We start from the raw sequence: 72,089 nt of genomic DNA on the forward strand, positions 1-72,089 counted from the left end.
ATTCTACAAAGGATTATATTTAACAATAATTCGATGCTTTCTCATATGTTGATGAAGATAGATTTCAAACTCATTCAAAGTTTATTCCCCTCCATTATCAATACAAGCAACACCAATACAAGATTGAGCTTCATTTTCAATCCATGGATGAATTAAAAAAAAATCAAGTGCTTGAGGTTTATATTTCAACAAATAAACCCAACATATCTTAATATGGTCAACAATTAAAAAACATTCAATATAATTTTTAGATAAGGTAAATGCAATAGGCATAAGGCCACACAAATTAGAGTGTATCAGCTCTAGTGTTCTATGTCCTCTCAGAGTGGAATCCTGAACATGTTTCTTGTTGTGTTTACCAAGGATACATAATTTACTTCAAATTCCATGGAATGGTGGTGATGAGCCTCTCAATTACCTTTATAATTGGTAAAAATTACAACCGAAAGATTGTACATTTAATTATCAATTAGAGGTTCATATGGAAATTTTGAATTTTCATGAACCATCTATACTGGTATGATTTGGACAAGATATTGTGATTCTCTCATAAGTCAGCAAGAGAAATATACCTACAATCCAATTCATACTTGCGAGAATGTAAAGAGAAAATTTGTAGGAAAGTAAAGGTCACACTTGCAGGTAACTAAATATCGCACTCACGAGGAATAAATCACACTTGTAGGAAATAAATCACATAGACATCTAAGGTGAGTTGCTCCAATGTTGAAATGATCTTGGTTGTTACAACAAAAATGTAAATATGCATGCAATATAATGCAACAAATCTCAAACCATCAAACCACACTTTGTCCATAAAGGAAATAGGACTATCAATCAGAAATTGTCAACAACATATTCAAACTAAACCCAATCAAAAACATAACAATCATGATTCTAGGGAAAAAAATGATAGTGTTACACGAAGTTGTAGCAACAACATGAGTCACAAATTGCTACACAATTTCATGATAATTATTAATCCATAATTAATGTTAATATTAATGAATGAATTGCAATAGTAAACCTATGATACATAGTTGTAGCAGTATGAATTATTAGATTTGTTGAAATAAGCCTATGATACAGAATTGCAATACAATATGGAATATCAAAATTAGAACAAAATTCATAGTTGCAACAATATGAAATATCCAAGTTACAACAACTAAAATTCAGAGTTGCAACAATGGAAATACTAGAGCTACAACAATTGAACTTTAGATTTGCAGCAAAGGAAATATAAGAGTTACTTACTATTAGTAGAATTGTTGGAAATAAAACAAATATATAAAAAGATACTACAACTACTCTATAAATTACCAACAAATCCTACCTAAGGAGGAGGCCCTACCTCCTTAGATGAGGCATTGATTTATGAAATTCAGAAGATTCTAAATACTCAACAGACCATTGATTGAACCTAACTGAAAAGGAACTTTATATTGCAGGAAACCAAAAAATACAATGAAGGACTTAGTTGTGATTCTGACTTTGATTCACTCTCAATCACCTATTAACTTATTAACTACTTATATCAAGGAGAGAACCATTTTTTATACTTAATGTTCTATATTTAAATTAATAAAAAATTTAATGGATAACCATGATAATTAGGATGTTTCATCCTGTTACATTGTCTTTCCAAAATATAGCAAAAATTAGGAACATGCTAAATTAATCACCTATATTACAAGCGAAATTGATTCATTCATTCATTTCTAATCACCTACTTTCCCTTGTAATTTTCCTACATGAGGAGATTTATTTTTTGACTACCCCGTTGACCCACAAATGATAATTGGTTGGTTCATTAATGCATTGTTACAACTGGTGCAAAGTTATAACACATTTCCTTAGAGTTGCAACAATAGTCTTGAGTGAGTTGTAAAAATATCCATGCGGTGCAACAACAATGAGAGTTGTAGCAAGAGTCACAATAGGAAAGATGTGAGAGTCACAACAATAAGGAGTTGCAACAATGGTGAAAACAAATTAAAGTTGTAGCATGAGGGGAAGTAGCTCAAAGATGCAGCAAATGTACACAAGAAGAGAGTTGTAACAACTGACACTCGAGAGTTGCAACACCTACGTCCTCACAAAGAGTTGAAGAACTTGCACTTGGAAGGAACCTATGCAAATTTGTTCTTGTATTTTACTATTAGCACAAAAAGGTAGTAATCTCCTTAAAATTCAAAAGAATATGTATTCAAAGAACATATATAGAGGAAAATTACACCTTAAAGAAACATGCATCATTGTGGATGAAAAAGGTATTAGAATGATATGGAAATGGGAAAAAGGTTATTGGATGAGTGCTTAAAATATGTCAATTTGAGCACCCAACATTTACCCCTAGTTGAATCCATTGCATGTCATTATACAACTAAACATTTATTTTGGTTTTGAGTAGGTGACTCTCTGGTGGAGGTTGTCGAGTCTATTGTCAGTTTATCCTACTTCATTAACATGGAAGTAGCCTCCTCTTGCATGAATTTCCTTCCAATAGACTAATTCCTCACTCCTTCACAAATTGTATTATTTATTTTATTATTTGGCAAGTATCTAGATCATTGGACAATGAAAATTCAAATCTATGCATTTACTTCCCCAACTTTCTATGAGCTTAATCTATTTGTTCACTCTTTCTAGTACTACCTTTAGGTTGTTGGGATTAAAAGAGATCATTTGTAAAATTTATTCCCTTGCTTGGTTCCATCTCTTAGAACATCCTTCCATGGTTTTTGTTGGTACCATTTCATTGCCTTCTTTTTCTTCTAGAAATCCATCATTTGCGTATCTTTTTCTCCCATAAACCCCTCATAGTCCATTGAATTTGATTAATAAAAGCATTATAGTTGTCAATTTACATTAAATTTAATTTGTGAATTTTATGTTAAAAATTAGAAATTTTCAACAAAAATTACAGGATGTCATGACTTCCTGTAAATGGTTTATGATGTGACATGTGGCATGGTAGGAAAATCAAAACAAAGGATAGGAACGTGATCTGGAATGTACATACATGGTGAAAGATCTATTCAACAGCGAATCTAAAGCTCTTGGATACATGGTCAATGCTGGTCAAACCCAGCCTTTTTGGTCACAAAGGCAACAAAAAGCCAGAGTTTCCCAAACTGATTTCGTTTTGCTTTGGAAATCAGTTAAGATTAGAAAAGACAAAAATCACTCTTTTGTAAAAGCAGAAACATTTGCATAATGTATGTACATTCGATTTAGAGGGAAAGTTAGTTAATATAGGATAGGAGACAAGCAAATAAAAGACTGCGTATTATATTGTCCAGAACGATTATTATTCTTGTGTATTGTTTCCAGAACATTGCTCTTGCATGTGATTTCGACTTCCAGAACTTAATTACGGTCATCGTTTTACCCTTACAGTGCTCATGCGTTAACATTCTCATCGCTTGAAGTTTCTTAAGTGTGCCATTGAAGCGTGGACGAGCCCTACGTGGAGATTGGTATACTTTTATTTTCATTTCCACAGCGTTTTTGAATCTGAATAGTGTGAATAGCGTTTAGTGTTATTTTCTTGCCTGTGAGTTTATTTGTTTGATTAGAAGTTCTTGCAAATAATATTCATGGTGATAGCTTGAGGAATTCGATTGTTAGATCATTGAACAATATCTTGTAAAAGATTTGATCGATCATTAGATTTCGAATGATCTCTGTGGACTCCGTTTTCATGCATTTAAAATTTCAGTGTGCTTAAAAGAGCTTTTGATTTTCATGAATGCTTAGTGTGTTAGCTGGAAAGAGCTTTTGTGGATAATATCCTTGTAAGAGGGTTGAAAACTCAGTCTAGCAACACGCTATTTCTTTAGAGCAGTTAGATAAATTAGATGATCTGAGTGTTAAGGTGTGAGAGGAAACATATTTCAATCTCCTGTAAAGTAGTGCTATAGCCTGTCACACTAGACACTTAGTTAGGTAGATGAGATCCTTTTATGTCTATCAACTTTAGACATGTGCCTCTAAGTTTACCTACCTTGGTTGATATTAAATCTAGTCTAATCTAGCACCCTAGATTGGCCACTACATTTTGGCGTCGTTGCCGGGGAGCCGCGGTTAGAGGATTTCGAATAGAAAAATAAAAAAAAAATTAAAATAAACAAAAACAAACAAAAATACAACATAGATTTGATTTTAATCATGTTTTCTCATGCCTAGATCTAGAGATAATAAATGTAGATTCATAAAAACCCCCTGTTGTGGAGGTAAATCCTCTCTGCGGACTGAGACGATCCCTACTAGCCCAGACCAGGTCTAGCAACAATCACACAATGCTACCACGCAAGTTCCTAATTGCAAATACAAAGTAGATGGTGAGAACTTACTTGGATTCCAACGCTAGTATTCGTCGAAGAGATGTCGCCCTCGTTCCTTTGCCTTGGCCGGTCACGATCCTCACGATCTCCGTGATTGGACACCTGCACATGCAAAGAACAACACGAAAACAAGCATAAAATCTAGTAGATGCAATTATATATCAGTCAGAAAAGATATAACTCAACATCAAACATAAGACAATGAGAGTGGAACCATAATGATAGTCATCTATTATTAATAAATAACAAAGAAGAATACAACCATTGTTTTGACGTCAAATCCTCCTTTGGCTGGGCAGTCAGCTACATAAGTCTTGCAAAGCTTGTTGGGATGAGGAACAAGCCTCTCTCTCTTTAGGTGACAAGAATCTCCTTACTTAGATTTGGCTTTATGGGTGCAAAGAAGGCTCTTGCAGCTTCAAACTCTTAAACTCCTGGAACTACTGTAATTCTGACTATTGTGACTAGCTTGCTCAAGGCATAGAGGCAAGCTTTTATAGATAGAGAGGGAAGAGATAGGATCAACCACATTATTCATGGGATTGGCTTTATCACTTGGAAACTTCCATGAAAGGTGGCAAACCACTTTCCCTTCTATGGAGATTCGAAGCAAAACCATCCTAGCTCAACATAGATTCAGTTGGTGAACAGGTTGAAGAGAACCTTCAGGAGTTTGTTGGTTAAAAACTTTACTCAATTCGGTTGGCGCGAGTGCGACTCTGGGACAGAGCGCCAATAGCGCGCCCTTTTTAGAGGATTTCCCTCATTGGCGTGGGCAGCGAACTGTGGACCCGCGCTAATGCAAAAAGAGCTGTTTTCATGGGTATTTTGCAGGAGATGTCTTCAGGGAAAATGAAGCTCATACTTAGAGGAATATGATGCAAGTGGTTTCAGGTCATGTCACTTCTCATAGGTCCCGGAATGAGTCCTCCAGTGTGTGGGAGAGGGGTAACAGGGACGGTGACAAACGGTGACAAATTGTTGTGTAATAGATGCCCCCTAAAGCATGAGGCCCGAGAGAGAGAGGGGTGAAATGCTTTACAAGAACATGCGTGACTGAAAACACGGCCGCCAGAGAACCTGGGTAAAGAGGTACAACTGATATCTCAAGTACATGATGTATGTGGTATGGGCGCAACCATCCATAATAGAGTACATAATAATCTAGACCCAAGGCATGGATGCAGCCATCCAATGAGGATCGATATAAAGACTCAGGCATGGTCGCAGCCATCCAGCGAATGAGTCATGTAATGAACATAATAATCCACAAATCGCAACCTGGATCCCAACAGATAAAATCCAGGGTCTTGCGCTCCATCTCGACCCGAACAGAGTACAAGCCCAAGCATGCGAATACATGAGTTGAAGTCGAACATGCATGAACATCGTCTGATTACCAGTCAATAATGAAAACTATTAACAGACGCGAGAGGTACCACCAATAATGACAATGGCCCTCAAGGTACTATAGGTACGATCTACGGCATGTGAATTAACGAGCTGGCGTTGAACACCAGTAGAATCATTTGATCGGAGGCCAATGATGAAAACCTCTCGTCGAACACGAAGAAACTGCCATTGAGGCATGCAGGCTCCAAGGCACCGGAAGGGAGTCTCTAAATCAGCTTCCTGGATAATGAGTTGAAGTCGACAGGAAGTGATCTTGATCATAGGTGGGCCATGGTGTTTCCCACATCATTGACACGAGACAAAGTTAAAATGTCGTGGTGATGCAAAATTATGTGAGGTACCAGAGGAGGTTGTATTGCTGCAGAGGTCAACTTCTCTTGAACATATCGGTGGCACGACAGTGGATTTGGTAGTATTTGACATCAAATGAGCAGAGGTCATGATGACAAGGCAATGAGCAGATGAGAGGTCAAATAGGATAACCCAAACCCATGAAGGCTAGTGTAAAAAAAGATGAGATGTCCCCACCCTGACACGAATGCAGACTAGTGCCATGTTCAAGAGCGACATACTGCCGACACGACAATAAGTATGGATCCATTTTCCCCACCATTTCTGGCGAGTACCCCAGTTATTTTTAACAAGCTTGATGGGGATAGCATGTGCTTGTGAGCGTCATTTCGACGGAATCCGATGTCATTAAGTTTTAACGAGTCTGACAAAGGAAGAACTCGGCGTCTTTTCTTGTTTAGAGAGTCTGAAAAAACAGCAGAAAAGAAAACTCCAGGGGGGTCCTTTTTCGTAAAGTTGTGTCTCTCGAGCCCGAAAAAGTATAACAAAATGCTCGAAAGAACCGCCCGACCATTTCGATCGAGGAGTACTTTTCATTTATAGTGACATCGATCTAAAAAGGTAAAAAAGCGATCAACATCACGTCATTTCGTAACCATCAACGAACCTGAAATGACAAGGGTCCGACAATCTTTTTGTTTTTACACAGTCGGAAAAGGGTTTAAAGACGACCGCCTCTTATTTACGTTTAAAGAGTCAAGAGGAATAACTCGGCAATCTTTTCATATTTAGACGGTCAGAAAAGAGCTAAAAGTAGACCTCCATTTTTATTTTCTTTAACAAGTCAAAAAGGGAAAAATACTCGGTAATCTTTTAATATTTTACGAGTTAGAAAAGAGCTTAAAGGCGACTCGTCCTAGAGGGACAAGTGGTATAAAGGGTAGCAACTAGTTCCGGTAATGGTGGAACTGCTCAAAACATATAATGGTCAAGAGTCTGGCTAATAAAACCACTCATCGCTATGGTTCCTCAGGAAAGGATAAACAACCAAGTGAAAGCATATGATCAGCCAAAGAGATGGTAGCAATGGAATGAAACAACCAAGGCTCATCTAACAGAATTTAGCGAAATAATGGCAATCACGAGATGTAAAATGGGTATGGGTTCATTTTTACACAAGCTTGAACCATGGAGAACTCTGCTTGGATTCGGTTTCATGTTTACACAGGCTTGAAACAAAAAACTATGCTTGTTATAAGTTCGCATGCCCCCAGCATAATGACGCAAAATGAGGTACATGCCCCCCAAGCTTCATTGCATTCAACAAAGTGGATGGAATGAAGGTTCACTTTCGAGATCTTGGAAAGACTCGACTTGGATTTTACGAGATCTTAATCAAAGACTCGATTTGGAAAAGGAGGAGTTGTTTCATTTTTTAATGAGGTTGACACAGTGAAAAAGAACTATCCTCAGAGCCCTTGTTTCATTTTTTAACGAGCTTCACACAAGATCAAGAACTATGCTCGAGAATCTTTGTTTCGTTTTTTAACGAGGTCGACACAAGATAAGAACTATCCTCATGAAACCTGGCTTCATTTTTTAACGAGGTTGACACAGGAACAAACTATCCTTAGAGCAAACCTAGTTTCATTTTTTAAAGAGCTTGACATAGGAAAGCGAACTATGCTCTGTGCAGACCTAGTTTCATTTTTTAAGGAGCTTGACATAGGAAAATAACTACGCTCCACCCGAACTTCATTAGAATGAACAGGAAGTCGGGGCTTCCAAGAGTGCCACTCCCGATGGAAGGGAAACATCTTGGAAGTCAGGGCCCAATGCCCCCAGGATATTATGCACGAGGGCGGCATCACTGGATCCAGGGCCTCAGGATAATCTGGAGAGACGAGTAGAACATGGGCGGGATTCTCTTTCGAAACAGAGTGAGCGAGCGGCAGACTCGAGTCAACACTCTTTCTGACCAATGGTTGGTCTGGAACAGGCTGGGGACAGCCGGGTTCGGGAAGAGGGGCCTAGACAAGAGAAGAATTTGAAACAATCCCTTTGTCAGTAGGGGGATGATCTGCAGCTGCAGAGAGACGTTGATAACCAACGGGAAGTTGGGGTGAAGGAGCTATAAGACTTTCCAAGACAACGGAGGCTTTATCCATGAGTGGACAAAGGTGAAGGGGATGATTGCCTTCACAAAGTCTACAGGGGATTCGAATCTTCCCTTTTCCCTTACCATTCCCGATTGATAAGGTAGCATTGCGTGAGCTTCAGAGGACGATGAGGGGCGGGCCAGATCATGAGACCATACTTCTAGTACCCTGGGAATGCCAGGACAATCGCGAAGAAGATGGTCCTCCTTGCATAATCGACAAGGAAACTTGACCTTCCGCGGAGGAGCGGAAGGGGGCCCGACTTCAGGTGTACTCGAGGGGGTAGCTGCACTTGTAACCTCTCCCTTAGGAGCCTTCTTCTTCTTCTTCTTCTTCTTCTTCTTCTTAGCCACCTGGTTACTCGAATCTAGACTTTCACCAGGTGAAGTAGAAGATGAGGACGTAGAAGTAGGTGTAGAAGGGGAGAGGTCCACCTTAGAATCAACATGATGTTTTTCAGGTGGAGGGACTGATTGATCAGACGGTGAGACGGCAAGGACCAAAGAGGTTGAGAACAACCAAACCGGCAACCCAACAGTTAACCCTGGGAGGGACAACGTTGCCATATAAGGAGCACCAACATTTTCAAAAGGAGCGAAATGACCAGGGTTCCCATCATAGTGGGTCCCTGGGTTGGTGAACCCCGGAAAAGTTGCCATCAAGAATGAAAAGAAGCCTACTCAAGCTAACACAGATGAGATCTAATCGGGTAATGTTAATCGTGGCCAAATAAATTTTAAGACGTAAGGACACAACTTGACCTTTTCATGTTTTAAGAGTCGAGAAAAGGACAAAAAGGTGACTCTAGTCGCCTTCGAATGTTTAGTGAGCCCGAAGTGACAAGTGCTCAAGTGAGCCTTTTCTTTTAAGGAGTCCGAAAAGGACCAAAGGTGACTACTCTGGAGAGCTAGGCAAAGGTTTACCAAACAAATCCGTAAAACTGCATATACACCTTGGCAGTCATATGAAAACCAAGGACTTCCCGTACGGCAGTCAATCTTCCCGAATGCTGTGTCCGGTGCGTTACAGCTTGTAAGGCGGCAGACACGGCTTCCTATGGATAAAGGATGATAACCTAGTGGGGTCTCCCCTATATACGCGACGGTACGTGGGAGCTCAAGTCCGTGCTAGACCACTATTGAGTCACAAAAGGAGGAATCACCCAACCGTAGTGTGAAACAACAGTGACTAGGTTTAACGACGTCGAAGCACGTCTCTAGCCTAGACCTCTAATCAGTGAGCGTTATGTTCCAATGCGTTTTTAAGTTCATTTAGTTCATTTTACTGTTGATCTTGGATTAGGTTTCGGTTTTCAGGTCCTACCGTATGTAATCTCTCACAATTCCCTAAATGCAAGCTATATGCCAAAAAGTATCATTTCGTTCGATGAACACTAACTACGAGAGAGTTGAGAACTTTTAAATCAAGAAAAATGACCATAAAAAATCAAGAACCACTCTAATGCAGCTAATGGAAATAAACAAGACTTTTCTTTAAAGTCACTAATCAATGAAAAGCTCTAATTAACTAATGCGACGCAAAAGAGATTATTCGTTTTTCTTTTTCAATGACAAAGCACACTAAACAAATTTTGAGAGATAATAACACCGAGCAAAAGACCAATTTCACTCAATGAGAACACAATCGAATCCCAAAAACACCAAAACAGTCCTTCAAACCAAGAAGAAAGCACAAAGACCTCTTATGATCTATGTGATCCAAGCCCAAACGAAGCCAAGTGAAACCCAAGCGAAAAAGAAGCAAATCACTTGAATAACAAGAAAAAACTTTGACAACTACTGAGCGAATGCAAAAGGATAATCACAATGTTGACCGGATGATCAAAGAACACAAAACACCCACGGGAGGCTCGACGCACGAAGCCACTAGATGCCCTAGGGCTAAAATGTGAAATCAATAGAAAAAGGAAAACACCCGAATGATGAAGGTCTAAAACCAGTCAAACTAGGATCAAACACACTCCAGTAATTGAAAAAGACACAGCAAGACACAAATCCAAGCTCAGAGGGCTTAAGGAAAAGCGAACTTGAAAAATTGACAGGCCTGGCGCGACTGTCAGGCTGCAACTCGCACTTTTATAGGATTGGCGCGGGTTGTCTTTGAGCAACTTGCGCCAATAGCGCGACTGTAAGGCTAAAAAGCGCGCTAATCAAGTTTACTAAATCAAAACCAAAAGCAGGCGACCCAGGGATTGAGAACAGTATCAAAGCAAACCAAGAAGCAAGAAATAGCAAGAAGTTCGACCCAGAAAGGTATCTAAGCAATCAAGGCAAGAAAAACAAAAGAGACAAGACAAACTCCAAGTTGTTTAGTCCATAAACCAAACCGGAGATTGACTGAAGTGGCATTGATCTACTTCGCTAATGCAAAGCAATAGCGTTTCGAAGGCTACCTGGCCATACTTCAGGCTCCGTCTAAAGTTTACAAAGCAAACAACAAGATCTCCCCATCGGAGTTGCCAAATTGTTGTGGAGGTAAATCCTCTCTGCGGAAAGAGACGATCCCTACTAGCCCAGACCAGGTCTAGCAACAATCACACAATGCTACCACGCAAGTTCCTAATTGCAAATACAAAGTAGATGGTGAGAACCTACTTGGATTCCAACGCTAGTATTCATCGAAGAGATGTCGCCCTCGTTCCTTTGCCTTGGCCGGTCACGATCCTCACGATCTCCGTGATTGGACACCTGCACATGCAAAGAACAACACAAAAACAAGCATAAAATCTAGTAGATGCAATTATATATCAGTCAGAAAAGATATAACTCAACATCAAACATAAGACAATGAGAGTGGAACCATAATGATAGTCATCTATTATTAATAAATAACAAAGAAGAATACAACCATTGTTCTGACGTCAAATCCTCCTTTGGCTGGGCAGTCAGCTACACAAGTCTTGCAAAGCTTGTTGGGATGAGGAACAAGCCTCTCTCTCTTTAGGTGACAAGAATCTCCTTACTTAGATTTGGCTTTATGGGTGCAAAGATGGCTCTTGCAGCTTCAAACTCTTAAACTCCTAGAACTACTTTAATTCTAACTATTGTGACTAGCTTGCTGAAGGCATAGAGGCAAGCTTTTATAGATAGAGAGGGAAGAGATAGGATCAACCACATTATTCATGGGATTGGCTTTATCACTTGGAAACTTCCATGAAAGGTGGCAAACCACTTTCCCTTCTATGGAGATTCGAAGCCAAACCATCCTAGCTCAACATAGATTCAGTTGGTGAACGGGTTGAAGAGAACCTTCAGGAGTTTGTTGGTTAAAAACTTTACTCAATTCGGTTGGCGCGAGTGCGACTCTGCGACAGAGCGCCAATAGTGCGCCCTTTTTAGAGGATTTCCCTCATTGGCGCGGGCAGCGAACTGTGGACCCGCGCTAATGCAAAAAGAGCTGTTTTCATGGGTATTTTGCAGGAGATGTCTTCAGGGCAAATGAAGCTCATACTTAGAGGAATATGATGCAAGTGGTTTCAGGTCATGTCACTTCTCACAGGTCCCGGAATGAGTCCTCCAGTGTGCAGGAGAGGGGTAACAGGGACGGTGACAAACGGTGACAAATTGCTGTGTAACACCCCCCATCCAAAAACTAACCTACCATCAGGAGCAGACTCTTTAGGAAAAGTTGAACACACAACACCAGCTGAGGAAGCCACCATACAAAAATTATAGGATAAACACAAATCAGGCCAAATACTTACACTTTTTGAGAGACAAATCCTATTGGCACACGAATCACAGAAGAAACATCTCCCTGAGTCCTCTACAAAAAGAGAAAGTAGAAAAATAACTCAACAATCTCTAGAACAACTCTTTGGAACAAGTGACACTGGACAAGCAATTAAATCACCAGAGGAATCTATAAAAATGGCCGAGGAAGGAGGAGGATTAGTGTTATGAAACCAGCTCAAGAAAAGATAGAAAAGATAGATCAACGCCTTAGAATTCAGCCTCTTCGACGGGGCAACCTCCTTTACATTACATAAATGAACAATTCTTTGATTATTCAAATGACAAAACCTCCTTTCTATATATAGGAGTCTAAGGAGTCACAATATAATCCAGCCGACCTAACAATAATAATATAAGGCCACAAAAATAACAATAGAGGGATTCTATGGGGCACAGTAATAACAATATGGGGGTAATAGGGGCACAACAATATTAATAAGGGGTATAACTACAATAGTAATGGGGTAATCACTAGTATAATAGGGACCCAACATGCCCCTCTCCTTCAAAAAAGTGTTGTCCTCAACGCTTGAGTAGTTCTGGATACTTCTGCATAAAATTCTCATCCTCCCATGTGGAATATTCAGCGGATAAGTTCTTCCACTTGATAGGATACTCTGAAATTGAACGATTTCGTAGTTGTCAAGTTCTTGTTTCTGTGATTGCTTCCGGTTCCAATATAATTTCCTTCCTCATCAAGTTCTGGCAATATTGTTTGAACTGGGAGCTTGTCGCCTATAACCTTCTTTAAACATGAAACATGGAAAACTGGGTGCAATCGAGAAGCTGCAGGAAGCTCCAATTTGTATGCCATAGTACCAATCTTTTGCAACACCTTGTACGGACCATAATACTTTGGTGATAATTTATTATCCTTCTTAGCTTGCTTGAGGGACATTTGCTTATATGGTTTTAGCCGTAGGAATACCCAATCACCTACATCAAAACTTCTTTCACTGCGATGTTGATCTGCCTGTTGTTTCATTCTATTCTGTGCCAACACGAGGTTATCCTTTAAGAGTTGGAGGACTTGTTGTTGATGTTCGATGAGATGTTCCACTGCCTGAACCTTAGAATTTTCTCTTAAATATGATGTGATGGATGGTGGTTGATACCCATAAAGTGCCATAAATGAGGTCATTTTTGTTGCTGTATGGAAGGAAGTGTTATACCACCATTTAGCCAGAGGCAACCATTTGACCCATTGTGTCTTTTTATCAGATACAAAGCAACGAAGATATCCTTCCAAACATTTGTTTACTATCTCAGTTTTCTCATCAGATTGAGGATGATAAGATGAGCTATGAGCTAACTGAGTACCAAGAAAAGAAAATAATTCTGTCCAAAAATTTCCAGTGAAAATGGGATCTCTGTCACTTACAATATTCTTTGGGTTTCCATGTAGCTTTTGAATTGTTTCCATAAATGCAGTAGAAACTGTACTGGCTTTAAATGGATGTGATAATGCACAAAAGTGTGCATACTTGGTAAGTCTGTCAACTACCACCATGATGACACTCTTTCCCTCAAACTTGGGTAAACCTGTGATAAAATCCATTGAAACCTCCTCCCAACCTTGGCTTGGAATGGATAAAGGTTATAATAGACCTGGTGTCTTAATTGTTTCCACTTTATTTTGTTGGCAAACCAAACATTCTGCCAAAAACTTTTGAATATCTGATTTAAGGCCATCCCAAAAAAATTCCTTCTTAACCCTGTGGTAAGTTTTTAAAAATCCTGAGTACCCTCCTAAGGGAGAAGTGTGCAATTCCATAAGAATATTTTGTTTTAGCTGGGAATTCTTACAAAGGTATAAGCGATCTTTGTACCATAATGAATCATTTTTCCAGCTAAATGTATCAGACGTACTGGAATCTTGTTGTAACTTTCGAATAAGTGCCCACACTTCTTCGTCATTATTCCATTCCTCCCTTGCTTCGTTTATCCAATCTGGTTGGATAATAGAAATGGCGCACAACAATGCTTCCACATCCTCATCCTTTCTTGAGAGTGCATCTGCCACCACATTTTGCTTCCCTTTTTTGTAGATGATTTCAAAGTCATAACCCAACATCTTTGTGACCAACTTTTGTTGCTCTTCAGAGGATAATCTTTGTTCTAAAAAGTATTTAAGGCTATCATGATCCGTTTTTACCTTGAAGTGTCTTCCCATTAGGTAGGGTCGCCATTTCTTAAGTGCATGGAGTATTGCCAACATTTCCTTCTCATAAATAGCTTTGCTTAAAAACTTTCCCTTGATTGGATGACTTTCAAAAGCAATGGGTCTTTCATCTTGCATTAGAACAACACCAATTCCATTTCCTGAAGCATCACATTCCACAATAAAGGTTTTCGTGAAGTCCGGTGTAGCTAAGACTGGTGCTTGGCACATTGCCTCTTTAAGATGTTCAAAGGCCTTTGTTGCTTCCGGAGTCCATGAAAATGTGTCTTTCTTCAATAATGTTGTTAGAGGTGCTGCTACTCTCCCATAATTCTTAACAAACTTGCGATAATACCTTGTCAACCCAAGAAATCCTCGCAAATGCTTTATGTATGTGGGGATTTTCCATTCCTTAATGGCTTTAATTTTGCTAGGGTCTACCTTAACTTCTTCATGAGATACAATATGACCCAAATATTCAACCTCCTGGACTCCAAAGAAACATTTGGATCTTTTTGCATATAATTGTTTCTCCTTCAATAGTTGTAGCACCCTGTCAACATGTTCAACATGATCCTTCCAAGACTTGCTGTAGATTAGTATATCATCAAAGCCCTTTTGCTCTTTTTTCTTCCAATTTTTGTGGTGTCAACCTTATAGGTTGTGGAAGACTAGGGGCAACAAAACTTCCGTCTTTATAGTTGTGAGTGGTATGCTTCCTGGTTGCCATAATTTTGCTTTCCATTTTTCTTGCTAACCTGAATGCCTTCTCTAATGAATCAGGTTCCCAAAGGCGAACATCATGTTGGATATTATCCTTTAAAGACCCTATGAACACATCAATCCTATGCTCCTCTGGAATATCTTTTACCCTTATGTTCAATTTTTGGAACTCCTCAATGTGCTCCATTATTGAACCCTTTTGTTTGAGACTTATCAATTGGATAAAAAAAGTGTTGCTTTTTGTATCCTCATAATGTGCTACCAATTCTTCTGTAAAAATTTCCCAAGTGATAAATTGTTTACGAGAGCAAAGCCATTGATACCATACAAACTGATTTGGTTCCAAATATAAAGTTGCCATATGTACCTTTTGTGTGTTTTGCACATTATTGAGATCAAAGAATTGCTCCATCTGTAAGATCCATGTGGCAGGATCCTTGCCATCAAACTTCCTCATATCGATTTTTGGAATATGGTGAGTCTTTGATCCAACATTAGCATCTACGGAATCATGATTAACATTTTTTTTATTCTCATCATGAGTTTCCTTTAGTACCCTTTCACCCTTAGTGCCCATTTCTTGTAGCAACTTATTCACATTTACCTTCAATTTGTCCATGTATGTCTTCAAATCTATCTTCAAATCATCCATCTTAGCTTCCACGTCAATCATCTTAGCTTCTACACCTTTCTTTAAACAGTCCATCTTAGCTTCTACACCTTTCTTTAAACCATCCATCTTAGATTCTGTTCCTTTTTGTGTAAGGGACCGTTGTTGCACTTGGTCTTGTAATTTTGATATATCATGTTTCATTTCTTCCTCTTCTTCATGAGTCATGCTAGAGCTTTCAGGTTCCTTACTAGGTGTTTGCATTTTCTTTCCTCGGGGCATCAGTTACCGATAATAATTCTCTACTATGCCCTTTGAATTCCTTCAAAATAAATTTTCAAACCAAGCTTAAGCAAAAATTTAAGAAAATCTACACACCTTTTTTCACTTTGTAGGAGCTCGATATTGCCTCTGATGTATCTTTTTACCTTCCAATCATCTAGTTCTGAATTTGTGACCTATAGTAGTCCTCTGTGTCCTATTTCCAATGCCACAAGTCTAACCCAAATTGGATTCTCCAAGGAATATTTATGCGAAATCTCCCACAGTGACTTGATTATAGACTAGTTCAGTAGAGCGAACTTGTACAACATGCCACGAGTCACTGTTTCGACCTTTGGATCTGAAAAACGCATACAAGAAACTACAGTCCGTCCTCTTTCTGTACCTTCTTACGAAATTTCAATTTGACCCCCAGAGAGAAAGTTATGACGATTTTCACAAGGTCACTTGTTTGGAATGTAATTCAAGAGTCTGCAAAAAGACCAACTTCCTCAGATCATATCTCCGTAAATATAGCGCGAAAAATTCTGAAATTCGGACCCAAGGTTTAGCGCAATTTCTTCTCAAATTTTTTTTTTTTGCGACTTCTAAAACGTCACAGAAAAAAAGTTATAGCGAAAATTCCACGATGACCTGTTTGGAGCAGCGAAACCCTAGAATCCAAAGCTTTGATACCAAATGTTATGAAACCAGCTCAAGAAAAGATAGAAAAGATAGATCAACGCCTTATAATTCAGCCTCTTCAAGGGGACAACCTCCTTTACATTACATAAATGAACAATTCTTTGATGATTCAAATGACAAAACCTCCTTTCTATATATAGGAGTCTAAGGAGTCACAATATAATCCAGGTGACCTAACAATAATAATATAAGGCCACAAAAATAACAATAGAGGGATTCTATGGGGCACAGTAATAACAATAGGGGGGTAATAGGGGCACAACAATATTAATAAGGGGTATAACTACAATAGTAATGGGGCAATCACTAGTATAATAGGGACCCAACAATCAGCAAGAAGACCCACTCCTGAACAACAAGAAGATCAAAGAGAGGAGGAAGAGTCAACCTTTAAATTTCCTATTCATGAACCAGAAGACAATCATGATGAGGAAAGAAAAATGAAAAACATACCTCCTTCTGTGTTACCAAACTTTTATGGCATGGCTTCAGAAGATCCAGGTTCATTCTTGTTTGAGTTTGACATTGTATGTCAAACATATGGTTACACAGATGATGCCCATAGGCTTAGACTCTTCCCAGCAACATTAAAAGCATCAGCACTAAGATGGTTCATGGGACTTGGTGAGCATGCAATAACTGATTGGGATGGCATGAGAAGAATATTCCTAAAGAAATACCAACCTTATTGTAGATCGAAAGATTCTAAAAATGATATCTTTAGGATGAATCAACAAGAGGATGAAAATCTAAAGGAGCACTTGGAACGATTTGCTTACAATTTACAAAAATCAAAACATCGATCCATGACTCTTGATCTCATTCGAACAATATTTTTGAAGGGCACTCGAGAGGAATACTTAGATGATATTAATTTGGTGGGCAAAGGTGATATTTCCACCTTACCTTTTGAAGAAATTGTTGATTTATGTGAAAAATATTCTAGGAGCAAAGCCAAAATTGGAAAAAGAACCATGTCATCCAAAGCCACAAAATATGCTTCAGCAAGTGTCACAAGAGCTGAAATAGGAAATTTGTTAGGGGAATTCAAAACATATCTATGAGTACCTCAGGAACTCAAATTGACACTCTCAAAGATAAGAAAAGACAAGAAGAGGAAGATCAAATGATGTTTGTCTTTTATCCAAAATGCCGGAAGAAACATGCCTTAAAAGACTACCCATTAGAAAACATTCAAGTTTGTGCCTTTTGTACTGAAAATCATGATATATTTCATTGCTCTAAAGTCAAGATTTTGCAGAATTGTAATGTGGCAGCTAACACAGATATGGAAAATGTGTATTTCATGGGCGCAAAGAGACCATGGCAGCCAAAACCTCCACCTCAAGGTATGTTCCCAAACCAGAATTTGCAATTTCCTACACATGACCAGATGTATGCTCAGAATTTGTGGAATGTACCCATGCCATGTGTTACACTAAAATTTGTCACCATGACTATTTGCAGTCAGTATGGCTCCATCAATAACCATACTGTCCTCCTTGGCAAGTCTGATACCTCTGCTCCTCATGTCAAACTCCAAAAAAGAGAGAAAGCCTTTAAAAATCAATACAACCCTGGTTCCACACTTTCTCTTACTCTTACCTGTGTGTACACACTTTTGCTTTGTGCACAGAGCATGACCGCACCTGTGTAAACAGGCTGCCTACGTACCCTGTCAAAATTTTGAGAAATTTTAAATTTTCTTCTTTTTATAGGTTTAGAATTTGTTTATAGGTTTTTAGCCACTGCCCAGACCTGCATGTGACTTGTCAGGAACTTTCCTTGGTTAATTTCATTGGCATTCCTGCTTTAATCTTTTATCAATTGGGTGTTTTGAGTCTCTTTTTGAGAAATTCTTAATTTGATTTCCTTTGGTTATTACTTGGAGGTTTGTCTCAGTCTTTTCACAATTTTGCATCTTTTTGCTTTTGTTTTTGCAAAAAAATTTCCCCCTCATTCGCCGGGGGGGGGCTAAATTGTGTATGAGTGTTAATCGCCTTTGAGTGTTTTTATTTTTGATCTTTGGAACTCTCACCCAATTTTCTTGACTTGCACTTGATTGGTTCTTAGATTACATTAGAATCATCTTGTGTTTGAGAATTCTCTTGCATAGATCACATTTGCATAATTAGAATTCTCATTTTCAGAATATGAATGAAAAACGTGCATAGATTACATTTGCATACTTTTCAAATGAATTGTGCATAGATTACAATTGCATAGTTCACATTCTGAAAAATCAATCGTAGATTTAGATCAACTTTCTTTGATTTTAATTTACATATTTTTATGCTTGTTCTTTAACACATAAAAATAAAAATAAAAAAAACTATTTTGGAATTGATTTGCATTAGTTTTTCTTGATGAAATTAGTGCATTAGAGAATTTGTTATATTTTCTCTTAGTGATCAATTTTTTGCATTGTTGGAAGTGAATGGAAACTCTCTCCTTACTTTAGTTAGGATTCATCGAATTTAAAAGATCACATTATCATATTCGATTGCATTCAGTTTTGAGTTGGGTCATAACACCATTGGTTTCGTATCCATTTACCCATTTGAGTAATAACAGCCTTAATAACACAACGCTTAATTAAAATTCATCTAGTAATATTTTTATTTTCTAGGGCTCTGATACACCAACATAGCTTAGGCTAGTGTCTTGGAGTAGGGAGTAATTAACTCTCCAAGACAATAAAACAAACAAGTAGTTGTATCTTGTGGTAGGAAGAAATCCAATTGTTGCATTTATACTCTGGGAAAGCTCCTCTTAAAGGAGAAGCACGAGATCGTGTCCGAACCAGTGTGGGAATCAATCCTTCCTCATTGGGAACGACGCCAGATATTCACGTATTAAAAATGGTAAACATCGGATTAACCATTGTCGAGGAGCCTGGGGTCACTTGTTGGTAAACCTTGGATTATGTCAAGGAGCCTTCAGGGGGATTGAGCTTGCTACTCTGCCCTTGCGTGCGTATCGGATCGTAGACTGTTCCCCCAGGTGTATTTGTCTTAGTTGGTAGCCTTAGTGACCATATTCTTTAGGATTCTTCCTAAGGTGACAGTGGTGGGAAGATCCCACTGTACCTGGAGCAGACGTCGGCTAGACTCACTTGGATTTTTTGGGGGGTTCACTTCACTCGAGACGGTTAAAGTGGAGGAACTTGGTCCAGTCTATTCATTAATCAGGTTTTCGGGGTAACTGTTCCAACCACTATTTCTGTATTGAATTCTGCGACGTTGGATTTCATCACCAACTAGTGTTTTCGGTACGGAAAGTTACTGTTTGTGTGTGGTTTGACCCCTAGATTTGACAGTGCGTGTTAATTTGTTTGTTTTTACTTTTAGAGACCATAGGTGTGAATTGTGAATTTTAATTGTTAGGTGTGAATTGTGAATTGAGTTTTAAATTGTTAATAAAATTCACTGAAGTTGAATATAATGGCAATTGTTCCGGAATTTACCAACCTAGGAACACCTCTTAACGAGGATCCTAGTACTTTTCCTTTCTTTGGAAATGTTGGTCCTCCTTATATGGCTACTTTGTCATTACCTGGATTTACAATAGGTTTACCGATATGGTTATTTTCAACTTCATTGGCCCCAAATACTCCAATTGTTCCACCTCAACCGAATGCTTCACCTCAATCGAGTTCACCATCTCAACATCACCAACCTTCTGTTGACCCTTTACCTTCTTCGCCTAATTTTTCTTCCTCTGTTTCTTCCTCTTCACATGGTAAAAGCCTTGATGCTAGTAACCAGGTGTCTAAGAAGAATAAGAAAGGGAATAAGAAAAAGAAGAAGAAGAAGCAAGATAAGAAAGAAGTCAACCAACCAACCATGGCTGTAAGTGTTAGTTGTGTTGAGGAAACCTCCAACATGCATCGTAAAACCAAATACCCTTGCAGGCATTGTAAGGGTGACCACTTCCTTGTCAATTGTCATGGTATTCCAAAGGTCTTGGAAGTATGGTCAGAAAAATCACATCAACTTTCCATTGATCCATCAACCAGTGATAGTCAGGTTCCTGGGAAAAAGGGTAAAGTTAGGTTTCCTTGTAAGTTATGCAAAGGGAGTCATCAGACTCACATTTTCCCTTGCATGGATGAAGCCTCAAAATTGTTGGAAAACCTTACTGTTCCACAGCAAGAATTTCCAACTGGTTACTGTAAAATTTCTCCCAACCTACCGTCAACTGACGGAGTGATTGATCTAATTTCAAGTACAGTCGATCACACTCTTCCATTGGAGAGTGAAACTCATATCACTCAGGTTGATGATCCATTAGTTGATCAAGTGGTCGATTCAATTTCACATTTGGTCGCTCCCACTTTCCCTTTAGAGAGTTAACTTCATACCGCTCAGGTTCTTCTTGTTACATCAGATTCTTCTATGCCGAGGGGCATTTCACCTATTTCTACAGAACCCCCTCCAAGTACTGAGGTCTTTTCCTTTGATTGGAATAGACTGACAGAACCTCGTCTCTCTTCCTCTATCCCTTTCCAAATCATTGTCAAGGTTGGTGGTGGGGACATACGCCGCACACAGGTAGATGAAGGTGCTTCTGTTAGTATTTTATCCTCAACTGCTTGGAAATCTTTGGGTTCCCCTCAGCTTGTGCCTATTACGCAGAATCTGAAAGCTTTCAACAGAACCATTAGTGAACCTTTAGGGATCCTCCCTAAGTTTTCTATTACCTTGGAAGGTAAAACTATCTGTATTGATCTTATGGTAGTTCAAGGTCCCTTGGATTTCAATTTACTCCTTGGGCGAGACTATGTTGATGCAATGAAAGCTGTCGTATCGACACTCTTTCGCGTGATGTCTTTCCCTCACAATGGAAATATTGTGACTGTAGACCAGCTTTCGTTCCCTAGTCTTGTTTCAACTACCAATAATATGACACCCCTAAATGTTCCTGATTCTAAAGTGGTATCTACCCCGCCACGGATTAATTATGTGGCAACTGGTCCCATGTTTTCAGTTACCGATGTAAGTGAGCCTCTCACTGTTTGCTCATCTTCCTTTGATTTAGATCCGGTAATTGACATGGAAAACTCTATGGGATTACTTGAACGCGATGTTCTTATCCCTTTTGAGTCCCTTGACATGTGTTCCTTCCAGAGAACTATTCTTCCTTCTGATGAAGATCTCTTGGAAGCCATGATCAAGGTGTGTCCATTGACATGTCTTTCTTCCAGTTAGAAGCCATGATCAGTGAGTACGAGGATAGTTTTTTCCTGTATCAACCTAGTTAAAAAATGAAATAGGTTGTTGAGGAAATTTCTTGTTACTGAGTCAACCTCGTTAAAAAATGAATCAGGTTCGAGGAAAGTTCCTTTTACTGTGTCGACCTCATTAAAAAATGAATCAGTGAGCGAGGATAGTTTTTTCCTGTATCAACCTCGTTAAAAAATGAAACAGGCTAGCGAGGATAGTTTTTTCCCTGTATCAACCTCGTTAAAAAATGAAACAGGCTGTTATGAGGACAGTTCTTTTCCTGTGTCAACCTCGTTAAAAATGAATCAAGGATTTTAGAGCATAGTTCCTTGTCTTGTGTCAAGCTCATTAAAAAATGAAACAAGGATTTTAGAGCATAGTTCCTTGTCTTGTATCAAGGTCGTTAAAAAAAGAAACAAGGACTCATGACCATAGTTCCTTGTCTTGTGTCAAGCTCGTTAAAAAATCAATCAAGGTTTTTTAGAGTATAGTTCCTTGTTAGGTAGATTGTAGAGAGTACTTATGAGGATAGTTCCTTATCTTGTGTCAAGCTCGTTTAAAAAATGAAACAAGGGTTTTGAGGATAGTTCTTTTCCTGTGTCAACCTCACTAAAAAATGAAACAACTCCCCTGAGTCTTTCCAAGATTTCGAAAGTAAACCTTCATTCCATCCACTTCTTTGAATGCAATGAAGCTTGGGGGGCTTGTACCTCGATTTGTGTCATTATGCTGGGGGCATGCGAACTTATAACAAGCATAGTTTTTCGTTTCAAGCTTGGGTAAACATGAAACCGAATCTGAGCATTGTTCTTTTCCTGTGTCAAGCTCGTTAGAAAATGAAACAAATCCTCCTCTAATTGAGTGGGGTGTTTGACTAGATCTCATAAATGTTAAGTTGTATATTTAGGTTAGTTATTTCAGTTTTTGCATAATTTTCTTACAGTTTTAGGTTGAGTCTTTCAAATGATCTCGTAACTGAACCTTCATTTCATCCAACTGGTTGAATGAAATGAAGCTGGGGGGCATGCACTCTAGCCGTTATGCTTAGGGGGCATCAAACACAGTTTTCTCTCTGTTTCAAGCTTTTGTAAAAATGAAACTACTTGGAAGCATAGTTTTTCTCTGTTTCAAGCTTTTGTAAAAATGAAACCTATCTTGAGTCAATTTCAGTTATTTTCAAGACTCGTTAAACTCATGAAAATCCCGAGATTATTTTGATATCTTTCATTCTCGTAAAACAAATGAAAATGCCGAGTTCTTTCCATCTTTTCCTGCTCGTAAATTAAATTGAAAGCGGCCATATGAGTACATTTTTATCATTTTTTCGAGCTCATTAAAACTTACGAAAAATTGAAAACCATGAGTACATTTTTATCATTTTTTCGAACTCGTTAAAATTTACAAAAAAGTGAAACCTTAGAGTCATCTTTAAGCTCTTTTCTGACTCCTAAAACATGAAAAGATTGCCGAGCGTTTCTTTTACACTTGATAAAACGGAATTAAAAGATGGTCCTCTTACAGCCCTTTTCTGACCGTAAAAACATGAAAATATTGCCGGATTTTTGTCGTTTCAAATTCGATATTGGAAATAAAACGACGTGTCCTTGATCGCTTTTTACTTTTCAGATCAGAGACACTAATCATGAAAGTACTCCTTGGTCGTAAAGATCAAGTGGTTCTCTCAAGTATTATTTTATACTTTTTCGGGCTTGGGAGACACAAATTTACGAAAAAGGTCAACCCTGGAGTCTTCTTAAGTTTTTTCAGACTCTCTAAAATTGAAAAATGCCAAGTTTCTCCTATACTGGACTCGTTAAAATTTCACAGTAAAGGACCTGTTCGATTACAAACAGGAACGGACCACTCCTTCTTAGGGTTCGAATCTAAACTAAGTTGGACTCATCCGAAGGATGAGCTTATAATCAAGCAAATGTTATCCTCCTCAAGCTTGTAAAAAATAAAGAGGTACTTGCAAGAAATGGTGGGGGAAAAGAGAGGAAAATGAGCCTATTTGTTATACTTTGTCTCGGAAAAACCTTATCACCACTCTTGAACACAACACTTTTCATTCACCTGGGTTGGGAAATCCTTTGCCTAACAGTTGATCAAACCACATTGAAAGTCTTCAGCCGGTTTCTAGGTATTAACTTTGGGACAATTGTCACCAAACCATCTGTAGTTTCGTTATGTGTTCAAGAGGAGTCTTGCAAATAAACCATTCATCTGCAAAATATCTGTCATCCATCTTGACCATCCTTGAGTCAGTCCTTACAGCTACATTTCTTCAACTTGATCTATGATTTCGTGTTGTGGGCTTGCCTGCAATGGATCGCTTTCTATCGACTTCAGTTCATTATCTAGAAAGATGATCTAGAAATCATCAGTACCTTGGGATCTGCATGCCTCAATGGCAGCTTTCTCGCCTTTGACGACAGGTTACATCAATGACCTTCGATCAAGGGATTCTGTGACATGTTCGACATCAACACATTCAGTCACATCTCATGGATTGTACTGGGTACTTTGAGAGCCATTGACGTCACTGGTGGTCTCTCTCACACTTGTTAACAGTTTACATCATTGACTGGTAATGAAGTGCTTTCTACCATGTTCGACATCAACTCATTTATTCGCATGGATAGAATCGTACTATTTCGGGAAGCAGAAACGAAGACCCTGGATCTAGTTTCCACCATCCAGGCTGCTAGGAGTTTTGTATTCATTATACAGTAGACTAATTATAAACAGATGGCTGTGTCCATACTGTGTCTACATGTGTATATGATTATGATGTATTGCAAAATCATTCCTATATCAGAGTAGTAGTTAGTTTGTTAGTTAAGTTTTTGATCTGAGTATGGGAATGCCTACCTCAGCGATGATATGATCTCATATATGTATTTTGTGTTGAATATTTGCAGGTTCTGACTGGGCTCTCCACAAGATAATCCTCGAAATGATAAAGTGCTTCACCCTTCCTAGATGATATAAAACCCTGATCTACTACAGACCTCGCACTTTAGGGGGCAATCTGTTACACTAAAATTTGTCACCATGACTATTTGCAGTCAGTATGGCTCCATCAATAACCATACTGTCCTCCTTGGCAAGTCTTATACCTCTGCTCCTCATGTCAAACTCCAAAAAAGAGAGAAAGCCTTTAAAAATCAATACAACTCTGGTTCCGCACTTTCTCTTACTCTTACCTGCGTGTACGCACCTCAAGTTCATAATACCTGCGTACTTGTACGCTCTGTCTGTAAAGGGGTGGGTGCGTACACCTGTAAAAGTCAAAAGGCGCAAGTTTTACTTCAAAAAACTTACTTGTGGTCGATTCTAGAGCATTCTAGAAGATGGTTTGACGTGGATTGAGCGCCTCCAGATGGTTCATGCATCCCAATGAAAGAGGAACTTATCCCATGAAGAGGGGAGCTATCCCTTTGAAAGAGGGGCTTATCCCATTGATGGTGGACCTGTTTAACTTCCTCCAAAGCATTATAAATACAGGCATTGGGCCAGAGGGAGGGGAGGTTGAAAGCTGAACATTCCTAAGGGTAGATGCTGCTGAAATTAGGACTCCCTTATAGAGCTTGAGAGGAGAGATTCCAATCCTTTCTTAGCTTCATTTGGAAGTGGGTGAGCTGATCAAAGTAGAGGAGAACTCTTGCTGGACCCTGGGAGGGACCTGCACAACACCAAGGCACTGGTTGTAAGGTTTCTCTTGTTTCCAATTAATACAATTAAGTTCATTTTTCTCAACAAGTTGTTATATATAATTTGTTTCATAAACTCCTTGGTCTTTATGATGAATATGTTTTATTATATGAGTTATTCAGGTGCTATGTAATCGTTTGCTTGTTAGTGTATGCAGGCTTCAAGGAGAAGGAGCTCATCTGGATCGAAGAGGCGTGGCTGCTACAAACAGCGTTGGACTAGAGGTAAGCCTTAAACACCTGGTTGCTTTTATTTTAAATGCATATTTAGGGAAAGATAGTGCTTGATTGTTTTGTTTGTCACTAGAAAAGCCTTGTTTTCTAGGGAGGTCGGTTTTGTCCGCAAAATTGACTCTTTCCGCATGACAAAATGGCTCCATCAATAACCATAATGTGTATTTCATGGGTGCAAAGAGACCATGGCAGCCAAAACCTCCACCTCAAGGTATGTTCCCAAACCAGAATTTGCAATTTCCTGCACATGACCAGATGTATGTTCAGAATTTGTGGAATGTACCCATGCCATGTGTTACACTAAAATTTGTCACCATGACTATTTGCAGTCAGTATGGCTCCATCAATAACCATACTGTCCTCCTTGGCAAGTCTTATACCTCTGCTCCTCATGTCAAACTCCAAAAAAGAGAGAAAGCCTTTAAAAATCAATACAACTCTGGTTCCGCACTTTCTCTTACTCTTACCTGCGTGTACCCACCTCAAGTTCATAATACCTACGTACTTGTACGATCTGTCTGTAAAGGGGTGGGTGCGTACCCCTGTAAAAGTCAAAAGGCGCAAGTTTTACTTCAAAAAACTTACTTGTGGTTGATTCTAAAGCATTCTAGAAGATGGTTTGACGTGGATTGAGCGCCTCCAGATGGTTCATGCATCCCAATGAAAGAGGAACTTATCCCATGAAGAGGGGAGCTATCCCTTTGAAAGAGGGGCTTATCCCATTGATGGTGGACCTGTTTAACTTCCTCCAAAGCATTATAAATACAGGCATTGGGCTAGAGGGAGGGGAGGTTGAAAGCTGAACATTCCTAAGGGTAGATGCTGCTGAAATTAGGACTCCCTTATAGAGCTTGAGAGGAGTGATTCCAATCCTTTCTTAACTTCATTTCGAAGTGGGTGAGCTGATCAAAGTAGAGGAGAACTCTTGCTGGACCCTGGGAGGGACCTGCACAACACCAAGGCACTGGTTGTAAGGTTTCTCTTGTTTCCAATTAATACAATTAAGTTCATTTTTCTCAACAAGTTGTTATATATAATTTGTTTCATAAACTCCTTGGTCTTTATGATGAATATGTTTTATTATATGAGTTATTCAGGTGCTATGTAATCGTTTGCTTGTTAGTGTATGTAGGCTTCAAGGAGAATGAGCTCATCTGGATCGAAGAGGCTTGGCTGCTACAAACAGCGTTGGACAAGAGGTAAGCCTTAAGCACCTGGTTGCTTTTATTTTAAATGCATATTTAGGGAAAGATAGTGCTTGATTGTTTTGTTTGTCACTAGAAAAGCCTTGTTTTCTAGGGAGGTCGGTTTTGTCTGCAAGATTGACTCTTTCTGCATGACACCATGGCAGCACCAAAATTACCCACAACAACAATGGAGACCATCTCAACAATACTCTCAACAATATAAACCATATCCTCAACCATACCAACCATACTCGCAGCCATATCAATAATATCATCCGCCATATTCGCCATATCCTCAACCATATCAGCAATATCCTTAGCAGCAAGTCCACATCAACCCCAACCCACTCAACAAGCATTACCTGCTCCTCCACCAATAAATCCACCACAATTACAACTTCCATCTAACCAACAACCTCCTAGACCTACTCAAATCCCTGCTCAACCTGTACCAAATCCAAATAACAGATCAGAGAGACCAACTTATAATGTAGTTGAGGGACCATCATATCCCACATTACCCTTGCAAAATATCAATTTGAGTTCTGGTAAGATACTTCACAAAGAATGTCCAACAGTTGATAAACAAGAAGAAAACAAAGAAAATGAAAATGAAACTCCAATTCAAAGGAAACAAAATGATGACATCAAAAATAAACAAATGCAACCGTTGCATCCACCACCTTTTCCAAACAGATTGGTCCAAACAAAACTTCCCATGTCTATACCACAGTTTGACGTTTTAGATGAGCTAAAGAATGTCTATATAAAAATTCCACTACTACAAGCCATAAAAGACATTCCCATATATACTAAAGCCATCAAAGAACTGTGCCTTGAAAAGCCTACTAGGAAAAGAGTTGATCCACAAACTATTCATGTTATTGGACATTTAGCTGGCTTATGACAAACACCATTTCAATGGAAAAGTATGTTGATCCTGGTATTCACAGAGTCACTACAATCAATAAGAACATACATATTCCAAACACCTTAATTGACCTTGGGGCCGCAATAAATGTGATGACTCTTGAAACAATGAAAACACTCCAGCTCACAAACTTGCAGCACACAACAATTGTTCTAGAACTCGCTGATAGGTCTAAAGTGATTCCTGAAGGGATTTTGGAGGACATAATTGTTTCACTGGACCCTTGGGAGTATCCAATGGAATTTTTAGTTCTTCAGCCAAAATCCAATTTAGGAGGAAACCCTATCATCCTTGGTAGACCATGGTTAGCAATTGCTGATGCATTCAAAGGATGTCGATCGGGTAATATGATCATTTCACGAGGAACTGAAATAAAACAACTCATTCTTTTCCCATCAGCACAATCCCCAACAGTAGCACACAATTTATGGCTTGATGATAAATACAATGATAAGGCAGAAGTTCAATTTGTTTTCAGCATCAACCAAATCTATGATTTTCAAGAACATAATAATGATGATCTGGTAGAATTGTTCCTTTCTCAACCTGATGTTTCCGAAGAATTGAGAAATGACCAATACCATGTTGCAGATGAACTTTTGGCACAAAATTTTCAGGAAACATGCACCATTCATTCCTTGCAAACAACATTTCAGAACATTTTTCCTATCCAATCTATCACAAACACACAGAGCAAGACCATAGAAATTAGTCCAGGAAAAAATTTGAATATTGGCACTCACCTAGACTCATCTCAGGAGGAAAAATTGATTCAATTATTGAGAAAATACCAGAAAGCATTTGCTTGGGACTACACCGATATGCACGGAATTCACCTTGAAACATGCACTCACCATATTTATATGGATAGTAATATCAAACCAGTGAGGTAACCGCAGAGACGAATGAATCCCATGCTTTAGGATATTGTTAGAGAGGAATTACAAAAACTGTTGAAAGTCAATTTTATCTATCCTATCTCTGACAGTCAGTGGGTATCCCCATTGGTAGTAGTGCCCAAGAAAAATGGTAAGTGGAGGATTTGTGTTGATTACAGACAACTGAACAAAGCAACCCTCAAATATTATTTCCCACTACCATTTATTGACCAAGTGCTAGACACATTAGCTGGGAAATCATCATTCTCTTTTCTTGATGGTTTCAGTGGCTACAACCAGATCAGGATAGCCTTAGAGGACCAGGACAAAACCACTTTTACTTGTCCTTGGGGCACTTATGCTTATAATGTTTTACCATTTGGACTTTGCAATGCTCCAACTACATTTCAGAGAGCTGTATTAGCTATTTTTTCTGATTTAGTTCATGATTGTGTTGAAGTTTACATGGATGATTTTTCAGTGTATGGTAATTCATTTGAGCATGCATTAGAGAATCTTGAAAAAGTTTTGAAGAGATGTATTGAAGCTAATCTGTCCCTGAGCAATGAAAAGTGTTGTATGATGTTAAATGAAGGGATAGTATTAGGACACTATATTTCTTCTCAAGGCATTAAATTTGATCCATCAAAAATCCAGATCATTGTCAATTTGCTAATTCTAAAGACTCAAAAAGAGGTAAGAAGTTTTCTTGGGTATGCAAGCTACTACAGAAGGTTTATTGAACATTTTAGTAAAATAGCTTTACCTTTGTTTAAGCTTCTAGCAAGAGATACACCTTTCAACTGGAATGATAATTGTCAGCAAGCATTTGAAACACTCAAAGAAAAGTTATCAACCACACCAGTCTTAAAAGGACCTAACTGGAACCTACCATTTCACATATTTACAGATGCATCTGATACTGAAGTAGGTGCCTCAATAGGCCAAAAAGAGGAGTCTTTTCATTATGCCATCTATTTCATTAGTAAAAATCTAACACCTGCAGAATTAAACTACACAGTCACTGAAAAGGAAATGCTTGCAATCATACATGCTGTGAATAAATTCCGACATTATATAACTGGTTATGAGGTTTTTGTACATACTAACCATTCTGCCATTAAGTAATTAATGAATAAACCAGTAACTAATGGCAGAGTTACCAGATGGCTGTTATTATTACAGGAATTTAATATCACAGTGTTAGATAGACCAGGTAAGGAGAATCAGGTGGCAGATTTTCTTTCTAGACTGCAAAATCCAGGTGAGGTTTTTCCGGTTGAAGATTCTTTTCCAGATGAAAATTTATTTGCAATTTAAATAGTGCATCCTTGGTATGCTAACTTGGCCAACTATTTGTCCACAGGAAGAACACCTCCATATTTTACTCCAAAGGAAAAGAAGAGGCTAATCAAACAAAGTGCTCGATACTCATGGGTTAATGGAGATTTATTTTACACTGGTTATGATATGATTATTAGACGATGTGTAAGAAATGATGAAATAATTGATATTTTAAAATCTTGCCATGATGAACCGTGTGGTGGGCATTTTGCAGCTAAAAGAACAGCATTCAAGATTCTTAGTCTTGGATACTACTGGCCATCTATTTTTAAGGATTCCAAGAAGTATGTGAAGAGTTGTGATAGCTGTCAAACAATGGGTAGGCCAACAGCTACAGATGAAATCCCACTTCAGCCTCAAGTACACTTAGAGCCATTTGAAAAATGGGCTCTCGATTTCATAGGACCCATCAATCCAACTTCGAAAGGTAAAAAGTACATCCTAGTATGTACTGATTACGTGACAAAATGGGCTGAAGCCAAAGCACTAGTCTGAGCAACTGAAAAAACAGTGGTAAACTTCCTTTTTAAAGAAATTTTTGTAAGGCATGGAGTACCAAGGGAGATAGTGATAGATCAAGGTACTTAGTTTACTTCAAAGCTAGTTAAAGACATCACAGAAAAATATCAAATCAAGCACAGAAAAGGTACACCTTACCATCCACAGGACAATGGCCAGGTGGAATCCACAAATAAAACATTAGAAGGAATTATCACTAAGACCATAGCAATGAATAGAAAGAATTGGGAAGAGAAGCTCAAAGATGCACTCTGGGCTTATAGAATCACGTGGAAGAACACTACAGGATTTACACCATATCAGTTGGTGTATGGCAAAGAGGTAATGCTTCCTATTGAATTTCAAATACATACTTATAATATGGTTGTAGATTTAGGAATTGATCTCAATGAAGCCCAATGAGAAATAATTCAGCAATTGAACTAGCTGGATGAAATGAGGCAGCAAGCAGAGGAGACAACACTCCTAATGCAGAAACAAAGGAAGCAGTGGCATGATGCACACATCAAAAAGAAACAATTCAAAGAAGGAGACTGGGCTTTACTCTCTGACTCTAAATTGAGAGATCATAAAGCCAAATTTACCACACATTGGATGGGCCCATATGAAATAGTTCAAGTTTATGAAAATGGATCAATCAAGCTTATTACTGTTGATGGAGAAGGCCATCCCTTTATTGTCAATGGCCATCAGTTGAAACTCTACCATAAGCCCATCAGCAAGGAGGATTTTCTTCAAACTGTATCTCAGCAAAGGGAGGTTGAGATATTGCAGCCTTCAGCTGTGATATCTCTACCTTAGTTCATTTCATTTCAATTTAAAAAAAAATAAAATATATATATATATATATAAAAAAATTTAAAAGAAAATTAATATATATATATATATATATATATATATATATATATATATAAATTTAATAATGGTTTAGATGTGAAAACCAGACTCTGGCACACTCTAACCTAGAATTCTTACTTGAAAACCAATTCTTTGGCTGGTAAGAATTCTTTGTTCTATTTGTTTATTGTTTGGTTCATCGCTTCAATAATGACTTGAGGACAAGCCAAAGCTTTAGTGGGGGAGAAGCATCAGCATTTTTGTTTTTGTTATCGCATCTCCTCATTGTAAATTTTCAAAGAGTTTGTTTCAGCACTTCAGTATTTCAATAAAGAAGTTGTTTTTGTCTTTGTTCTAATCAGAGGGACCTGTTCAAGCAATATGCAGTGGGACCTGTTCAGAAGACTATGTTACCAGCACTAATATTAGAGGGACCTGTTAAACACTGCTACATCAGGCTACTTCAACAAAGTTTCAACAGAGTTTCAAAGGTTTCTTATCATCAAGGCTACATCAACACCAAAGATCAAGGAAGCTGCACACACATAGTTCTTCAGATTTAAAAGAAGTTGCACACACAACATTCTTTAGATCTCAGAGGGACCTGTTATATCCAATTTTATCTCAAAAGGGACCTGTTATGGACAGTGAAGATTAGTCATATCTAGAAAATAAAGATCAGTCCTACCTATGCATGCCAACTCAACTCTTGGTCAACCAACGAAGTGTAATGTATTGTTGTAATTTTTATTTTTAACATTTAAAATTCTTGAATTATTTTAGTGTTAAATATGATGATTATGATTGCTTATGATCAATTTCAAAAACACCCCTATACCCATCAACCTTGTAACATTCCTAACTACTATCATTTCCCAATACACTCTAGCCTATCACCATATTCCTCCTATGATTTTTAAGTATTCTCCTACACCACCCTTCAAACCTTGTCATTAACTCCTCATTCTTGAATCAGCCATCAAACCTTATCATCAATCCATCATCTTCCTAATCGGCCAAGTACCAACAAGTAATGGACAAGTGGTGAATCATTGGAGTGCCAAGTGTGAAATGATTTCATTCATTTTTTTGAATCGGCCAAGTTATAAAATGATCGTTTGACCCAAGTCGACTCATGCAACAACTATCCGTTATCATCACTCTAGCACTCCTTATATGTCTACGACGTTCTCATGATTGTACCTATGCAAACCAGTACAGCTCCTCTGTCTTTGTGATATGAATGCGCTCTGCATTATCATTATAGTAAATTGGGTAAGGTCGGTTGTTAAGTTTCATTTCATTCTCAGTTCGTAAAAAGGGCGTTACCATACTAGTAATTCAAACTCTGTGATTTCAAAGAAGGTCGAGAACAACAGGCGCTACAAAGGGAGAGCATAGTAATTGGGCTCACCACGAGTTTCTACCTCCGCCATAATCCGAGGACATTAATCCGTTCGCTGCCCAAGTCATTGAAGAAGGAGACCCCGAGAACAGAGGGCACTACCAGGTCGGTTGAGTGGAGCGCAAAAAAAAGGTAACAAATCTAGAGACCCTTGTTGAATTATTAAGAAAAACAAAAAGGGTTAGAACAGGAGTTTCTTTGTCAAAATGACCAATAGAGCAGAGCCTACGACATTTGATAGTTCCCAATATCATGATGACTGTATTACAATTTTAAGGGAAAAACAATTGTTATCCTTCCTAGAGAAGTTTAATGGGAACAATGAAGAAGTAACCAAGCAGTTTGCATTTACATTTAATGGAGAGAAATGCACATGCACCGATGGACATTGAGAGCAGTGCTCATTCACAGCCAGGACCGGAAGCTGAAATGGAAGTCGAGAGTAACAATGGACAAGGGAAAGAGCCAGCACCTGCAAACAAGAAACAAAGGAGGTTAGAAAAACAAATTGAAACGCTAAAAGAATAATTGATGGAGGCCAACATGCTAGAGAAGGTCATCAAGAAGGAGAATGAAATGTTGAGAGCTCAGAGCAAGAAGACTCAGCAGAAATATGAGAAGCTGAAGGAGCAAATCAAAGAACTCAAGGCTGAACAAACAAACATTTGCAAGTGGGCAACCAAATGGTATACTCAAAAGAAAGCTCTCAAAGAGAAATACAAGAATTTGAAATATGAGCTCCACGTTCAGAAGAATGCCCAAGCTCAGAAGAATATAGATGCGTTGTTACAAGCGGTAGAAGCACAGGCAGGAACAGAGTATAAAGGGAGCACATCAGGATTAGCATGAGGACATGCTAAATCATTGAGCTTGGGGGAGATGTTGGTACCATTTCATTGCCATCCTTTTCTTCTAGAAATCCATCATTTGTCTATATTTTTCTCCCATAAACCCCTCATAGTCCATTGAAATTGATTAATCAAAACATTATAGTTGTTAATTTACATTAAATTTAATTTGTGAATTTTTATGTTAAAAATTAGGAATTTTCAACAAAAATTACAGGATGTCATGACTTCCTATAAATGGTTTATGATGTGACATGTGGCATGGCAGGAAAATCAAAACAAAGGATAGGAACGTGATCTGGAATGTACATACATGGTGAAAGATCTATTCAACAACGAATCTAAAGCTCCTGGATACATGTTCAATGCTGGTCAAACCTAGCCTTTTTGGTCACAAAGGCAGCAAAAAGCCAGAGTTTTCCAAACCGATTTCGTTTTGCTTTGGAAATCAGTTAAGATTAGAAAATACAAAAATCACTCTTTTGTAAAAGCATAAACATCTGCATAATGTATGTACATTCGATTTAGAGTGAAAGTTAGTGAATATAGGATAGGAGACAAGCAGATAAAAGACTGTGTATTGTATTGTCCAGAACGATTATTATTCTTGTGTATTGTTTCCAGAACATTGCTCTTGCATGTGATTTCGACTTCTAGAACTTAATTACAGTCATCGTTTTACCCTTACAGTGCTTACGCGTTAACATTCTCATTGCTTGAAGTTTCTTAAGTGTGCCATTGAAGCGTGGACGGGCCCTACGTGGAGATTGGTATACTTTTATTTTCATTTCCATAGCGTTTTCGAATCTGAATAGTGTGAATAGTGTTTAATGTTATTTTCTTGCCTGTGAGTTTATTGATTTGATTAGAAGTTCTTGCAAATAATATTCATGGTGATAGCTTGAGAATTCGATTGCTAGATCATTGAACAATATCTTGTAAAAGATTTGATCGATCATTAGATTTTGAAGTATCTCTGTGGACTCTGTTTTCATGCATTTAAAATTTCAGTGTGCTTAAAAGAGCTTTTGATTTTCATGAATGCTTAGTGTGTTAGCTGGAAAGAGCTTTTGTGGATAATATCCTTGTAAGAGGGTTGAAAACTCAGTCTAGCAACACGTTGTTTCTTTAGAACAGTTAGATAAATTAGATGATTTGAGTGTTAAGGTGTGAGAGGAAACATATTTCAATCTCCTGTAAAGGAGCATTGTAGCCTGTCACAGTAGATACTTAGTTAGGTAGATGAGATCCTTTTATGTCTATAGACTTTAGACATGTGCCTCTAATTTTACCTACCTTGGTTGATATTAAATCTAGTCTAATCTAGCACCCTAGATTGGCCACTACAATTTTCTTTTCCAATAATTCAATTTGTGACCTATAGTACAATATCTTATTCCTTTTTCCTCATCATGAACTATGAATGTGGTGGAGAGTAGGTCCATTGTTTGGGTGTGCTAATGAATAATAGAGACCTATAAAATTCTCCTCCAACCCATAGGTTTCTTTTGATATTTTTCTATGCAATCTTATGAGTAGATTCCTAATCAACATGATTTCTCAAACAAAACACAAATACTCTCAATTGGATATCCCCCATGAAGTGGTTATAATTCGACACTGAGTCATCATAAATAAACACATTATGTTGATACAACTCAGAAAGGAGGTTTTTCTCCTCACTAATACATGCAACATGCCTCTAAAAAGGTAGTAAGGGATGTGATCTCAAAGGGTTTCCTGGTCATTATAGCTTTTCTTTGAAACATTATCAATTTTTTCTTACAAGATCATATTATGGTGAGTTGAGGGAGCTATACAACTAATATTTGACGACATCCACAACCCAGGTTTAATTTCGTTAATTTCCAATTTATCCACTTGTTTTTCTAGGTCAAACATTTTTTATTTCTTCTTGTCTTTCTTCTTCCCATTTGATTTTGTGGGTTTCTAAGTACTAAGCCCACTTTTCTCTCAATCATATAAAAATTGGTCAGTGTTCCTTAATAGGAATAACACCTTCCTCATAAGATGTTAATAGTTGATTCCATCTATCCTCTTTTTCTTTCTCCCATCTATCAGGAATATCTACTTGTGTGGCCTTTTGTTATACTATTTTATCCTCGGTCTAGGAAGAATTGTCAATCAACGTAGATTTTCCATATTATATATGGACAACTAATTCTTGGGTTTCACTTTTGTAGGTTTGGGTCGTCTCTCTTGCTTCAGGGAGAGGTTACTCTTGGTTCACCAAATTTTCACCTTTTTACCATTCTAAATACTCATTTTCTGTCATTTTACTACACTTCTTTTCCCATATATTACCTTCCTTATTGTGTTTCATCGTGAATGTGCCATAGTAAACTTAAGAATATAAAATTAGTTAATTATCATTATTTTCCTTTATTTTTGATGAAATAGAAAGGATTACTATTGTTTTTACTGATGATGTTTTTCACAGTGTTGTTATTTTGGCTCATATGTAGTTACTGTAACCAACCTCCATGTTTGGCATATATACATAGCTCCAAGATAAATTATAGAATATGGGGTTTTGTTCTTAACGACGCTAACAAGAATTTATGTTACCTAATTCATAACTAGGTTCAATCCATAAGGCTCTAACTCATCATATATAGTTCAGACAACTTGTGTCAAGTAGAATAGGGTAACTATCATTGGGAGTGACTTTTTTAGAAAATATATTGTTAGGTGAGTCATGATAGGTTTCTCCAAAATGATTGGGGATTAGGAGATTCATGTGGTTCTTTTAAGAATACCTTTCTTGTTGTGTCCATTGGTTAACAACAATCCAAACAAAGTGAGCAATTAGCAAATGAAATGGATCTAACCAATCCTCAGATGATTTCATGATAGATAAATCTATTGTAATCATATATTGAGTTTCTTTCCAACTAATATATTCCAAAACAAACAAACATAATGTCTTTTAAATCTATACGTAACTTCGATGGTCCAAATTTGGGGAATTGGTTCTAGTTCACCCCCTACCTCTGTTTATAAAATGCATGGATTAATGGTAGGTTAGAGGGGAAGCATAATCATTGTTTGGATTGTGCATATTTGTATTTCATTTTTAGAGCTAATGCAATATTTTGCAAGTTTACAATTCATTTGATCTATTGTGCTAGCTTATGATCTATGATTTTACCAACTCCCTGCTAAGGAGGAAGGGCCTCCCTCTTTAGCAGGGTTCGTTATGTTGTAGAGGTAGCATAGTTGTTTCATTTTAGGTTTTTTGAAAGTTATGTCAATTCAATTCTTGTTATAATTTTAGTTATCATTGTTACAGATTCTTGTTGATACATTACAATTACTATTGGTTAAACTAGCTTATAGAATATCTAAAATAGATATCTCATGTATCAACGTTGTTACTGTTGCAATGATCCTTACTAACTATGTGCTGCTACTATTCAACTGCTACTACAACTTCATAATTTGTTGCCAACACATAATGTTAATTGGTTGATTTCACATCTATTACAATGTGTTATATAGTTAATGAAAGGGTTGATTCTAGTTGGTTTGATGGTTATGTGGTTGTGATTGAATGGCTTTGTGCAATTGATTTCAAGGAGTGTTATTTCCTTTTCTTACAAGAGTGATCTATAATAGAAGAGTGCCATTTTATTCCGCAAGTGTGATTTTATTTCTATAATTTCATATATAATGTTTTTTTTTATACAAGTGAGGGTTTGATAGTGAGAATTTTTTTAATTGATTTCTGTTCCTGCAAGTGTGAAAAGTTACAACAACTTTTGGTTTGACTAAGTGTCATGATGTCATAGAAGAATCTTAGCAAAAATTATGAATTAGTCAATGTCAGTCTGATGCCTGCATATACTGTGCACGATAGCCTTGAAATTAATATACTTAACCTGGTTGATAATTTATGTGTGAGTTGATAAGTTTTTTTTATTAAGACAATTAATTTTCCCAACAATTAAGAATGGAATCTATTTCCTCGGAAAGGAAATTTAACTTCTCAAAAGTTCTACCCTTTGTGAGTTCTTATCATAAAAACTTAACAATGGTTTGAATGTTAGGCCTTATATAAGCACCATGTTAACCCAAAAATACCTTATTAAGCCCTATATATTGAGTGATTTCATTTCTTTTTCTATATTGTTGTGCAGGCTAGAACCCCGCATGGTCCCATTTTATTAGAATTGTATCCTTTGTCTCTTATATATATAATAAGGAGACCTAGTCTTAGGATCATCAAATATGTCTTGCTCATTATATTTATTATAAAAGGAGGTTTCCCCCTCAAATTGGATTGTAATTATTGGTTTCTTATCATTTTTAATGTGTAATGATCATAACATTTGGTATCAGATCTCTTGATCCTAGGGTTTTTCTGTTTCAAATAGGCATCATGGAATTTTTTCTATAACTTCTTTTATGGGAGGTTTTAGATGGTGAAACCCAAAGAATATTAAGAAGACATCTCAAGTAATATATTGTTAAATTTTTATATCTTGGTTCGCTATATTTTCAAAGATTTCTTCCTAAGGAAGTTAGGGTTTTTACACGCTGTTATCACCTAGATTGACCTTAGGCTGAAGGAAGGCAATTCCAGGGTAACCACAAACCACGCTTAGCCAAGTAGCTAGCCCTACTAGGCCGGGAGAGGGCTCTCTCCTTATGGATCTTAGTCAAGATGACTGGATCAGGGACAAGATTTTAGGCTAGGTATAGTAGCACAAAAGTTTTGATTGAGGTTTTGATGGTGTTTTGCTAGATCAGATGGAGCTGGGCAGTTTAGGTCTTGGAAACTAGGTCAGAAATGGAAAGTGCTCTATGGGGCAAGGTAGGCATAGACTTTAGCACTCTTGGGGTTTATGAGGTGAAGTGTTTGACTGTTGAGAAGCTAAGGAGGGCATTTGGAGGTCATGGATCCTTGTTAAACAGTAGAAAAACATGAAATGTTGTGTGTTTTCCCAAGGTAGAGCATCAAAATTAATGGATTCTACCTATTTGACTTGAAAACATTCAACTAGAAGCAATTAAATGAATGAGGCATGCATAAAATATATGAACACATAATTACAGAAGGAGAAACTATGCTAGAAATCCATACCATAGGGATCCCATAAAAATAGCTGCAAATCTTATTAATTTCCTTGCCAAACTGCTTACAATGATGTACAATCAACCACTGAGCATCCAAGTGAGTCCAACCTTTACAAATGACTAAGAAAGCACATAATATAGGCATCAAAACAACTCATCCTAGCCTCAGGGGTCGAATCCATGATATGAGGAGCAGTTACACAATAAACTAAACTGATAGCTAAAAACTATGGAGGTCATACTGACTCAACCCTAATATGAAGCAAACTGATTCATTACATGCCACTTAGGCCATTTATCTGATGTATCTACCCTAGGTAACAAAAATACACTTTAATTACATCATCTTTTTACATTACATCAGTTAAAATACCAAAATCCCATAGGTGAAAAGCAGTTTCTGAAAGAAACAGTGAAAAAATAGGAAGCCTGTCAAGTGCGCAATGCTAATGTCAAAAGCACAGCGCCTGAAGGAAGTGCACATCACCAACTTCAAGATGATTGTTGGGCAATTTATTGGGACTTAAATTGCTACATTAATTATCAACCAGGGAAACTCGTAAGCTCGTGATGGTGCCAGCAATATATATGCAAGAGTAGGCAACTAACTCTATGTCTAATGAAATTATTTAAGATTCAATACAATATGCAAGGGAAGAGGCTCCTAACTAAGGAGGTCTTGGTTGTCCTTCCCTACAGTATCATAGAGAAATCATTCATAAAACCAGAAACTTGAAATGAAGACAAGAGAATGAACTTTAATTGTTGTTTAGATTCAAATAGAGAGAGAGACTAACTTAGTCCCTTGATTGTCCCCTCATATACTGATCCAAACTAAACTAAGATTCATTCATAAGCATAAGAAATGAAATAACTTGAAACTTAAAAACAAAAGAATGAATTTCAATTATCATGCAAATCAAATAGAGGGAGAGCCTAACTTAGACCCTTGGTTGTTCCCTCATATGCTGATAAGATTTTAATTCAAAACTCATTCACCAATCAAATCCTCCAACATCTAAACAACGAAATGAAACAAGATCTAATATGAAATAAAATGTTTCTCTCATCCTTTTAGAGTGAGCTCAATTCTCTTAAGAACAAGACAAATTATTCCATATACTACATTAAGGAAACTTATATCTAAAACTACATCAATTCCATAAATTCATATTCTACATTAACACAATTTATATCTAAAACTACATAATGGAAATATATGAAAAATGAAGCTTTATTCTATTCCATCATAAGTTGGATACAATGCTCTAAGAGTCCTCCCTTTGGAATGGAGGAGGTACTCCTATTTATACAATGAGAGGAGATAACAAACTCATAATGATGATCCACTAATCTCTCTTTTAGTTCCATACATTTCTCAACCATCTAGACACATAACCCTATCCTCCATGGTTTCCTCCATGAGGTCCATGATCTTCTCCATGATCTTTTCCATGAGGCTTATCTTATCAAATTCGAATTTGATCATTCAAGGCCACATAAAGATGTCTTGGAAGCTTCCTTGCAACCTACACATGTCACCAAAACAACCCACTTTCCATATATAAAGTAAAATATATTATTTTCTAATATTTAATCAAGAATTTCTCTCAAAAATGCTTAAAAATAAACAATATTTGGAAAATATGAATGAGACCCATTAATGGTGAATAATAGGAAAAATGGAGTGAAGGGTGATGAATAGTGAGCGAAATAATGGAAGCATAGGTGAAAAATGTATGGTAATGAGTGCCATTTTTGGAGCCCAACATACTCCCCAACTGAAGTTCTTGCATGTCCTCATGCAAGCTACTACAATGACTTATTTGATTTGATTCTTAAATGAGCTTCCTTTTACAAGATGTTTGGTTCTTGTGTAACAAACATATTTCAATCATGGACTTCTTTTTAACTTTGCACATCTTTGGATAACTTTTATTTGTTTGCAAAGCATTGACATATTTTAATGATTGGTTCTTGTGTTACAATCATTATTTACTTTGATCTCTTCTTAATGATTGGTTCTTGTGTTACAATCATTATTTACTTTGATCTCTTTTTAATGATTGGTTCTTGTGTTTACAATCATTATTTACTTTGTTGAGATCTCTTTTTAATGATTGGTTCTTGTGTTTACAATCATTATTTACTGTGTTGAGATCAATCATATGCTCATCATTTTGTAGTAGTTTTTATTGTGGGAAGACTATGTGGGTTAAGATGTAATATGAATGAGGAAAAAGAATGAAGTGTAAAATTCCCCCCTCCCCAACTGATGGTTTTTTGCAATTTTAAATGAGAAAGGAAATAGTGAAATAATGGAATATTTTCCAAATATCATCATTTTAGCATCTAAAAAGAATTTCAAGATTAAAGGTTAGAAAACATCATACCTTACTTACCTAAGGAAGTGGATGAATCATGCATGTTCAGCTGCCACAATGCTGCGCTGAAGCTTCTTCTTCAAGTTGTGGATGAAAGATGGATCTGTATTGTCATATCGGCTGCTGGATCCTCTGCTACTAGATGATGAATCTGAGGAGTCCGTTGAACATGGCTGAAAATTGTATCTGCTGCTGGATGATGAATATGATGAGTCTGCTGTATATGGCTGAAAATCTATAAGGCTTGGAAGATATACAAAATATAGAAGTTACATTTTCCTCCCAGCCTTATTTATTGACTTGTCCTCAAGTGAAATACAATGTATACAATGAATGGAAATACAATGAATGGAAATTGGCTTCATCTGCTACAAAATATGGGTCTTCAAGTCTTCAACGCTCGATGGCACAAATCTTACTATGTGATTAAATGTGTCGATGTCGAACATAGCAAGAAGTTGTTGACTTAGTGGCCGTTAATGAATGCCCCTAGCCAACACAAGAGCTCCCACCATTGATTCCAATGGGAGTCAGGATGCCTAACACATCTTTGTAGGTACGAATAAATTTGTCGTGGTCGAGTCACCTACAAGATCCAATGAACAAGGGATATTAATGTACTCCCATTGTTCATTGGCAAGAGTACTTGCCATTAAGGCATGCAAGCCTCTAGGTGTTTTTTCAATGATACTTAGACTCTAGGACTTTGACTCAAGCAGAGTTTTATTGCGGAAATGAAGGGGAATGGTAATGACATGAAAATAAGCTTGTAAGGAGTGGATGTAAGGAAATGCACGGTGTATGAATAAATACTCTTGCTATGAAAAATGGACATGGAGATGGTATTCTTTATTGACATGGACAATTGGTGGAAAATCTTTTGCAAAAAGGAAGTGCAAAGTAATGGTTGTGGACATGGATTTGTCTTTCGGGATTTTTCATGAAATTAGTCATTTGAAGACTAATTGTGCGCACAATGTAATCTCCTTAATGAATACTTGATTGTCCTGTAACCTGTAAAAAAACTTGGTACAAAGAAAACATAAGTGTGCTCATGAAGAAATGGCCAGTTGCTTCATGTTTCTTACGCAAAAATTTTATACCAAATAAATCAAATTAAGGACAATCAAAGTTTTGAATTTGACTTAATCATGATATTAAAATCATTCCATTCTTAAAATAACCATGGAAATGTTATACTCCCTGTTTGTGTCAGCTGACTTTGTGCATGGCGAAAAGTTTGACATTTGTTGTGTCCTGCGGATTAGTACATTGTAAAAGCATACAACAATATTACATTGTGCATTCTATGCAAGTTAATCAGCAAATCCACCAAATGGTCTTTTAAATTTTGCTTCCAAAAGTTCGATTATTTGTTTTCAAACCTATGTGAATTTTGTGAAAAGTATGTGTTTTTTTTTTATGTTGATTTTACTTTTAACAATAAATTAAAATTTTTTTAATTTATTATTTAAGTTGAATTTTCTTTTACGGTTGTAAAATCAACACAATTTTATTTAGGAAAACCTAAAAATAAACTATCACTATTGTTAGTGTTTATTTATTTATTTTAGGAAAACCTAAAAATAAACCTAATTTGTTAGTATTTTTATTTTTTCAATTAAGAAAATCCATGTTTTTTTTTTTTTACATATCGAAAAAACAAAAATGATTAGTTTTTTTTAAATTAAAAATAAAAATAAAATTGAAATATATACAAAAACAAATTATGACTAAATATGTATAAAAAACAAATTAAATGTGGAAAAAAAAACAAATAAAATCAAAACAAATACAAATACAAATATACAAAAAGATTTTATATTTATATATTTTATCGAAAACATATATAAATATAAAACAAATAAAATTAAAAATTAATACAAAACAAATATAAAACAATTAAAAATAAATACAAAACATATTTATGGCGCAGTGGTGAAATGATTTTTTTTCTGCTGACGTGCCATATCCTCGGATTTCGCCGGATTGCTATTTTTATTTGGTTCTGTTGATGATCTCAACGTCAGTGATGCAGTTCCAAAGGACGATTTCCCTGCACCTTCAGGACTTGAAAATCAAAATAAGTCTGTGGATCTGCAAGAAAAGGTGTCCCATTCTTATTGAAAACCTGCAACTCCGGACCCAGTGTATCCAGCATGACAGCACAGAGCTTCTTAGTGTTCTTCACAGCCTTTTTGAGATTTTCAAGAGTTTCTTGATGATATTCATTATTTCCCCAAGAGAAATCAAAACGAGCAACAGACAATCCAGCCTTGAGGCACCTCTCGATCACTTCTGCAGAACGTGATTTGGTGCCAAAAGTTCCAACTATCTTGGTCATTGCAGGAAAGAAACTAGTCTTGGATGGCTCCAATACGGAGATCATCCTGATAGGCTCCTCTAGCAATAGGTGTGTGCCCTGCATCTTTGCTTCCTTCCGCTTCGAGGGTCTTCTGTGATGAGTACACTGATTTTGGGAAAGACACAGGATACTCCTGACTCGATATATATCACAAAGCAAGCGCCGTCTTTGGCACCTTCTCATTGCTAAAGGAAGAGTGAATGACAGAGCGGGTATTGCTCTCCACAAGCAACTTGGGTAATCTTCACATTTTCAGGGGCTTCATCAAGAAATTCGAGAAATGCATGTACGATTTGTGCACCTTGTAATCCTTCACAAGTAAAACCTCTACCAAGCTGCCACATGGGTCGAACCAGCGCTGTGAGGATCGGCGGCAACCCTATTGGAAGGCGGACATCAACGATGGCACCGATGACCTTTCCAGACAGCCCAGCGCTTTTTGGGCCACCAGCGGAAGACGGAGGCTGCGCAGGGATGAGTAGAAAAGACCAGCAAAACGTAATATGCTCGGCCCATAACGAACACTTTCACTAGTGATGACGAGCTTTCCATCTCTGGCACATGGTTCACAATTATTCATAAGATGGTGGCTCAAATACCAACCAACAATTTTCTCTGCACCTTCATTCGTAAGAGCTTGATCCTTAATGCAAATTGCATCAATGCCGTCACATTCCAAATTATTGCGAGATAGAACATTGCGAATGCTTACAAGATTTGCCTTTGCTTTAAGTGTTCAACATCACGCTCTAATTGATGTTTCCATTCCGATGGCAAACTGAGTATGGTAAGGCATTAAAAAGGGGAGGAACCAGCCATAATTAGCGGCTCCACTCCCTTCCCTTTGCCACACATGGAAGGCGCATTGCGCCTTCATTAAACCACGCCTCCACGCATACAATATTGCCGCATGAAATGGGATCTTACCACGATATGCAGTCAACACACCATTCAAACATCCATCCAGCGCGAAGGTTTTAGCGGCATGCAGGGGATCCATTATAGATTGGCAGTGCCACGCACCAAGTCAACGCGCTAACTCAGCCAGTCCGCGCCACGGAGATAAGGCCATCGTTAACAAGTTTCCACGCTAGTCCGCCATGCAAGGCAGATCATGAAGGCTCCAGTCGAGTAGAATTGAAGCCAGGCGCATTCTCCGCGATCTATCCCAAATTTTGTGAACTGAATCCTAAACTGGCGCGATCTTCTCCTGAACTGGCGTGATCTTCTCCATGAATCTTCAACAATAAGCTCGTCGACACCCCAATCTTCGTAACTTGCATCAGGAAAATATCGGCGAATCGTAAAAGGAATCTTCCTCTCTCTGAGTTTTTTTTTTTTTCATTGCAATCTCCAGTGGATCAGTCTCACCTTCAAGTTCAACCATGACAGGCGCATTCATGCTGATCTGCAATGCTCGGGTGCCTAGTATTCTAGCACGCTCATATTTGGTCATGAACTTCGAGGTTTTCCGGGGTTTAGCGATCGGCTGTTCCTGTTCTGCAGGTTCTTTATCGGCCCCTCCAAGCGTATCAACGGGAACTTCTTCGTGTTCATCTTCCTCTGCAGCTACCTCTTCCTCAATATCAGGTTCGGGAGGCTCCTCTCCTTATATGTAACTCGGCTTCTTATTGCTGGAGTTCTGAAAACTCATGGAGCTTGGCACTGAGACCCGCGGCACAACTGAAGGGATAACATGGTCTCACAAGTTATGTATCGGGTCATCGAAATGGCGAAGATGGCATACGATTTGCTGGAGGAAACAAGAATTTCCACCGAGGAGATTCTAGCGAGACTGCTCTTCCTCAAAAAGGAAGGCAAAAGGGAACCCAAAGGACGAGCGGAGCTTCGAGAACTCATCACACAAATCTCTGTCTTATTCATTAGCCTCCGACAGGTAAATCGTGTTATCCTTCAAGAAGAAGATCGTATAAAATCTGAAACCGAAAATACAAAGATACCTGGGTGACAATACCACCCTTCTCATAGGCTCCAAAGTTGGTCGTGTCCTCCTCTAAAAGGAAAGAATATGGTCTTGCATTCTTTACCTTTCTTGGCTTCCCATCATTCAACTGAGTCATACCATGTACTTCAAAAAAAACAACTAAATCCCCATCCTGGAATTCAAGCCTCTCATCATCCACACATGAAACAAGAGCAGGATTATCATTGCTAACAGACGCAATGATACCTGTGTGTGGTTCCTCACCATTCACGTCAAATACAGTAAACTCTGGTCCAAAATCACAAGAAAACACTGCCAAATAGTCCACGAATATCTGCTTTTAATAAAACCAATAGGAGGTTCATGATCACGGCAGAAGTCATTGTATCGAATCGGCCAATTCAGAGAGCCTTTACGTGTATGTTCCCAGCTGAGGATTCGATCATCGGGACAACAACAATGTGACAAAGAACAGGATCATAAGAATATATCAGATTCAATATTTGAATAACGCCTGTTTTGCAAAATTTTTTTTTACAAAAACTAAATATTTTTTTATATCTAAAAAACAAAGAAAATGGTTAATGTTTTTTTTTTAAATGATTTTTTTTTTTAATTAAAAAAAAAATAAAAGAAAACTAAAAATGAGTAGTGTTTTTTTTAAAGAAAAACAAATACAAAAAGGTTTTTTTTTTTTTAAATCTAAAATTAAAAACTAATTTTTTTTATTGGTTAAAAATCTAAAATTAAAAAAACTAAATATGATCTAAAAGATGTTTTTTTTCACAAAATTCTTTATTTCTTTTCGCAAATTAATTCTCCAGCAAGAGTTTTTTTATTTGAACCAAATCAATGGACTTTCGGATCTTCCTGATCGCACGAAGCGCAGGAAGAGAGCATACTCATCGCTTGATTTGTGTTTATTCATGCAGGGGGGTGTTTTTGAAAAGACGAAATTTAAAACTAGCTAAACACTAAACCATAAAAAAAACTCAAACTTAAACTTCTTTGTGAAGATCCTGCTATCACCAGGTCTCACAAGTTATTTTGTCTAAAGAAAAATACTAGTACTAAATTAAATTTCTAATGCCTAATCCCTTAGCACCATCCCCGGCAACAGCGCCAAAATGTTGGGCAATTTATTGGGACTTAAATTGCTGCATTAATTATCAACCAAGGAAACTCGTAAGCTCGTGATGGTGCCAGCAATATATATGCAAGAGTAGGCAACTAACTCTATGTCTAATGAAATTATTTAAGATTCAATACAATATGCAAGGGAAGAGGCTCCTAACTAAGGAGGTCCTGGTTGTCCTTCCCTACAGTATCATAGAGAAATCATTCATAAAACCAGAAACTTGAAATGAAGACAAGAGAATGAACTTTAATTGTTGTTCAGATTCAAATAGAGAGAGAAACTAACTTAGTCCCTTGATTGTCCCCTCATATACTGATCCAAACTAAACTAAGATTCATTCATAAGCATAAGAAATGAAATAAATTGAAACTTAAAAACAAAAGAATGAATTTCAATTATCATGCAAATCAAATAGAGAGAGAGCCTAACTTAGACCCTTGGTTGTTCCCTCATATGCTGATAAGATTTTAATTCAAAACTCATTCACCAATCAAATCCTCCAACATCTAAACAACGAAATGAAACAAGATCTAATATGAAATAAAATGTTTCTCTCATCCTTTTAGAGTGAGCTCAATTCTCTTAAGAACAAGACAAATTATTCCATATACTACATTAAGGAAACTTATATCTAAAACTACATCAATTCCATAAATTCATATTCTACATTAACACAATTTATATCTAAAACTACATAATGGAAATATATGAAAAATGAAGCTTTATTCTATTCCATCATAAGTTGGATACAATGCTCTAAGAGTCCTCCCTTTGGAATGGAGGAGGTACTCCTATTTATACAATGAGAGGAGCTAACAAACTCATAATGATGATCCACTAATCTCTCTTTTAGTTCCATACATTTCTCAACCATCTAGACACATAACCCTATCCTCCATGGTTTCCTCCATGAGGTCCATGATCTTCTCCATGATCTTTTCCATGAGGCTTATCTTATCAAATTCGAATTTGATCATTCAAGGCCACATAAAGATGTCTTGGAAGCTTCCTTGCAACCTACACATGTCACCAAAACAACCCACTTTCCATATATAAAGTAAAATATATTATTTTCTAATATTTAATCAAGAATTTCTCTCAAAAATGCTTAAAAATAAACAATATTTGGAAAATATGAATGAGACCCATTAATGGTGAATAGTAGGAAAAATGGAGTGACAAGGTGATGAATAGTGAGCGAAATAATGGAAGCATAGGTGAAAAATGTATGGTAATGAGTGCCATTTTTGGAGCCCAACAATGATGTTTGACTGCCTTCCTGATCTCCAAATTTGGATCATGATAGCTCATTGGAAATCTTATCCTATCTAGTTTCCAAAACTACCATTAGTTTCCAAATTGAGCTTGATTTTCCCCTCCAAAAATGAAATCTCCCAAGACTTCTCAAATGTGCAGCGCCAAGCTCAAAAAACAGGCAGAAACATGAATTTTAGGTAGTTTTTTGGCTTTTTCACCTAGTAAATTTGACTTTCACACCTGGAAACATGGTTTTTCTGAATGTAAATGGCCTTTTGAATCCAATTGTGGTGGCTGTTTCTCCAAAAAGTGCCCCAAATACCAGTGGGCTGATACAAAAATTGCCTGAAGGAAGTGTGTAGCGCCTGAAGGGAGTGCGTAGTGCCATTTTCAATGTGAGTTTTCACTACCTTCCTAGTCTCAAAATTAGGCATGGGATATTGTGTTGGAAATCCTGTCGAGTCTAATTTCCAGAACATCTTTAATTTTTCAATTTGGAGCTCATTTTCCATGTCAAAAGCTCAATCTCCCAAGACTAGTCAAAATGTGTAGAATGAGGTTGCCAAAATGAAGAGTGTTGTTCCAGTCAACGTTTGGAGGTCGTCCTCAACTCCAAATTGAGCTCATGATAACTCATGTGATAGTGCTCTATGTCTAGCTATCATTTGTCTCATCAATGAAGTCATTTGGTCACTCCAGCTAGGAGAAATCATAATTTTCCCAAAGTCACTCCAAAAGTGCAGCAACTCTCCTGAGGCAAATGATGTTTTGGACATTTCTCCCAAACAATTTGACCTGTGTAAAAATGGAAGGGGGTTTTTCTTCTTGAGTATATTATAGACAAAAACCTCTCTCACTTTTGTCAAGTTCATCTTTTCTTTCTCAGAAACAACATTTGAATAAAACCTATCTCGATGTGTGGAATAGGGGATTTGTAGAAATGAAGGGAAATGAAGGGGATGAAGGGCTTCTAATTTCTTGAGAAAATTTTGGGAAGTAGGGAGGGATGTTAGGAAGCAGGGGAAAGTGGAATTTTAAGGATCGAGTGAGGGGAATGGGTCCAAAAGGGAAAAACACATGCCTAACCTATAAAAGTGTCAAATTGTAGCAATAGGCTAGGGTTTGTGGGAAAATGATGAATTTGAGGGATATCAGTGATGGGAAGTGTTTAAGAAGGTATATTAAGGATAGGGGAAGGTGTATGAGCATCAGGATACAAGTTTTTGTTGATGATTTGACCATCAGATTCATGAAACCAAGAAAAATTTCCTTCAAAACCCTAGGAGAGGGAAATGAGCCTTACCTAAGCACAACTGAAGCACAAACAAGGTGTAAAATGTTAGAAAATTATATATTACGGAGCAATGGAACACATAAAATATTGCAGAAATATAAACACAGAAAACGCACAAAACAAGAGAGACACAGATATACGTGGTTCACCCAGTTTGGGCTACGTCCACCCTGAACAGCCAGTCCTTCCTTTCTATTATCCAGCAAAATGAAGAGACACAACCTACAGCAAATCCGCTGTAATATCCTCTGTTTTCTCTCACAGTCTCACCTCTCTATTTCTCGCTCACAGAATACACATCTATATCTCAGCCTCAAATACAATGCCCTCATACAAAGAGAGGGGGTTGCCTTCTAGGGAAAAAAACCCTAAACTAAACATAAGTTCTCCCGTCAGATCATCTGCCTAATGAACGGCCCAGATTGACTAGAAATTACTATACATTTACAAGGAAATTTTACATTTGTTTTTAGCTTCGGGGGTGCTGCACCCCCTGCACCCCCCCCGCGTGGAGGGGTGTACAAACTTCCTGGGGTATACATCTGGCTGAAACAAAGACCTCTAAACAATCATGCTCCACACACAACATAAAATGAACCATTGGAACCTGAAATAATAGTGAAAACTCTCTGAATGATGGTACACTCAGCCAAATGGTGACATGGAACAGTACTTGGAAAACTTTGGAAGGAGTGTAAACAATACTAGACCTAATACCTAGTGACCAAATTTTACTTGAAGACTCACTGAAATGAAAAAAATTTGATTTCGACACCCCAAGACCACTTTATAAGAGCATATTTGATCACTGGTGGAAGATTGCGAAGACTGACACTAACAGCCGCTCCTAAATTCTGTCTCAAACATGTCAATTCGTCATTTTTTCTATAATTTTATTTTGGTGAGGCTTCAAAACCTGAAACTTAGACCATGGTGCGGAGAGCGTTTGGCGAACATATCATCCAAGTTATATATCTTAGTTTGCTATATTTTCAGAGATATGCTCCAAGGAAGTTGGGAACTCTATATGCTCTAAAATTCAGTCTCAAACATGAATTTTAGGAGACATATAAAAGTACCACAAGTACAATTTCTAGAATTGTATTTCAATAATTGGACATGTGGCATACAAGATTTCTCATAGGAAGAGGTCAAAAAAATCAGTAAGTTTTGGGAAAGTTACTATAACATTTGATTGGCACATTAGATTTAGTTCACACTTGTGGAATTGTAGAAACTACACATTGGAGTATTACAAAGCAAAATTTCATGTCTAGAAGGCCTCAAATATCATAGATGTATTAATAAAGATTCAACCTTGATACTCTGCAAATTAAGGTACATAAATTACTTTTGACCTAATTATTCATTCAAAGATCCCCTTTTTTTGGTTGTAATAAAGAGGAGGGATATTATTATTTTCGAACATGTTTCCAAAGAAAGCTACTACACCAATTAAATCTACTAAAGGTGCATCCTTGACTCATGAAAAAAGTGAAGACTTAGAATTTAGGTTATATTAATTAAAGAAGAAATTTAATGAAATGGATGGTAGTATGTTGAAAAAGGTGGTTTTCTTAGGTTCTCAAGAAAATCTTAAAAGAGAAATGGGAAAGAAAATGAAAGAAAATATGGAAGAAATATAAAAGAATATGAATGAAAATAAGGAATAAGTACAAAAGTCCATGATTTCCATGAAAAATCTTCTCTTAGAGAGGTTTCCGAAAAGGGATCTTTAGATCCAAGGAAATCATGAACATAAGGAGAAGCATGTTGTTGAGAATCAATATCATATAGGGAGTATTCTATCACAATTGGAAAGTAGAAATTTTGAAATGCATAACCATAATCATGAATTTTCAAAATAGGATCCATATCATCAGGGCTTCAAGCCAACACCAATGGACTACTTCATTTTGCAGACTGATATGAGGAAACTTGATGGTAATGATCTTGTAACATGTATATTTTAGATGGAGCAATAGTTTGATCCACACCAAGTAGCATCCTTAGAAAAGGTAAATATTGCGTCCATGTTTTTATAACAAGGCCAACATGTATGATATCAAAGGCTTTGTGAAAGAAAAAAAGATTCTATTATACCTTGGTCCATTTTTATAGAGGAATTGATAGCACATTATGGGTATATTAACAACAACACATTCTTTAGTCAATTGGTAAATCTTTGACAAAAGGGTCTAGTTAAAGAGTGATTAGACTCATCAATAGGTAAAGTATATGGGTATTAATGCCACTCTCCAGCTGATTAAAATCATTTTTTCTCACATTTACTTACATTTTTTATTAACATTATTGCACTTCTGTATGATGACGGCCTATATTTTATGTTGAATGCATGAATAATTTCTTATGGGATATATCTTTCACAATCGTTTCGGCTAATTTTTTATATGAAATTATTATTGTTAAAAGATTTCACTTCTTATTGAAATTGAATGATATTTATTACCAATTTCTTTGCGCATTATTGTAGATCTCATACTTCAATTTTATTCTCGGGTATAGTCATAATTAGATAGTGTTTAAATTAGGATAAATGCATGTGATTATTATTTTAGATTAGATTACTTTTAGCTTACAAATTACTCCAAAATATCACATATCACCCCATCAGCACTATCTTAAATTAGATTGGGAAACTGGTCCCATTATCCCCAATCGGAGCCACTACACCAAACGGAAAAGGAGCTGCCAACCAAGGTCCGGACTGGGTGGTTTTCCCCCATGTTGAAGCAAAAATTTTGGAGGCTTCAACATGTAGTTTTCATTTTGTTTCTTCAGTTTTTTTTAGTTTAGGAAGGAATTTCATGTCATAGATCTAGTCATTAGTTATCAATAAATTAATTTTCTCAAATTCAACTCATCTTGTCCCTATTTATATGAAGTTATGCATAAATGAAAACAATAACATTTTTTGTTGCGGGGATTGTTGATCTACAGGGAGGAACACATCCCACTATCCTCATGTAAGTCTTCTCCACCTTCTTCCAAGGCCTACCAACCCCTAATCCAAATTTATTTTTTGTAGCCACTGTGGACAACCACCTTGGGTAAATCCAACCATCCTAAGTGTTGGGCTAGGTCTTGGGTAATGTGCACCTTCCCTACACCCTATTTCACCATCATACATCTTTCCAACACTTAATTTCACCTTCCCCACCTTCCTATGGACTTCAGCTAACTTCCTATAGAAAACTAGGGCATCCTGTAGTAAACTAGGACATCCTATAACAGTTCATGTAGTAGCTACACGATCTCCTATAGTAGCCTGTTTAAAATAGTTTTGAGCAGAAATGATAGTTTGATCATAGGGTAGGCCCTCCACTTGACTTCCATGCCTCTCAGTGCCATTTTAGACAATCTCTTCCATGTCTTTCTCCCATGAAAAGATCATAGTGTTTAGCTTAGCATTTACATTTCTAAATCAAAAATCAAAAGACTCTTTTTCTGCCATTTCAACATGAGATAGCTAGTGCATGAATAGATCAGTCATAGAGTGATAGGATAACTTCCCATGTCCACTTAGTCCAAATATCCAGATGATAAAATGCAAGGTTAGATTAGTTCTTTTATGTAAGTAATGTGTGTCATTTCTTAGCAAGATTATTTCATGGCATTTCATAGCATTTTCCATTTAGCACTTTCATTTCCTAAATAGGCAAGCATTTACTTTCTTACATTAAAGATTAGCTATACATTCACTTTGAGTAGTCATTGATCCAGGTGGATATTGGTGGCCACCCGCTAATTCCACTTGGATCCCCTCTAGTGCTTCTTACAGTTTGTTTCAGTTTCCTTAATTATAGTACAGTTTACTATTTTTAGCAGTTTTTTCGGGTCCTAAACTTCCGGAGCCGTTTTGAGGCCCTAAACGACGTTTTTTGGGAAATCTACCGCCAGCGATGTTTTTGATAAAAAACATCTTTTTCGTCGTAGTCCTCGGAGAGATCTTTCCAACGGGCTATCATGCACGTCAAACGGAGATAGTACGACCAATTCGCGACCCCGGGAAGTTGATGTACCAACTTACCCAAAAACCGGGTCCACAATTTGGCGTTTCATCTTCTAGGGTTAGGTTTTGGAATGTGAAGGGTTTTCCATTGTTTCTCAACAATAAATAGGCCTCCGAGCCTCATTGCAAGACAGTTCAGAGGCATGTAGCCACCACATCTCTTCTCAGAGATAAGCTACCATCGCCCTAGCTGGTTTATTTCCATTTCTGTTTGTAAGCATATTTCAGTATTTTACAGTAATGAATTGAGGTATTATTTCCGCTGCATATCTGTCTTTATGGTTATCTCTGTATTTTATTGCGTTCCTGTTTAAATCCGGATCAGTGGTATCAGAGCGGTTTGCTTTTCTTCTCTATTTTTCTTTGCATGTCCCCAACGAGGTCGGGATATAAGGAGTTAGGGCTTGAACTGGTCGAACCTTCGCAAGACCAGCCTCGCAAATCCCGACGGCCTCCCATGGCGGATGAAAAGAAAGACGAGTGGGCAGGAGATCTTATCAAAATCTTGCTCGAAGAAGCCCTCGAGCGACAAAGGAACGCGATGATGGACAACTTTGACCAAATCCTTCAGTGGCTACCCAGGGGCGACGCATCGGCTTCCAACAGCAACTCTAGAAATGCCACACCATTTAAGGTACAAGTTAATTTTGAAATCCCCATATTCGAGGGTCAGATAGACGTAGATGCCGTCGATAAATGGTTAAATGTGCTAGAGGGTTATTTTTCTGTTCATGATTTTTCCAGTCGGGAAAAGATTATTTTCGCTCTTCTCAAAGCAGCCCCCCACGTCAAGGATTGGTGGGAAACCTACTGCGACCAGAAGGATGAAAATACAGGCTCACTATTTTCAGTCGCACCGACTTGGGATTCATTCCGAGATGCCATCAAGGAGCAGTACTACCCTGTTGGAAGCTATGAGGATCAATACATAAAGTGGACCACGCTACGGCAGGGAAGGGACCAAGACGTACCAGAGTTTACCAATATTTTCCATACCCTTCGCACAAAGTTGGGTATCAAGGATACAGAGCAGCATTTGGTACTCAAATACTGTGGCTGTCTGCAAAAGTACATCCAAGAAGAAATAGAATTCCTTAACATCTCCTCGCTCGGCATGGCATACCGATATGCCGTCAAGGTCGAGCAAAAGTTTAAACAAAAGAAGCGAGACTTTGGGTCTGCGAATCCGAAACAAGGGAAAGGTGCCCCCAAACAGCAGAACAAAGGAAAAATCCAAGGCGGGGCGGCCCAAGACAACCTGCCAAAGCTAAAAGCAAAGAACAGCGCCGCGAAGCCGAAAAAGGACACCGGAAAGTGGTGTGAGTTCCATAAGAGCTCCACTCACAACACAAGTGAGTGTCGGGCCAAGCAGTCACTGGTGGCCGAGCTAAAGGTTTCAGAATCAGATGCATGTTCTGACTCTGAGTCAGAATATGATAAGGGGAATGACAAAGGGAAGCAGATTATCAATGCGGAGCCCAAGGCCACCGTTGCCACCACGAAGATCCAGAAGGAGGAACCTGAAGATCCAGAGGAGGAGGAGCGTCTCTTCCACTCCCAGATGTGGGTAAAGGGCTCCCCGCTACAGTTCATTGTCGACAGCGGGAGCCAAAAGAACCTCATTTCGGCAGAGGTCGTGAAACGGCTGGGCTTACCGACCACAGCACATCCACAACCATACACCATTGGGTGGCTGCACCAAGGACGGGATCTTTGTGTGAGCCAACAATGTCGCCTTCCATACAACATCAAGCCCTTCACGGATTAGGTATTGTGTGACATTGCTCCCCTTGAAGTTTGTGATGTGTTATTAGGACAACCATACTTGTGGAAGCGACATGCTGTGTATGAGTCAAGGCCCCGTGCTGTTATTGTTACTTTGGGAAATAAGTTGTACAGGATACCAGAGGTAGCACCGCCTACCGCCATCTCTTTGGTTACCACAAAACAATGCAGTAAGCTCATTTCTAAAATCGGGAAGTTTGTTTTCCTGATGATACGCCCTCAAGAAAAGAAGAAGACGGTGGCCACGACCTCCAGACAGGGCCCCTCCGCACGACAACTACAGATGGACAAGGTCGTGGAGGAGTATGAGGACATCTTCACCTCCCCCGCAGGGGTTCCTCTGCACTATCAGGTCAAGCACTCCATTGATCTGACCCCAGGTTCGCCGCTGCCCAATGGACCAATCTATCGGTGCTCTGTTCTAGAGAACGATGAAATCAAGAGGCAGATTCAGGAGCTGCTGCAAAAAGGTCACATCCGTCTGAGTTCATCGCCCTGTGGGAGCCCAATCGTGCTGGTACAAAAGAAGGATGGGACTTGGAGACTCTGTATTGACTATCGGGCGTTGAACAAGATCACTGTCCGTAATAGGTACCCAATCCCACGGATTGATGACCTCCTGGACCAACTAAAGGGGGCAAAATATTTCAGCAAGATCGATTTGAAGTCAGGGTATCACCAGGTACCAATCGAACCCTCCGATGTGTGGAAGACTGCCTTCAAAGCCAAGGAGGGCCTTTTCGAATGGTTGGTTATGCCTTTCGGATTGACGAATGCTCCTGCAACCTTCATGAGGCTAATGGACGACATCTTGCGGCCATTCACCAACTCATTTGTAGTGGTATACTTGGATGACATCTTGATCTTTAGCAAGACTTGGGAAGAGCATCTGCACCACATCTGACAGGTTCTCGAAACACTGCGACAACACAAGTTATGTGCCAATTTGGAGAAATGCACTTTTGGCATGACCCAGGTTCAGTATCTAGGATACATTATTGATGAACGGGGGGTGCATGTGGATCCAGCCAAGATCCAAGTCATTCGGGATTGGCCATCTCCAACCACTCTGACAGAGCTTCGCAGCTTTCTAGGCCTTGCCAACTTCTACCGCAGGTTCGTGTTGGGATTTTCTAATATCACTTGGCACTTGAGTCAGGTCACCAAGGGAGGAGCGAAAGCAAAATTTTTTTGGTCTAAATCTCAACAGAAGGCATTCACAGAGTTGAAAGATCGACTCTGCACAACACCAGTTCTTGCATTACCAGACTTGCAACAACCATTTGAGGTCGAGACAGATGCCTCTGACTATGCTATTGGGGTAGTCCTTACTCAACACGGGCATCCAGTGGCATATCACAGTGAGACACTTTCAGACACAGTCCGGAAGTATCCCACTTATGACAAAGAGATGTATTCCATTGTGCAGGCCTGCCGACAATGGAAGCATTAAATTTTGGGGAAGGAAACGGTCATCCACACAGACCACCGACCCCTACAGTTCATACAGACCCAAGGGAAATTACAGAATGATTGCCATCAGAAGTGGTCCACATACCTGCAACAGTTCCATTTGAATATCAAGTATAAGAAGGGCAGCACCAATAATGTTGCAGATTGCCTTAGTCGACCACCGATCATGGCGCTAACCACCGTGCTCAACTCTTGTGGGCATGAGACTTCTGATTGGCCACTGCTCTACAAAAGCGACCCGGAATTCGGCCACACATACCAAACACTCTTGGAGGGTCAGCATGTTCCAGATTTTCACCTCCAGGACGACCTATTATGCCACCTGGGTCACTTTTGTGTTCCTTCAAGCGAGCGTGCCAAGATGATCTGGGAAGCACACTACAGTCGGGCCGTTGGGCATTTTGGGGTCGAAAAAACCGTGGCAGTACTACAGAAATATTTCTATTGGCCGAATCTTCGACAGGATGTCGGGAAGTACATCAGATCATGCACTTCTCACGCCATTTCCAAACCGACCATCAAGAAGCAAGGCCTCTATACCTCGCTGCCTACCCCTGGTCGACCTTGGGAATCCATCTCCATGGATTACATGTCAGGCCTCCCTTCCACTAGGCATGGAAATGACTGTGTTTTTGTGGTCGTCAACAGGTTCTCGAAGATGGCCATTATGGCGGCCTGCAAGAAGAATATCACAGCAGAAGCCACTGCTAAACTCTTCTTTGAACGAGTATGGGTACACTTTGGGATCCCACAGTCTATCATTTCAGATCGGGACAGCAGGTTCCTCAGTACAATTTGGTCTAGCCTCTGGTCGATGCTGGACACCAAACTCACAAAGTCCACAGCTTTCCATCCTCAAACTGATGGCCAGACTGAGGTCGTCAACAGGATGATCGTACACATTTTGCGCATGTACAACTCAAATCATCCACGCACATGGGACGAGAGCCTCCCCTATGTTCAGCACAGCTACAACCGAGCTCTCCACAGCTCGACTGGCCACAACCCTTTCCAGGTGGGATTGGGATTCCAGCCACTATGTCCCATCGATGTGGCCATGCCATTTGCAGCTACTCACGCAGATTCTGCTCATGTCCAGTCTGAAACAGATAAGCCAAACAGCTTCATTGAGCACATCCAACATATTCACCAGCAGGTCCATGATATTCTGGAGAAATCAAATGCCAAGTACAAGCAGCGACATGATCAACATCGGGTGCCACACAAGTTTCAAGTGGGCGACAAAGTCTGGTTGCATTTGCAAAAGGAACGCCTTACCGGAGCCTATCGGAAACTCAGACCACTTCGATATGGCCCTTACACCATTACCAAGGCTGTGGGAGACAATGCATTTGAGCTCAACATTCCCCCATTCCTTGGCCTGCACCCGGTGTTCAATGTCGACCGCCTTCGGCCATACTTTCCACCATTACTAGACACGTCCGACATTGCAGAACAACTCACACCCACAGAGTTAAATCCAGCTTGCATGGAACAAGTTGCAACTGATCGGATCATGGACACACAGATCAAGCACACTCGCCAGCAGAATATCCAACTGTATCGAGTTGTCAAAGCAGGACAACTCCTTCACCAGGGCAAGTGGCTCACCAGGGACCAAGTGCAGCAGAAGTTCCTTCATCTCATGGAGAAAATCAACGCAATGGGGACCATTGCTTCCTAATGGGGGAGGAATGATCCAGGTGGATATTGGTGGCCACCTGCTAATTCCACTTGGATCCCCTCTAGTGCTTCTTACAGTTTGTTTCAGTTTCCTTAATTATAGCACAATTTACTATTTTTAGCAGTTTTTCGGGTCCTAAACTTCCGGAGCCGTTTTGAGGCCCTAAACGACGTTTTTTAGGAAATCTACCGCCAGCGATTTTTTGATAAAAATTGTCTTTTACATCGTAGTCCTTGGAGAGATCTTTCCAACGGGCTATCATGCACATCAAACGGAGATAGTACGACCAATTCGCGACCCCGGGAAGTTGATGTACCAACTTACCCAAAAATGGGGCCCACAATTTGGCGTTTCATCTTCTAGGGTTAGGTTTTGGAATGTGAAGGGTTTTCCATTGTTTCTCAACAATAAATAGGCCTCCGAGCCTCATTGTAAGACAGTTCAGAGGCATGTAGCCACCACATCTCTTCTCAGAGATAAGCTACCATCGCCCTAGCTGGTTTATTTCCATTTCTGTTTGTAAGCATATTTCAGTATTTTACAGTAATGAATTGAGGTATTATTTCCGCTACATATCTGTCTTTATGGTTATCTCTGTATTTTATTGCGTTCCTGTTTAAATCCGGATCAGTCATACTCCTTCTAGTCAATAGAAGACTGGTTTGAAAACCCTAGTGGTCTATTGCCCCAGTTGAAAAGTGACAAGAGTATACTGTTGCATCTACTATGCATATAGCACTACCCGCATTTGTATGGAACCCCGGGTTGATAAAGTAAAGTTGGTAGCCCTAGGAGTTGAAACATCCTTGCTGCAATACTAAGGCTCATCAAAGAGAACATTCAACGATTCCAAAAGTTGAGTCTCAAAGTAAAGAATATTTTAGAGGGTACCTTGTTACACCTATTTATGGGAACTTTAAAGGAAAGAATCCAACATGAGGTGCATATCTCTGAACATAAATCTCTATAGCATGATTTTTGTTTGGAAAGGAAAGTTGAGAGGAAAAATATGGACACTAGAAAATTATTCATTAATAAATATAGAGAAAATAATGCTCCATTTCCTAAACCAACAAGGTTGACTCCTCACCAAATAGATGAAACAAGAGAAAGGGGACTATGTTTTAACTATGGAAACAAGTAGAGTAAAGGGTATAAACACAGTGAGAAGAAATTATTATGCATATAATGTGAAGATGAAGAAGATGAATAAGGGGAAACTTCATAAGATCTAGAGTTAGAAGAAACTTCTCCAAAAATCTCTTTTCATGGATTGGCTAGCATCAATACTCCACAAATTCTCAAGATAAAAGGATATATCAAAAGGAAAGGGCAACCATATGGATTGATTTAGGTAGTACACATAACTTCATCAATTATAAATTGGAAAAACTTCTTAATTTCTTTGTGTCTCCAACACCAGAATTTCATGTGAGGATTGCAGATGGAGGTACATAGTTTGTTGAGGGAAGCGAAATAAGAATAAGATGAATATGGGGGAGTATTTATTGGTTAGTTCCATGATTGCAATCCAAATAGGTAGTGCCAATGTTGTATTTGGGGTCCAATGGTTACAATCCTTGGTTACAATATCCATTAATTTCCAAATTTTTTACCTAATATTTGTATCAAAAGGAAATAAAATTGAGCTTAGAGGCACCAAAGGGAAACCAAGTAAAGTGAGAAGCTCTAATACTTTAACAAAATTGCTAAAAAATGGAAACCAAGGTGTAGTTACACAATTGCTTTCATTAGATGTTCCAACTTCCACATCCTTTACTCTAATGCATATTCAAAAAGTTATCAACGATCATGTTATGGTATTTAGAGAAATGCATAAGGGTCTTCCACCTATCAAATATCATGACCATTCTATTCATTGTCAACCTAAAAGTGTATCGCCTAATATTAGTCCTTATAGATATCCAGATGTAGAAAAGAGTGAGATTAAGCATATGTTTCAAGAAATGTTAGAGGTGTGTTTCATTCAACCTAGATAAAGTGCTTTATCTTCACCAATGGTGATGGTTGTCAAAAGGGATGGTTCATGGAATATGCGTACATACTACAAACATCTTAACAAAATGACAATACAAGTTAAGTTTCCTATTCCTATCATTGATGAATTATTATATGAATTTCATGGAGAAATATTCTTTACTAAGTTGGATCTTAATTTTGGATATCATCAAATCAGAATGATCCAAGAAGACATTCCCAAAACAACCTTTAGAACACATGAAGGTCATTGTGAACCTTTGGTTATATCATTTGGACTTGGAAATGCACCTTCAACATTTCAAATCGTAATGAATTATATTTTCAAACCCTTTCTTATAAAGTTTGTGCTAGTATCTTTTGATGATATACTAATTTACAAAAAATCATAGGAAGAGCATGTACAGCATGTTCACAGGGTCTTGAAATTTTTGGAAGAGAAGAAACTATATGAAAATCCTTCCAAGTGTGCCTTTGGGGTTTAAGGAGAGGAATATTGGGTCATATTGTATCACATGATGGTGTCAAGGTGGATCCTAACAAAATAAAATTTATGAGGGAATGGTCAATCCCTAGTACTTAAAGAAACTCATAGGATTTTTAGGATTAGTATGATATTAATGCAAATTTGTCAATAATTATAGTCAAATAGAAGCACCTCTAACAAAATTATTGAAGAAGGAAACATTTTCTTGGACTCAAGTAGCAACCAAATAGTTTGAAGAATTAAAGAGGTTATGTATACAATTCCCATCTTGGAGGCAACTAACTTCAAAAAAATATTCATTGTGGATTGTGATGCCTTACAACATGGCATTCGTACATTTTTGATACAAGAAGTAACATTTCTTACCTTTGAAAATTTTTAACTTAAAAGAAAGAACCTACTACGAACTATGTATGAAAAGGAAATGTTGGTCATACAACATGTAGTTAAGAAATAACATCCATACCTAATAGGAAGACATTTAAAAGTAAAAATAGATCATGATATTCTAAATTACTTCTTGGAGAAAAGAGTATATTTAGAAGAGAAACAAAAATGGTTCACAAATATGTTGTTTATGACTTTGAAATTATCTACAAAAAGGGAAACATATTTTTTTTTTGTAGATGCACTCTCAAGCAAAGAGGAAGACACAAATGGTTTACTATGTGGTATTTCCATTCCAAAATATTACTAGATGGAAGAAGCAAGGATAAAATGGTATAAAGATGAGTATATATGCAAGATCATTCAACAACTACAGGATGACCATGATGTAGTAGAAAAAACTTACATGGAAAAATTATTTGTTATAGTATCAAGATCACTTATTCTTATGTAATAATTCTCAACTCTAACACTCTCAACTCCAACACAATGTCCTATTGAAATTACACACTTCTCCTATAGGAATAATGGAAAGACTATTGGATATGGTATCAAGATCACTTATACTTATGTAATAATTCTCAACACAGACACAAGGTCCTATTGGAATTATACACTTGTCCTATAGCATGACATTCAGATTTCTTGAAGACATACAATAGGATCAAGATTTTTTATTTGGGAAGTCTTAAATTAGATGTGAAAACATTTGTGGTAGAATGTGTGGTATGCCAACAAAATAAAGGAGATACTATCAAGACCCCAAGGCTCCTTCATCCATTAACTAGACATTGGGAATAAATTTCAATTGATTTTATTGCAAGCTTACCCAAATATGAAGGAAAGAGTGTCATTATGGTGGTGGTAGATCGATTGAAAAATTGTGTCCACTTTTTTCTCTCTTTCTCATCCTCTTAAACCAAGTATTGTGGCAAAAGAATTCAACGAAATAGTTTGAAAGCTACATGCAATACCAAATATTATTGTAAGTGATAGAGGTCTAATTTTCACTTATAAATTTTGGACTGAAATTGTTGGTAGTGTGATCCCCCAAGGACAGTTTTGGGGCTAAAAGCCCATGTTTGAGTCAAATTTTGTAATAAAATTGTAAAGACTCTACATTTTGTGGTCGCGGAGCGTGATGGTGTCAGAAGTCATCAAGGGTTGTCTGCCCTTAGGTTTGTAAAGTAAAGTCGGTTGTAAGAGATCTACCCATGGTCCGCAGACCCTGGGATTATATAAAAAGAGTTAAGATCTAAGTAGTTTGAGAGACACAAAATGTAAGAAAGTCGTAGATCTGAAGTAAGAAGTCTAAGTCTTGGGTTGTAGCGTAGGTAGAGGCTCTGCAGCTGAGTGCACAGAGGCCTAGGGTAGAAGTCCACAGTTGAGTGCGCGGACCCCTGCAGTTGTGTGTGTAGGGTGGATAGAGTCTGTAATCACTTAGAAGATATCAATAAAGATAAATATTCGGAAATTCCCGTGTCTTTGTTCTATTGATGCATCTTGATATGTTATGTATGAATTTCCTTTATTATGCTTATGTGATGCGCAAATGAATGCAATTACATTGAATAACTGAATGCATTTACAAATATATATTTATGTAGTGTTAACTATAATTGGATGATAAGATAAGCAAGTCACTTAGACTAATTGGGGAATCTGCATGGCACGCTACCATAGCAGCGCGAAAGTACCTAAGCAGCAAGCTAGGGATGCGTGTAGGTCGATCATACCCTTTCGTGGAGGTATTGAAGGAAGGGATCAAGGGCTCGTCTTGCAAGCCCTAGAGCGAAGAAACCTGCAAGAAGGCAAGGATGGAGGGAAACAAACAACATCACAACCATCTCAGGGTTAGGTAACTTGGTTCTAGCATCCCCCCATACTGCTTCGGGTGAGACTTCGGTCTGCATTCCACGGGTTGATGCTAAAAGGGCCAGTAGTGTAGGGATTTGTTTGGCTAATTAATGCTGAACCTGGGTTAGGCCCCCTCAAGCCAACAAATCTGCTGCCAATCCAACATTAATGAACTAAATATGGGGGGAATGGTCGAATTTGAATTCAAAATTCCCTATAAATTACATGTGGTTGTCCAGCAAGAAACACTTGGCAGTTTGAGAATTGAGTTATTGAGTTCTCACACACATATAAATTGTGAGCAATACGAGATTCTAATAGATACTAAGGTATTTGATACTTTTCCAATGGAAACACAAAATTCTTACATAAAATCATGTTAGCACCCCCAGAAATTATAAATACCAAACAAGCAGTAGAGAAGTCAGCACAGGAAATGGAAAGAGAGGCAGAAGTAGTTTCTTCGGAAGTGGCCAAAGTATTGGCAGAGGTCCCTAAATCTCTGAGAATGCTGAGACCAAAGCCAACCCCAACTAAGGATACTATGAAGGAAAATGAGGGCAAGCAACCTACCATACTAGTGCGCACATCGCCAAGGAGAAATCCACCAAAGCCCATTGTACAGGATAAAGGAAAGGCTATAAACCTAGAACTAGAGGAGGAAGATATCGAAGACATCCCGATGGACGATGAGGATGTGGGAACGAAAGTGGAGGTTGAAGCCTAGGGTGCGGACCCTATTACGTGGTTTCCGGAGTATGTCCCTCTGTGCAAGCCTAAGTCCAAGGTCCCAAAGGTTATTGATGAGAGTAAGACTCCCCTGCAAACCCCTCTGCTGCCGGATGAAATTGTTTTCGACGGTCTGCACTTAGCACGAGTGCTCCTACTAAAGCTTGATGACTGGGACTTGGCAGACCACGAGAAGTTCCCACACCTGGCGACCAAGCAGCTGATGCACTGCATCTTAGATATGAATACGGGAATGACTGCATTGGAGCTGTGGAGGTGGATCAAGGGAGTAGAAAAGGCAGGCTTTCTCAACCTGCTCTGGGTGTCGCACTATAAGTGCACCTCGGTGACAATTTTTGTCATCAAGCAGCTACTGTGCTTGGTGCATGATGGGTATTTGTGGCTGGAGGAGTCGATACCCATCATAGATAGGTTGATTCAATGAATAACGCGCCTGTCATATACAGCTGAGAATCCAGCCATGATCTTTGGTAGAAAGGATGGTGAGAAGGCTCTCGCAGAGTCAATGAAGGAAAAATTCAAGCTAGTGAAGAAGCTGTGCGGGTATGCTATATCCAGCATCTGCGATCTTGCTGTGAAGGTAGCCACATAGATCCTCACAGGGAAGGTAGTGAGGAAATGTCGCGCCGATGAACTATCAGTGCTTTTCATCACAATCGCACAACAGTTCACTAAAGGAGTCTAGTTTAACTGGTTAGATTACCTTTGCGGAGAGTTCCTGGTGAACTGTCGCGCAGCACAAGAGCTCAGCAAGACATTCCACTATGCGTGACTCTTGCTGTCAATTATGCTGGTAGCATGGGAGCTACCAGAGGACAACCAATTCCCTTCGGTTGCGCCAGACATCCCTCAAGCAGCGAAGTACGCTTTGCTATGGGTGACCAAGGGTGCACAGCAAGTCCGAGATAGCAAGATCTTCTGCATATTGATGGAGATGAACATCTGGATGGCCATCAATTGCAAGCTGCGATTGTCAACCACGGTGTATGCCATCCTGCATGGCTACGCCGAGTTTAACGCTGATTTCCATCAAATATCCATCAGGGCACAGAAGGACCCTACGTAGAAGTGATACGAATTCCCGTATCTACCACGGATGATGCCATTGATGCGATGCTTGACCAATTGCTGGCAGAGTGGTGCACTACCACAGACTTGGCGATCAGCGGGAGAAATTCCACTGTGCAGAAGAAGAAGGAGGAGGCCAAGCTGAAGATGGCACAACTGGTCAAGAAAAGGAAAAAGGAGGCCACTAATAAGGCCCTAGCAGGAAAGCAAACAGGTGGAACAAAGCGTGGCTCTGAAAAAAGAGAAAGAAATAGAACAACATAGTGTGGGCCTTAGGAGACTTCCGCCTGCATTAAGCACCCAAGAGAGCTAGAGAAGGGAGTGTCGAGGAAGAAATCAAAGGTGACCAAGACCTCATTGGACCCTATCACATTGACATAGGGCGACTTAAATGATATCAATGACATAGTCACGAATGTCACTGTAGAGGCCCTGCAACAATTCGAATAATAGCAATAGATCATCCTAGGGGCTATCCATACCTGGTTGCAGGAGTTTCAGACCCATGTGTTGCAGGATGGCACGATGTCAACCAGCTTGGCTATCGACACTTCAGAGGCTGCCGATATGCTACGCACAAAGGCTTCCAGTGTGGTAGTGTTTTTGGATGGAGCATTGACCAAAGAAAATGAGGCTGAAAGGCCCACTATCAGCACTCTGAAGGGAGTTGGCTTGAACCTAGCAACGCTTCCGCGTGAAGCACTCCACCTCTTAGAGGATGGAGTAATTGCAGAACTGAGGGCCCGAGAGCACTGTGCCCTCCAGGTGATCAGTGAGCAATGAATCAACAACGAGCAGATGGCCCTATAGAGAAATGTTTCCATCACCACTGAGAACAAGGCAACCAATCAAAGCAAGAGGATTATGCAGGTTATTGAGGAGGCATGTCGAATGGTCCCAGAATTGGCCATTCTGGAAGAGGAGCTAGTTGAGGTACGCATCCGCAAGTTGGCCACAAGGGTGCGTGACACTCGGACTGAGATGACGCGGGTTCAGTTGAAGTTGAACCTGCAAATTACCAAGCTACAATTGAGGGCCCAGCTTTCAACATTGCCAAAAGTAAAGGAACAACGGGAAACTGCTATCACAGAAGCAGTAGCGACAGTGGATAGTGTAGTAGCAGACTGCATGTAGTTGTTTGAGCAATCATTTGAGGTCCTGACAAGCCTGCAAGAGGACCCCAATATACAAAGGCTGGAGATGGAAGCGCGCGAGCTACAACAATTCTATGATGAGGTTAAGGGCAAAACGTGAACCGTCACATTGACACAGAGGCTAGCCACGCTGTAGGAGGTCAACCATCTGAAGAAACAGGTGGACGCAAGGTTGCACAAGGAAGAAGTGCTGAAGGTGAGACTAAAGCCCTGGCTGGAGGAAGCTTATGCAGTCACAGGAAATATTGAAGGCAAGCTTGCGACTTTGGAGGAAGCACAATAAAAGCTTCAGGCTGATAGCGCAGAAGCAGTGATCGAGCAGACAGTGGAAAACGCGAAGTAGGCAACAACTCAGTGCACGGCCGAGGTAGCGGTCATACGGGTTGAGCTGGAAGGACTTTGCACAAAGATCTCCGCACCTACTCAATGACTCGAGGGCGAGTCACGATGTTTGTGTTAGGGGCCTATTGGGAGCGGGATCCTCCAAGGACATTTTTGGGGCTAAATGCCCATGTTTGAGTCAAATTTTCTAATAAAAGTGTAAAGACTCCGCATTTTGTGGTCATGGAGTGCGAAGGTTTCATAAGCCATTAAGGGTTGTCTACCCTTAGTTTTGTAAAGTAAATTCTGCTGTAATGGATCTACCCATGGTTCACGGACCATGGGATTGTATAAAAAGAGCTAAGCTCTAAGTAGTTTGAGAGACATAAAATGTAAGAAAGTCGTAGCTCTAAAGTAAGAAGTCTAAGTCTTGGGTTGTAGCGTAGGTAGAGGCTCTGCCGCTGAGTGCATAGAGGCCTAGGGTAGAAGTCTGCAGCTCAGTGCGCGGACCCCTACAGTTGTGTGCGTAGGGTGAATAGAGTCTGTAATCACTTGGAAGATATCAATAAAGAGAGATATTCGGCAATTCTTGTCTCTTTGTTCTGTTGATGCATCTTGATATGTTATGTATGAATTTCCTTTATTATGCTTATGTGATGCATGAATGAATGCAATTACATTGAATAATTGAACGCATTTATGAATATCTGTTTACCCGGTGTTAACTATAATTGTTTAATAAGATAAGCAAGTCACTTAGATTAATTGGGGAATCTGCACGGAAGGCTGCAATAGCAACGCGAAAGTACCTGAGCAACAAGCTGGGGTTGCGCAAAGGTCGATCATACCCTTTCGTAGAGGTATTGAAGGACAGAATCAAGGGATCATCTTACAAGCCCTAGAGCGAAGCGACCTATGCAAAGGAAGGGATGGAGGAATCAAACAACATCACAACCATCTCAGGGTGCGGAAACTTGGTTCCAGTGTCCCTCCATACTGCTTCGGGTGAGACTTCGATCCGCACTCCACGGGTTGATGCCGAAAGGGCCAGTAGTGTAGGGATTTGTTCGGCTAATTAACGCTCAACCTAGGTCGGGCCCCCTCAAGCCAACATAAATATTTTCTTGTTTGAGTACTAAATTGGGTCACAAGTCATCTTACCATCCTCAAACTAATGGGAAAATTAAGATTGTGAATAAATGTTTAGAAGGATATCTATGTTGCTTTGCATATTATAAATAGACATAATGACTGAAATGGTTTCCGTTTGAAGAATGGTGGTACAATGAATCCTTCCATACTTCATAAAAAATGCCATCATTTATGGATCTTTGCGGATATCATCCCCCATCCCTCACATCACCCTTGAAAGGTTTATAAGGGATCAAGCAGTAGAGGACCACATCGAACACCAACAAGAGGTTCTCAAACTATTGAAGGACAACTTGATTATGGCACAAAATAGGATGAAACAAAAAGTAGATCAACATCATAGTGAAAGGGAATTTGAAGTGGGGATTGGGTTTTTTTGAGACTAAACCATATAAACAATGGCCCTCAAGAAAAAAAAGAAAGAAAATAAATTAGCTCCAAGTTATTATGGCCCCTATAAGGTGTTATAGATAATTGAAAGTATGACCTACAAATTGGAGTTGTCTCCATCTTCACGTGTACATCTAGTCCTCAATGTTTCTTGCTTTAAGAAGGTAATTGATGATAAGATCCTAATCGAAGTTATTATTCTAGAGATTAATGAATAAGGAAAAATAATAATATAAATAGAAACAATTTTGGAAACAAGGACTAAGCATTTGAGAAATTGAGCGATACTGGGTACCCCATCAAATAAGGGAACCTACTAGTGGAAGAAGCGACATGGGAAGATGAGTTGATCATGTAGAAATGCCCATAGATAGTCAAGTGTTGAGGAAAAAATTTCTTTGAAGGAAAGGTGCATGTTAAGTCCTATATAAGCCCCATATTAACCCAAAAATCCTTTATTAAGCCCTAGATGTTGAACGATTATATTTCTATTGTTATATTTTTATGTAGGATAGAACCACTCAAGGTCCCACTTTATTATAATTGTATCCTTTGTCATATCTCTCTCTCTCTCTCTCTCTCTCTCTCTCTCTCTCTATATATATATATATATATATATATATATATATATATATGTATATATATATATATATATATATATATATATATATATATATATATATATATATATATATATATATATATATGTATGTATGTATGTATGTATGTATGTATGTATGTATGTATGTATGTATGTATGTATGTATGTATGTATGTATTAATATCATATGCATATATCCAGATGTTAGAATATTGATTCTAAATCAAATTTCAATATTTTGGATCTTGGAATCTATTCTGGTAAATCAAATTTATGGATATATAAAATAATAACTATTTCTATCTGTATCTCCCATATATATGGTGGATATTATATATATTTATTCTATTCATGTTTCTCATTCCTTAATTTTGATAAAAAGGAGTTTCGATATGATAAGAGTACTTGGTCTACTATGGGATCCATTATCATCATGGGTAGAAGTCTCATGTTCAATCATCTTATTTGGGATATATTATGGATTTATTGCTACATTGCCTTTTAGTCCCTATAAAACCTATTCATGAGATCCTTATTTTTGGGGGAAATTCTCTATGGTATAATAGCCATAAGTGTTTCTATTATAGGACAATTAATAGTCTTTTTGTCCATGTATTGTTCGCCCATCTATGCATCATTATGGAAACCTCATGCAATAACTTTATTAGTTGTATATATATATATATATATATATATATATATATAGATATAGATATAGATATAGACACACACACACACACACACACACACACACACACTAAGGATTTATAGTGTTAAGATCATCATATATTGTTTTTTCATTGTATTTATTGTAAAACGAGGTCTCTTCTTGAAGTAGATTATAATCACTGGTTTCTTATCATTTTTAAGGTGCAGTTATCATAACATTTAATCTTCCTATTCTCCTTTTCACGAATTTTATTCTTCCCTAAAAATTATGTATATAAAGGCATGAGTAGAGGAGTACTTACTATTTTATGTTTCGTGACCTTGGATGTTTTTTTCTAGTTCTTGGAAAGTAGTGGTCTCTTCTACTTCAAGAGTTGTAGCGTCTTCTTCTTCTTCATCGTATACATCAAAATTATCAAATAATATATGACATCATGTGCATATGTAGGTTTATAACACAAATGGTTTTATAATTTCACATTTACCTAATATAGTTATGGAATTATCAAGCAAATTATCAAATAACAAGTGGCATCTTGTGGATACTTAGGTTTATAAAGAAAATGGCTTTACCTTTTCACATTTACCTAATGCAATTATAAAATTACCACACAAATTATCAAATAACAAATGACATCCTGAAGATACATATATTTATAAACAAATGATTACCATGATATTATAATATAGATTAAATGAATCTTCATATGAACTTATGAAATGCATTGTCATAGTCTATGCATTATACCACTAGGATCTTAATTTTATAGGAGAGAAAATGATTTTGATCCATCTATATCAACCAAATTTACTAATATATTTGTATATATATTTATGTGTTATGCACAACAACAAAAAAACATTAATTTTTTTTAGCAACACATATTTGGTCATTTCATCAAAACCAAAAATAACACCATGTGGTAGTTGAGATGGAAGGCATGAGTCACCCATAGGTCAAAATAACACAAAATACTTATCCACGTATATGGTTTCTTATGTGAAGTTTGATGATACAGAGAACAAACAAGCACCAAACACCAACGAAGGAAATGAAAAAATCCATGGGGCATAACTTTCCTTTCTCATCATTAAATGGATTTTATAATGGATGGAGAAATATCTAGAATTATGTTAGCACTATGAGATTCTAGAGATAACCAGGAAAAACTAATTCTAATAATTCTATTTATCGAAAATTAATTGGGATTCACCCATGGGGCATATAATATACAGTGATAGGGTGTACTATTAAGTCACTCCTTGATGTGAAGGTCACCGATTCAAAACTTTGTGAGAAAAAATATAGTCATGTTAAGGGTTCGTGTGGCCCAGGTTGGTTGTGATCCCTAGATGATTTTGACAACTTAGATTCCCTTGGGTGCGGTTTCTCAAGCCACTGGTTAAGCCTGCTGTAATCTTTGATGAACTCATAACACTTGACAAAAAAATTAAAATTGGGATTCACATATAAGTGTCCCACTGGAGTTCACATGCAACTAAAAATTCACTCTATTTAATAGAGGAGATTACTATACTTTAACATTCCCCCTTAATCTGCACTGTTACATTTACTAACAATGCTTAATTGTTGTCTCTGAAACTCAAAAACATTTCTTACCAATGGCTTGGAGAAGAGAACTGCTAGTTGATCTTTAGATGCACAAAATTGAAGAGATATATCCTCACTATTGACAAGCTCAGAAATGAAGTGACATATGGTATCAATGTGTTTATATTTGCAGTTAGAGACATGATTTTTGGAAAGTTCAATAGTTGAATTATTATCATAGAAAATAGGAGTTGGTTCCTTTTTCTTTTCAGGATGAGAATCATTTATCAATCTTCTTAACCAAACTTCCTATCATGCTACTCCTGTTGTTGCTACATACTCTATTTTTTTTTTTTTTTTATCAAATCACAACAATGGGATACTTCTTGGATGCCCATGAAATTAATCTTGTACCTAGGTGGAATGCATAACTGGAGGTACTCTTTCTATCATAAATTCTTCTCAAAAAATCACTATCTATGTAACAAACGAGATGGATATCCTTTGAATTAGTGTATAAATTTCCATACTATATTGTTCTTGCAATACACCTTAAAATATTTTTTCTTTTTGTCCAATTAGCTTCTTTCGCTGAATCCATGAACTTGGATATAAGACTAACTGAATACATTATGTCAAGCCTTGTTGTTGTAAGATACATTAGTTTTCCTACTAGTTGCTTGTATAAGGTGGAATTGACTACTGTATTGTTGTCATCATTACTTATGTTTGTTCCTGGGACAGTTGGTGTGTTTGTTGGCTTGCATTTACTCATCTTGAATCTTGTCAAAATATCATTTCTATACTTTCTTTAACAAATAAGATTCCTTTTTTTAGACTATTCAAATTCTATTCCAAGAAAATATTCATGTGACCAAGATTAGTCATCTCAAATTCCTTCTCCATAGTTGTTCGAAAATATTCAAGCTACAAATTTCCTATATAAATCATATCATCAACATAAATGAAAACAATTAAAATATTACCTTGTAGATATTTTTTGTATAGAGAGAGGGTTCATTATTATTGTGTTTATATCCCTTTTTGAGAAGATATGAATCATTTACAATGTACCATGCCCCGGGGGCTTGTTTTAAACCATAGAAAGTCTTCTTTAACTTGTGAAATTTCTATTCTTCACCCTTGATTTCATACCCTCAAAGTTGATCTACATAAAATTATTCCTTTAAGATTCCATTTAAAAAGGCTTGTTTGACATCCATTTGATAAAATGGCCAATGATTTGGTGTTATTGCTAATATTGTTATGATAGTATCCGATCTTGTTATTGCGGCAAAGGTTTCTTCATAATCCACTCCAGGCTATTGTGTAAAGCCTTTTGCTAACAATCTAACTTTATGCTTTTCAATTTCCCCCTTTTCATTAAACTTGGTCTGATAGACCCATTTCCCTCCAATGCTTATTTTTCCTTTTGGTAGATATAGAAGACTCCATGTATCATTCCTTTCTATGGCTGCAAATTATTCATTCATAGGTTCAACACATTCTTTCTTTTCACAACTTCTTCAAAATGTGTTGGCTCACAAGACAATAAAGCAATATGTACTTGTTCATTATCTATTTATTCATAAATCTCTCTAAAACTTCTTGTTTTCTGTAAAATGGTTGATTCATATTCACTGCTTGAGGATGGACTATGCACATTATGTATTCCTTGGTTTGTGTCTTCAGCTGGA

At 38.1% G+C, this 72,089-nt stretch overlaps 1 pseudogene; it reads right to left on the minus strand.

The window, feature by feature from the left end:
* Nucleotides 1–33,105: 33,105 nt before the first annotated feature.
* Nucleotides 33,106–45,788, minus strand: LOC149157117 (DNA-directed RNA polymerases II and V subunit 6B-like; annotated as a pseudogene).
* Nucleotides 45,789–72,089: the final 26,301 nt, after the last annotated feature.

The sequence above is a fragment of the Pinus tabuliformis genome, chromosome 9 (genome assembly GCF_031772625.1).
Source record: "Pinus tabuliformis cultivar Carrire ecotype Pingquan chromosome 9, CPIR1, whole genome shotgun sequence".
Taxonomy (NCBI): domain Eukaryota; kingdom Viridiplantae; phylum Streptophyta; class Pinopsida; order Pinales; family Pinaceae; genus Pinus; species Pinus tabuliformis.